This window comes from Agelaius phoeniceus, chromosome 38 (genome assembly GCF_051311805.1).
Source record: "Agelaius phoeniceus isolate bAgePho1 chromosome 38, bAgePho1.hap1, whole genome shotgun sequence".
Classification (NCBI taxonomy): Eukaryota; Metazoa; Chordata; class Aves; order Passeriformes; family Icteridae; genus Agelaius; species Agelaius phoeniceus.
Window position 1 is genome coordinate 122429 of NC_135304.1, and position 66695 is coordinate 189123.

At 60.3% G+C, this 66695-nt stretch overlaps 6 protein-coding genes across 12 annotated transcripts in view; 2 read left to right on the forward strand and 4 right to left on the reverse strand.

Moving 5' to 3' along the window:
* Positions 1-1630, forward strand: part of LOC129134221 (B-cell receptor-associated protein 31) — a 5672-nt gene extending 4042 nt beyond the window's left edge. Inside the window, 3 exon segments of the mRNA XM_077172490.1 lie at positions 1-11; positions 14-66; positions 1240-1630. The exon segment at positions 1-11 is cut by the window's left edge and continues 34 nt beyond it. Coding sequence (XP_077028605.1) covers positions 1-11; positions 14-66; positions 1240-1278 — 103 coding nt within the window. The 3' untranslated portion in view covers positions 1279-1630.
* A 195-nt stretch (positions 1631-1825) lies between these two features.
* Positions 1826-10933, reverse strand: LOC129134215 (tafazzin). 3 transcript variants are annotated; one of them, XM_077172493.1, is made up of 10 exons: positions 10695-10933; positions 9773-9901; positions 8934-8979; positions 8539-8658; positions 7314-7447; positions 6709-6750; positions 5904-5966; positions 4697-4749; positions 3443-3520; positions 1826-2180 (listed from the first exon to the last, which is right to left on the reverse strand). In XM_077172493.1, the coding sequence occupies exons 1-10, from the start codon at positions 10801-10803 to the stop codon at positions 2091-2093; spliced, it is 864 nt and encodes a 287-aa protein (XP_077028608.1). In that variant the 5' UTR covers positions 10804-10933; the 3' UTR covers positions 1826-2090. The 3 variants fall into 3 exon arrangements, with proteins under 3 accessions (XP_077028608.1, XP_077028606.1, XP_077028607.1); XM_077172491.1 differs by lacking the exon at positions 7314-7447 and having other exon boundaries at positions 8573-8658; XM_077172492.1 differs by lacking the exons at positions 4697-4749; positions 7314-7447 and having other exon boundaries at positions 8573-8658.
* Positions 10934-11333: 400 nt separating this feature from the next.
* Positions 11334-21842, forward strand: LOC129134216 (WD repeat-containing protein 13). 2 transcript variants are annotated; one of them, XM_077172487.1, is made up of 10 exons: positions 11334-11528; positions 11608-11675; positions 12897-13128; positions 14276-14370; positions 15062-15189; positions 16041-16348; positions 17797-17977; positions 18877-19018; positions 19641-19774; positions 21567-21842. In XM_077172487.1, the coding sequence occupies exons 2-10, from the start codon at positions 11635-11637 to the stop codon at positions 21749-21751; spliced, it is 1446 nt and encodes a 481-aa protein (XP_077028602.1). In that variant the 5' UTR covers positions 11334-11528; positions 11608-11634; the 3' UTR covers positions 21752-21842. The 2 variants fall into 2 exon arrangements, with proteins under 2 accessions (XP_077028602.1, XP_077028603.1); XM_077172488.1 differs by lacking the exons at positions 11334-11528; positions 11608-11675; positions 12897-13128 and adding an exon at positions 13174-13594.
* A 1759-nt stretch (positions 21843-23601) lies between these two features.
* LOC129134214 (histone-lysine N-methyltransferase SUV39H1) lies at positions 23602-30206 on the reverse strand. Its single transcript, XM_077172489.1, has 6 exons — positions 30033-30206; positions 29169-29314; positions 26993-27655; positions 25631-25777; positions 24751-24880; positions 23602-23809 (listed from the first exon to the last, which is right to left on the reverse strand). The coding sequence occupies exons 1-6, from the start codon at positions 30049-30051 to the stop codon at positions 23670-23672; spliced, it is 1245 nt and encodes a 414-aa protein (XP_077028604.1). The 5' UTR covers positions 30052-30206; the 3' UTR covers positions 23602-23669.
* Positions 30207-30760: 554 nt separating this feature from the next.
* On the reverse strand, positions 30761-42155 carry LOC143692302 (actin nucleation-promoting factor WAS-like). Its single transcript, XM_077172419.1, has 13 exons — positions 41932-42155; positions 40346-40525; positions 39547-39633; positions 38949-39045; positions 37925-37963; positions 37750-37788; positions 35480-35549; positions 35347-35424; positions 34118-34160; positions 32804-32957; positions 31390-31727; positions 30982-31084; positions 30761-30898 (listed from the first exon to the last, which is right to left on the reverse strand). The coding sequence occupies exons 1-13, from the start codon at positions 42031-42033 to the stop codon at positions 30846-30848; spliced, it is 1383 nt and encodes a 460-aa protein (XP_077028534.1). The 5' UTR covers positions 42034-42155; the 3' UTR covers positions 30761-30845.
* Positions 42156-44404: 2249 nt separating this feature from the next.
* On the reverse strand, positions 44405-53583 carry LOC129134222 (uncharacterized). 4 transcript variants are annotated; one of them, XR_013180209.1, is made up of 7 exons: positions 53269-53583; positions 52859-52968; positions 52622-52773; positions 52270-52391; positions 51920-52129; positions 47359-50375; positions 44405-47174 (listed from the first exon to the last, which is right to left on the reverse strand). XR_013180209.1 is itself a non-coding variant. In XM_054653926.2 (6 exons), the coding sequence occupies exons 1-6, from the start codon at positions 53359-53361 to the stop codon at positions 47631-47633; spliced, it is 3432 nt and encodes a 1143-aa protein (XP_054509901.2). In that variant the 5' UTR covers positions 53362-53583; the 3' UTR covers positions 44405-47630. The 4 variants fall into 4 exon arrangements, 1 of the variants encoding a protein (XP_054509901.2); XR_013180211.1 differs by having other exon boundaries at positions 44405-46543; positions 47138-50375; XR_013180210.1 differs by having other exon boundaries at positions 44405-46416; positions 47021-50375.
* Positions 53584-66695: the final 13112 nt, after the last annotated feature.

The following is a 66695-nucleotide window of genomic DNA, read 5'->3' on the forward strand; positions in this document are numbered from 1 at the left end:
GAGGCGCCAGGCCCAGGCCTGACCCGCGAGTACGATCGGCTGCTGGAGGAGCACGCCAGGCTGCAGGTACCCCAAAACACCCCAAAACACCCAAAAAAATACCTCAGACCCCACCCCAAAACACCCCCAAACCACCCCAAAAATACCCCAAAAACCGCCCCAAAAAACACCCCCAAAATACCCAAAAAATACCTCAGACCCCACCCCTAAATACCCCCAAACCACCCCAAAAAATACCTCAGACCCCACCCCAAAACACCCCAAAAAATACCTCAAACCCCACCCCAAACCACCCCCAAACCACCCAAAAAATACCTCAAACCCCACCCCAAACCACCCCCAAACCACCCCAAAAAATACCTCAAACCCACCCCAAAAGTACCCCCCAAACCACCCCAAAAATACCCCAAAAACCACCCCAAACCCCTCCCAAAATGCCCCAAAAACCACCCCTAACATACCCCAAAACACCCAAAAAATACCCAAAACACCCAAAAAAATACCCCCAAAACCCCCAAAATAAATACCCCCAAAAATACCATGACACCACCAAAAATACTCACAAAGCACCCAAAAAAATACCCCAAAATACCCCAAAAACCCCCAAAATGAATACTCCCAAAAATACCATAAAACACCCCAAAAAATACTCCCAAAACAACCCAAAAAATACCACAAAATGCACCCCAAAATACCACAACCCCCCCCAAAAATAGCCTCCAAAATGCCACAAAAATATCCCTCAAAATATCCAAAATACACCCCCAAAAATACCTCACAATAACCCAAAATACCTCAAAAAATATATCCCAAAAATACCCTCCAAAAACCCCAAAACCCCCCAAAAATACCATAAAAATACCGCCCAAAACACCCCAAAATACCCCCTCAAAATACCATAAAAACACCCCCAAAAATACCACAAAATTCACCCCAAAATACCCCTGGGGACCCCAGTAATGCCCCCCCAAAAAATATCCTGAGGGGACCCCCAAAATCCCCCCCAAATCCCTTTGGGGAGCCCCCAAAAATCCCCTCCAGGACCCCCCAAACCCCCTCTGTGGGTCCCCCTAAATTCCCTGAACCCCCCAGTGCACCCCAAAACCCCCTCGGGACCCCCAAAATCCCTTCCAGACCCCCCAAAATCCCTTCCCAACCCCCAAATCCCCCCCAGTGCACCCCAAAACCCCCTCGGGACCCCCAAAACCTCCCTCAATTCCCCCCTTTTGCCCCCCCCAGGCCGCCCACGACGGACCCCGGGACAAGAAGGAGGAGTGAGGGCGGGGCCACGCCGAGACACGCCCACAACCAGCTTCAAACCACGCCCACAACGGTTGTAAACCCCGCCCCCTGGGACCAGGCCACGCCCCCAACCGCCTCTTCCGGACCAAGCCCCGCCCTCATGACAAGGCCACGCCCTCAACGCCATATTTGGAGGGGGTTCTGGTGTCATTTTTGGGACCTTTCACCTTTTTTTGGGGTCCAAATCTCATTTTTCGGGGGGTCCAGGCCTCGTTTGGGGAGGCTGAACCCCCCTTTTGTCCCCCCCCTCTCCCAGGGGGTTTTTTTGGGGGGGCAATGGGGACCCCTCTCCTTTTTTCGGCTTCAATAAAATCACCTCGGGTTGGGACTCGGTTGGTTTGGGACCCCAAATTCTCCCTGGGACCCCAAATTTTCCCCCTAAGACCCCAAATTCCATCTTGGGACCTCCCAAATTCTCCCTGGGACCCCCAAATTTCCCCCCTAAGACCCCAAATTCCATCATGGGACATCCCAATTTCCCTCTGGGACCCCAAAATCCCCTGTGGGACCCCAAGAGACCCCCGAGGTTTCACCTTCTTTTATTGGCACCGTGCACAGTTTGGGGGGCTCAGTGGGGGCGGGACCCCTCTCTATGGGGCAGGACCCCTCTCTATGGGGCAGGGGCTCCACCAGGGATCCCCAATTTTGGGGCAAGACCCCCAATTTTGGGGTAAAATCCCCCTTTATGGGCAGGAGGGGCCTTGCTATGGGGCACAACCCCGAGTTGTGGGGAAGAACCCCCAAGTTATGGGGCAGAACCCCAAGTTATGGGGTGGGGGGACCCCCAGTTATGGGGTGGGGTGCAGGGTCCGGGCGTGGCCCCGCAGAGCCTCGAATTCCCGCTGGACAAAATCGGTCAGAGCCTTACGGAGCTCAACCTGTGGGGCACAGACACCGAGCTGTGGGGCTGGCAAGGGATTTATGGGATTTATGGGATCTATGGGGCACAGACACCGAGCTGTGGGGCTGGATCCAGGGATTTATGGGATTTATGGGATCTATGGGGCACAGACACCGAGCTGTGGGGCTGGGATCCAGGGATTTATGGGATCTATGGGGCACAGACACCGAGCTGTGGGGCTGGGATCCAGGGATTTATGGGATTGGGATCCAGGGATTTATGGGGCAGGGATTCATGGATTTATGGGGTTGGGATCCAGGGATTTATGAGATCTATGGGGCACAGACACTGAGCTGTGGGGCTGGGAAAGGGATTTATGGGCTGGGAAAAGAAGCCATGGATCTGTGGGGCAGGGATTCATGGATTTATGGATTGGGATCCAAGGATTTATGGGGCTGGGACCCAAGGATTTATGGGGCAGGGATTCATGGATTTATGGGGCTGGGATCCAGGGATTTGTGGGGCTGGGATCCAAGGATTTATGGGGCAGGGATTCATGGATTTATGGGGCTGGGATCCAGGGTTTTATGGGGCTGGGATCCAGGGATTTATGGGGTTGGGATCCAGGATTTGTGGGGCTGGGATCCAGGGTTTTATGGGGCTGGGATCCAGGGATTTATGGGGCTGGGATCCAGGGATTTATGGGATCTATGGGGCACAGACAGCGAGCTGTGGGGGCTGGAATCCAGGGTTTTATGGGGTTGGGATCCAAGGATTTATGGGGCTGGGATCCAAGGATCTATGGGGCTGGGACCCACAGATCTCTGGGGCAGAACCCCCAAATCCCGAGGTAAGAACTCCCCAGATCTTGGGGTCAGAACCCTCCAAATCTCAGGGTCCAAACCCCCCAGACCTCAGGGGTCAGAAACCCCCAAATCTTGGGGTCAGAACCCCCAAATCTTGGGGTCAGAACCCAAATCTATGGGGCAAACCCCAAATTTCTGGCATAAATCCCAATTCTGTGGGGTAAACCCTAAATCTTGGGGTCAGAACGCCCCAAATCCCAGGGTCAAACCCCCAGATCTCGGGTCAGAAACCCCCAAAATCTCTGGGTCAAACCCCAAATCTTGAGGTCAAAATCCCCAAATCCCGGGGTCAGAACTCCCTAAATCTCAGGGTCAGACCCCAAATTTCTGGGGCAAACCCCAATTCTATGGGGTAAACCCTAAATCTTGGGGTCAAACCCCAAATCTCGGGGTCAGGACCCCCCAAATGTGGGGGTCCCACCCCACACCCCACCGTGGGGGTCCCCTCGCTGCGCAGCCGCTCCAGGAGGGGTCGGGCACTGAACGGGCGCCCCACGACCACCGTGATGTGCTGGAGGGGGGAAAATGGGTCAGGGGGAGCAGGGACCCCAAAACCCACCCTGGGACACCAAAATGCACCCTGAGACCCCCAAATCCACCCTGGGACACCCAAAATGCACCTGAGACCCCCAAAATGCACCCTGGGACACCCAAAATGCACCCTGAGACCCCCAAAATGCACCCTGAAACTCCAAAATGCACCCTGAGACCCCCAAAATGCACCCTGAGACCCCCAGAATGCACCCTGGGACACCCAAAAATGCACCCTGAGACCCCCAAAACCCACCCTGAGACCCCAAATCCACCCTGGGACCACCCAAAACCCACCCTGGGACACCCAAAATCCACCCTGAGACCCCCGAAAATCCACCTGAGACCCCAAATCCACCCTGGGACACCCAGAATCCCACAGAGATCCCAAATCACCCTGAGACCCCAAATCCACCCAGAGACCCCCAAAATCCACCCTGAGACCCCCAAAATGCACCCTGAGACCCCAAATCCACCCTGAGACACCCAAAATGCACCCTGAAACTCCAAAATTCACCCTGAGACCCCCCAGAATCCACCCAGAGACCCCAAAACCCACCCTGAGACCCCCAAATCCACCCTGAGACCCCCAGAATCCCACAGAGATCCCAAAATCCACCGAGACCACCCAAAATCCACCCTGAGACCCCCAGAATCCACCCCGAGACCCCCAAATCCACCCTGAGACCCCCAAAATGCACCTTGAGACCCCCAAAATCCACCCTGAAACTCCAAAATCCACCCTGAAACTCCAAAATTCACCCTGAGACCCCCCAAAATCCACCCTGAGACCACCCAAAATCCCCCAGAGATCAAACCCCTCAGAGACCCCAAAATCTCCTCAAAGACCCCCAAAAAACCCCCAAAATGTCACTCAGAGACCCCAAAATCCCCTCAGAGATCCCAAAATCCCTCAGAGACCCCCAAACCCCCCTAAGGCCCCCCCAAAACCCTCCATAGATCCCAAAATATCCACAGAGCCCCCCAAAAAAAACCCCAGAGATGGCAAAAACATCCTAAAAAATCCACAGAGATCCAAAAAATCCCCCCCAGAGACCCCAAAATCCCCTCAGAGACCCCCCCAAATGTCCCCCAGACCCCCCAAAACTCCCCCAGAGACCCCAAAAGTGCCCCCAGCCCCCCCATTTCCCCTCACCTGCCCCACCCGGGGCACGTAGGGCCGATGGTTGGGGAGGACATCGCTCATCCCTGGGGGGGGGTGGGGAACACAAAATGAGGGGGGGGCACAACCGTGGGACCCCTCCCCAAAATCAGAACCGACCCCCCCCAACTTCCCTGAGCCCCCTATGGTCCACAAATCTCCCCTGGTCACCCCAAAATCTTCGAGGTCACAGCCCAAAATCACCTGGACAGAATAAAAACCCCTTGGGACCCCCCCCCAAAACATCCCCAAAAAAGCCCTTGGGACCCCCCCCCAAAACATCCCCAAAAACCCTTGGGACCCCCCCAAAACATCCCCAAAAACCCTTGGGACCCCCCCCCAAAACATCCCCAAAAACCCCTCGGGACCCCCCCCAAAAACCTCTCGGGGCCCCCCCAAAACATCCCCAAAAACCCCTTGGGACCCCCCCTAAAAAATCCCCAAAAACCCCTTGGGACCACCCCCCAAAACATCCCCAAAAACCCCTTGGGACCCCCCCAAAAACCTCTCGGGGCCCCCCCAAAACATCCCCCAAAAACCCCTTGGGACCCCCCCCCAAACATCCCCAAAAACCCCTCGGGACCCCCCCCAAAACATCCCCAAAAACCCCCTTGGGACCCCCCCAAAAACCCCTGGGACCCCCCCAAAATCTTCCTCTGTGCCCCACCCCCAGTCACCCCAAGACCCCAAAATCTCCCAGAGACCCCTCCCCAAAACCCCCCTGGTGTGCCCCCAAACCCCCAAGACCCCCAGGCCCCCCCCAAAACCCCTCAGTGCCCCCTGGGACCCCCCCAAAATCCTCCCCTGTGCCCCTTTCAGGATTCCCCAGACCCCTCCTGTGCCCCCAAAACCCCCCAGGACCCCCCAGACCCCTCCCCAAAAGCTCCCTCAGTGTCCCCCCAGGACCCCCTAAAGGCCCCCAGGACCCCCTAAATCCCCCCAGGACCCCCCAAACTCCCTGGGACCCCCAAAATCTTCTCCTGTATCCCCCCAGACCCCTCCCCAAAGGCTCTCTCAGTGTCCCCCAGCCCCTCAAGCCCCCCCCAAATCCTCCAAGACCCCCCCAAAGCCCCCCAGAACCCCCCCAAATCCCTCCAAGACCCCCCTAAAGGCCCCCAGAACCCCCCAAATCCCTCCAAGACCCCCCTAAAGGCCCTCGGGACCCCCCAAATCCCCCCAGGACCCCCCAAATCCCCCTCACCCCCGTGCCACAGCGGGAGGATCACGGGGTCCCTGCGACACTCGGCCAGGAGCCGCCCGATGCCTGGGGGGGGGGGGGGAATTTGGGGGCATTTTTGGGGGGCTTTGGAACCCCCAGAGGGGATTTTGGGGGGCCTCTGGATCCCTAGGGGGATTTGGGGGATTTGGGGAGGGGGTTTGAGGGGAGCCAGGGGGGGGTTTTGGGGTGATTGGAGGGGTTTTGGGGGGGGGCTTCAGAGCCCTAAAGGGGAATTTGGGGGAAGTTTTGGGGGTCTCAAAGGGGTCTGGGAGGGATTTTAGGGATTTTGGGGGACCCCAGGAAGGATTTGGGAGGGGCCCAGGGGGGTTTTGGGGTGATTGGAGGGGTCTGGGGGGGGAAATCTTAAAACCCTGAGGGGAAATTTGGGAGGAATTTGGGGGAAGTTTTGGGGGTCTCAAAGGGGTCTGGGAGGGATTTGGGGGCATTTTTGGGGGGCTTTGGGACCCCCAGAGGGAATTTGGGGGGGCTCTGGATGTCCAGGGGGGTTTGGGGGATTTGGGGAGGGTGTTTGAGGGGATTTTGGGGTGATTGGAGGGGTTTGGGGAGGTCTGGAGGGGTCTTCAGAACCCCACTGAGGGAATTTGGGGCAAGTTTGGGATTTTTGGGGCATTTTTTGGGGGGGATTTTTGGGGTCCCAGGGTGTTTGTGGTGGGGTCTACAGGGATTTTGAGGGTTTTAGGGGGGATTTTTGGGGTCCCAGAGGTTTTTGGGGGGGATCCAAGGGGGATTTTTGGGGTTTTTGGGGGTTTTTTTTGGGGGGTCTCACCCCACTTGAAGCGAGCGACCTCCTGGCCCAGGTTCACTTTACCTGAGGGGGGAAAAATGGGCTGGGGGGGTCAGGACCCCCAAAATCTCCCAAGGGGACCCCAAAATCCCCTCAAGAAACCCAAAAATCCTCAAGGATGCCCAAAATTCCACAGGAACCCAAAAATCCTCTCAAGAAACCCAAAATTCCCCCCAGTACCCCAAAATCCCTTCAAGAAACCCCAAAATCCCCAAGGACCCCCAAAATTCCACCCAGGGACCCCCAAAATTCCACCCAGTACCCCAAAATCACCTCAAGAAATCCAAAAATCCTCAAGGATGCCCAAAATTCCACCCAGGAACCCAAAATCCTCTCAAGAAACCCCAAAATTCCCCCCAGTACCCCAAAATCCCCTCAAGAAACCCAAAAATCCCCCCAAGGACCCCCAAAATTCCACCCAGGGACACCCAAAATTCCCCCCAGTACCCCAAAATCACCTCAAGAAATCCAAAATCCCCCCGAGACCCCAAAATTCCACTATGAGACCCCCAAAATCCCCCAGGGACCCCTCCCAGTCCATCCCAGTCCCTCCCAGTCCCTCCCAGTCCTCCCAGTGCTCCCAGTACCCTCGGGGAACACGTGCACCCAGTCTCCTGGTTGAGCTTTTCCAGTATAAAATCCATTGCCCCGCTGGTAGAACGCCATCCCCTGCGGGACCAGTTCAAACTGGGACCCTCCCAGTACGGACTGGGAACGACCTCAGAGCAACCACGGCCATCCAGTATGGATTGGAACCCTCCCAGTCCATACTGGGAACGACCCAGTGCCTCCCAGTACAAATCAGAAGCCTCCCAGTCCCTCCAGTGCTCCCCGTTCCCCTCAGTCCATTCCCAATCCCATCCCAGTCCCCTCCCAGTTCCCTACCCCCCCCCCAGTTTCCCCAGTTACTGTCGCACACTGGGACCCAGTGCCTCCAGTTCCCCTCAGTCCATTCCCAGTCTGTCCCAGTCCCTCCCAGTCTGTCCCAGTTCCCCCAGTTACCGTGGCACACCAGCACGCAGCGCCCCCAGTCCCTCCCAGTCCATTCCCAGTTTGTCCCAGTCCTCCCACTCCCCCCCAATCCCATCCCAGTCCCTCCCAGTTTGTCCCAGTGCTCCCAGTTACTGCAGCACACGGGCATGCAGTACCCTCAGTTCCCCCCCAGTCTGTCCCAGTGTGTCCCAATCCCATCCCAGTCCCTCCCAGTCTGTCCCAGTTACTGCAGCACACGGGCACGCAGTGCTCCCAGTTTGTCCCAGTCCCTCCCAGTCTGTCCCAGTTACCACAGCACACGGGCACGCAGTGCTCCCAGTTTGTACCAGTCCCTCCCAGTTTGTCCTAGTCCCTCCCAGTCTGTCCCAGTTTGTCCCAGTACCATGCCACACGGGCACACAGTACCCTCAGTCCCCTCCCAGTCCATTCCCAGTTTGTTCCAGTCCCTCCCAGTCTGTTCCAGTACCGCAGCACATGGGCACTCAGTGCTCCCAGTCCCTCCCAGTTTGTCCCAGCGTGTCCCAATCCCATCCCAGTCCCTCCCAGTCCCTCCCAGTCTGTCCCAGTCCCTCCCAGTTCCCCCAGTACTGCGACACATGGGCACTCAGTGCTCCCAGTCCCCCCCAGTCCCTCCCAGTCCCTCCCAGTTTGTCCCAGTTTGTCCCAGTACCGCGGCACACGGGCACTCAGTGCTCCCAGTCCCTCCCAGTCCCCCCCAATCCCATCCCAGTCCCTCCCAGTCTGTCCCAGTCTGTCCCAGTCCCTCCCAGTCCCCCCCAGTCCCCCCCAGTCCCTCCCAGTCCCCCCCAGTCCCCCCCAGTCCCCCCCAGTTTGTCCCAGTCTGTCCCAGTACCGCGGCACACGGGCACGCAGCGGCCCAGGCTGAAGAAGAGCGAGTGCAGCTCCCGGGTGAAGCAAATGTCAGCGGCCGTGGGGGTCCTGGGGGAGGGCAAACGTGGGGAGGGGGCGCTGGGACCCCCCCCAAACCACCCTGGGACGCCCCCAAACCACCCTGGGACGCCCCCAAACCACCCTGGGACCCCCCAAAACCACCCTGGGACCCCCTCAAACCGCCCTGGGACCCCCAAAACCGCCCTGGGACCCCCAAACCGCCCTGGGACCCCCAAACCGCCCTGGGACCCCCCCAAACCGCCCCGGGACCCCCCCAAACCGCCCTGGGACCCCCCCCAAACCCCCCCAGCCCCAGCCCCTACCAGCGCATCCTGGGCAGGTTCCAGACGTGGCGCAGCTTCAGGGACCCTGGGGAGGTCACGGGGGTCACGGGGACCCCCAAAAAAACCCCTGAGACCCCCCCCCAAATCCTTTAGATCCCCCCCAGACCCTTCAGACCCCCCCAGACCCCTCAGATCCCCCCTTCAACCCCTTTAGGACCCCCCCAGATCCCTCAGGACCCTCCACACCCCCCCAGGCCCCTCGAGGACCCCCAAAGACCACCCAGGACCCCCCCAAAACTCTTCAGACCCCCCCCCCCCCCCCAAATTGTTCCAACCTCCTCAAGACCTCCCCAGATTTCTCCTTCATCCCATTCAGGACCCCCCCCAAACACCTTCAGGACCCCCCAAATTCCTTCTCCAACCCCTTTAGGACCTCCTGGGACCCCCCAAACACCCCCAGGACCCCCCCAAACCCTTCAGACCCACCCAAGACCCCCCCAAATTCCTCCTCCAACCCCTTTAGAACCCCCCAGCCCCTCAAGGACCCATCAAGGACCCCCCCAAAACCCTTCAAAACCCCCAAAATCCTTCAGATCTCCCCCCCAAATTCCTCCTCCAACCCCTTTAGGACCTCCTGGGACCCCCCAGGACCCCCCCAGCCTCTCAAGGACCCCCTGGGACCCCCCAAAACCCTTCAGATCCCCCCCTCCAATGCCCCCCCAGCCCCTTTAGGACCCTCCAGGACCCTCCCAGCCCCTCCAGGACACCCCAAACCCCCCTGGGACCCCCCCAAACACCCACCAGACCCCCCTGGGACCCCCCAAACCCCCCCAAATTCCCCCCCCAGACCCCTCTAGGACCCCCCCCTCCCCAAATACCCCAGAGGTGGGGGTCGTCCATGCAGGAGGCGTGGTTGGACAGGGTCAGCAGGGGGGTCCCGGGCCCCCTCCTCTCCACCAGCTCGTGCAGAACCTCAGCGTTGTGAACCCGCAGCCGGTTCAGGTACCCTGGGAGGGGAGGGGGTCCGGGGGGGCTTTGGGGGGGTCCTCGAGGAGGTTTAAGGGGGTTTGGAGGGTCCTTGGGGGTCTTAGAGAGGCTGTGGGGGGGGTCTGAGGGAGTTTTAAGGGGGTTGGGGGGGATTAGGAGGGTCCTAGAGGGGTTGAAGAGGGGGACTCGAAGAGTTTTGGGGGGTCCCCAAGGGGTTCTAAAGTGGTTGGAGGAGGTTTTGGGTGGGTCTGAAGGATTTGGGGGGGTCCTCAAGGAGTTTTAAGGGGGTTGGGAGGGTCCTCAAGGGGTTCTGAAGGGGTTGGAGAGGGAATTTGAGGGGTCTTGGAGGGGTCTGGAGGGTTTTAGGGGCTCTCAAAGGAGCTGGGGGTCCCCAGGGGTGCTTGGGAACAGGTCCCAAATACATTTGGGGAGGGGTCCCGAGGATCTGACAAGATTTGGGGGGGTCCCAAACCTATTGGGAGGGATCCTGAAAAGATAATGGGATGGGACCCCCCCAAATGGGTTCGCGGTGGCCTGGGGATGACGTCCAGGAAGGATTTTGGGGGGGTCTCCCCTCAGAACCGGGATTTTGGGGGGGTCTCCCCTCAGAACCGGGATTTGGGAGGGTTTCCCCTCAGAACCGGGATTTTGGAGGGGTTTCCCCTCAGAACCGGGATTTGAGGAGGGGTCTCCCCTCAGAACTGGGATTTTGGGGTGGTTTCCCCTCAGAACGGGGATCTGGGGGAGGGTCTCTCGCTCTGAACCGGGATTTGAGGAGGGGTCTCCCCAGATTTAGGGGGGGGGGTCACTCACGGGTCCACACGCAGCTGTAGGTGCCCACCAGGCCCGTGACCACGCGGCTCGCCAGGGCCCAGCGCCGCGACGGCTCCGTGGGGAACGGCCACTGCACGGCCAGCGGCATCCTCGGGGGGGGCACCGGCCCCCGGCCCCCCCCCGGGACCCTCCGGGACCCCCCAAAGCCCCCCCGGGACCCCCCAAAATCCCCCCGGCCCCGCTGCCCCCGCCGCGCTGCCGTAAAGCGCGCCGCACGCCCCTGAAGCTGTCGTACGAGCCGCCGTCAAGCGAGGCGCGCTCAGAGCTGCGCCGTGGCGCGGCACAAAGGAGGGCGCGGGGGGGGAATTCGGTGCTCACGGAGCCGCCTCGGAGGCACCGGGATTTCCTCGGGGTCCCCCTAAAACTCGCTCGGGACCCTCCCGGTACCCCCGACCCGCTGCCGTAAAGTGTCCTGCTCGCCCCACTGTGTTGTCGCAATTTCGGCGGGCGGGAGGACCCGGGGCAGACGAGAGGTGCTGGACGGAGCGGCCAATCCTGGGGCGCTCTGGGACTACAATAACCATAAAGAAACACGTTTACCACGCCCCTTTTGCGTGCTCACCCAATCAGCGCGCGCTCCTGGAAGGCGGGAATTACAGACGAGCCAAACCCCACGCCCCATTTCCCAAAACCAACCAATCATTTCAGTGACCACGCCCCCTCCCACCGCCCCCCGCGTCTCCAGGACGACGCGCGCCGCCATTTGGGCGTGAGGCGGCGCCGCGGCAACTTCCGGTCCGGCCCATCCGCGCTCCCCCGGCCCAGCCCCGGCCCCGCGGAGCTCCTGAGGCGGAGGTGGAGCGGGACGCGCAGGTAGGGCCGCCCCGCTGCTCTTTTTTCCTCTTTTTTTCCCCATTTTCCCCCTCAGCTCACGCCGTTGTTCCCTCGGCAGGGTCCCCCCGCGGCGGCCGCGGCCGCCATGGCCGCCGTGTGGCAGCAGGTGCTCGCCGTGGATGCGCGGTGAGCTCGCGGGGATTTTTTGGGGAGGATTTTGGACACCTGGGTGGTTTTGTGAGGGGGGGGGATGCTCATACCTGGGTTCTTTTCGGTGGAATTCGGCACCTGCTGCTGTTAAAGGGGGGGATGCTCCTACCTGGATGCGGAAATTTGGAGATTTTGGGTACTCGGGACGTCTTTTTAGGGGATTGTGATACCTGGGCCAGTTTTGGGGTGGAATATTTCTGGTTTTGTGTAGAATTAACCCCATTTCTCACCTGTCTCTCACCTGTCCCACCTGTGTCTCACCTGTGCAGGTACGCGGGGTACCGCATGCCAGAGCTGCCGCAGTTCTGCACACCTGGGTCTATTTTTTGGGCAGAATTTTCTGGTTTTGTGTAGAATTAACCCCATTTCTCACTGGTATCTCCTCTGTCTCTCCTCTGTCTCACCTGTGTCTCATCTGTCTCTCACCTGTGTCTCACCTGTGCAGGTACTGCACACCGCAGCTGCCGCAGTCCCACACACCCGAATCTGGGTTTGGGTGAAATTTCTCTGGGTTTGGGTAGAATTTCTCTGGTTTTTGGTAGAATTAACCCCAAATTTCACCTGTCTCTCACCTGTCTCTTACCTGTGCAGGTACCACACACCGCAGCTGCCGCAGTTCCGCGTGCCTGGGTCTGGTTTTGGGTGGAATTTCTCTGGTTTTGGGTGGAATTCCTCTAGTTTTGGTTAGAATTAACCCCATTCCTCACCTGTCTCTCACCTGTGTCTCACCTGTGCAGGTACACGGGGTACCTCACCCCACATCTGCCGCAGTTCTGCACACCCGAGTCTGGGTTTGGGTGAAATTTCTCTGGTTTTTGGTAGAATTAACCCCATTTCTCACCTGTCTCTCACCTGTCTCTCACCTGTCTCTCACCTGTGTCTCACCTGTGCAGGTACTGCACGCCGCAGCTGCCGCAGTTCCGCACACCCGAATCTGGGTTTGGGTGAAATTTCTCTGGTTTTGGGTAGAATTTCTTTGGTTTTTGGTAGAATTAACCCCAAATCTCACCTGTCTCTCACCTGTCTCTCACCTGTCTCTCACCTGTGCAGGTACCGCACGCCGCAGCTGCCGCAGTTCCGCGTGCCTGGGTCTGGTTTTGGGTGGAATTTCTCTGGTTTTGGTTAGAGTTAACCCCATTTCTCACCTGTCTCTCACCTGTGTCTCACCTGTCCCTCACCTGTCTCTCACCTGTGCAGGTACGCGGCGTACCGCACGCCGCAGCTGCCGCAGTTCCGCACTCAGTACGTGCGGCGGCGCTCGCAGCTGCTGCGGGAGCGGGCGCAGGGCGGGCACCTGGCAGGTGAGGCCCGGCGCTGGTACCTGCGGCTGCGGGCGCGGCTCCTGGCCCAGCGCTACGGGGCCCTGTCCGAGGCGGGCAGCTGCCGCAGCGCCCTGAGAGCCAGCCGGACCACGCTGGACCGCATGGAGGTACCTGGGGGCACCTGGGGCACACCTGGGTACAGCTGGGGGCACCTAGAGGGGTTTGGGGCACACCTGGGCACACCTGAGATACACCTGGGCACACCTGGGGCAGCTGCCGCAGCGCCCTGAGAGCCAGCCGGACCACGCTGGACCGCATGGAGGTACCTGGGACACACCTGGGGGCACCTGGGTACAGCTGGGATACACCTGGGTACACCTAGAGGGGTTTGGGGCACACCTGGGTACACCTGGGGCAGGTACAGGGGATTAGGGCACACCTGGGGCAGCTGCCGCAGCGCCCTGAGAGCCAGCCGGACCACGCTGGACCGCATGGAGGTACCTGGGGACACACCTGGGGACACCTGGGGCACACCTGGGTACAGCTGGGGGCACCTAAAGGGGTTTGGGGCACACCTGGGGCAGCTGCCGCAGCGCCCTGAGAGCCAGCCGGACCACGCTGGACCGCATGGAGGTACCTGGGACACACCTGGGGGCACCTGGGCACAGCTGGGTACAGCTGGGATACACCTGGGTGCACTTAGAGGGGTTTGGGGCACACCTGGGGTACACCTAGAAGGGTTTGGGGTACACCTGAACACACCTGGAGGGGTTCAGGGTACACCCAGGTACACCTGGGATACACCTGGGGCAGCTGCCGCAGCGCCCTGAGAGCCAGCCAGAGCACGCTGGACCACATGGAGGTACCTGGGGCACAGCTGGGATACACCTGGGTACAGCTGGGATATACCTGGGATACACCTGGGATACACCTGAGCACACCTGGGCACATGTGGGATATACCTGGGTATACCTGGGGTACACCTGAAATACACTTGGACACTCCTGAACACCTGTGGGCACACCTGGGGTACACCTGGCCACACCTGGGGGGCTCTGGACCATCCCAAAACTCCTTTGAGGGGGGTCAGGGAGTCCCAGCACCAATTTTGGGGAGATTTTTGGGTTTCCGCACCCATTTTTGCATTTCCCACCCCCATTTTTGCATTTCCCACCCATTTTTGGGTCTCCCGCCCCCATTTTTGGGTTTCCCACCCCCATTTTTGCGTTTCCCACCCCCATTTTTTGATTTCCCACCCCCATTTTTGGGTTTCCCTCCCCATTTTTGGGGGTCCCAACCCTTTTCCCCCCCCAGGATTTCGAGGAGGACCCGCGGGGGTCCCGGGGCCACCGGCGCTCCCTGAGCCGCAGCTCCGGCCCGGGGGGGCTGCGGGGGGGCCCCGACGAGCGGTGAGAGCCCCGGGGGGGGGATTGGGGAGGGGTCCCGGGGGGATTTTGGGGAGATTTTGGGGGATTTTGGGTGGATTTTAGGTGGATTTTAGGGGTTTTTGGGGCATCTCAGGGTGCTGGGGGAGTCATTTTAGGGGCCGGTTTTGGGGGGGCTGGGGGAGGTCTCAGGCTCCTGGAGGGGTTGGGGAGGGGTCTCAGAGGGTGCTGGGGTCTTTTGGGGGGGGTCTCGATGTTTTGGGGGGGGTCTCGATGTTTGGGGGGGTCTCAAGGTGCTTCCCCCTCCCCTCATCCCTTTTGGGGGGGGGGGGGGCTGTGCAGCTGTGGGTGAAACCATTGTGGGGATGGGGGGGTTTGGAGGGTGCCAATCAATACCTGGGGGGGGTCAGGGGGGACCTGGGGGGGTCAGGGGGTACCTGGGGGGGTCAGGGGGTACCTGGGGGGGTCAGGGGGTATCTGGGGGGTCTCATGGTCCTGGGGGGGGTCAGGGGATACCTGGGGGGGGTCTCAGGGTGCTGGGGGGTGGGGAGGGGGTCTCACATTACCCCCCCCTCCCATGAGGGTCCCCATTCCCCTGGCCCGAACCATTGCAGGGAACCAGGCGGGGGTGCCAGGTTGTGCTCAAGGGGTCCCAGGGAGGTTCAGATCGATTTGGGGAGGGGGTCTCACGCTGCCCCCCCCCCCACTCTCGCAGCCCCCCCGGGGTTGTCCCCACCCCCCTGGCCGAGGCCAGCCGGGCCATGGCCGGGGACACCTCCCTGAGTGAGAACTACGCCTTCGCTGGGGTGTTCCACGTGTTCGACCAGCACCTGGACAGCGCAGGTAACCCGGGGGGGGCTCAGGTGTCACCTGGGAGGGGTCTGGGGGGTCTCAGGTGTCACCTGGGAGGGGTCTGAGGGGGCTCAGGTGTCATCTGAGGGGGTCTGCAGGGTCTCAGGTGTTGTTTGGGGGGTCTGAGGGGGCTCAGGTGTCATCTGAGGGGGGTCTGGGGGTTCTCAGGTGTCCTCTCAGGGGGTGGGAGTGGGGGGTTCCTATGGGAAAGGGGTGAGGAGGGGTCTGGGGGTCTCACCTGGAGGGGTGGGTGGGTTCCCCAAGGGGGTCTGGGGGATCCCCGGTGTCCCCAAGGAAGGTCCCAGGTGTCCCCCCCCAGGGCAGGAGCCTCAGTTCCCTGCAGGCTCTGGGGGCTCCCCCAGCTCTGGGGGTGATTCCTTTGTTTTGGGGGAGGGGTCTCCCCATGGTTCTGGGGGAGCTTCTGCCCCTATAGAATTTTGGGAATTTTGGGGAGGGGTCTCACCTGACCCCCCTGTCCTGTCCCAGTTTGCCCACGACAAGCGCCCCCTGCTGGATGGGTTGGGGGTCTCCCCATGGTTCTGGGGGAGCTCCTGCTCCTATGGAATTTTGGGGAGGGGTCTCCCCATGGCTCTGGGGGAGTTCCTGCCCCTATAGAATTTTGGGGAGGGGTCTCCCCATGGCTCTGGAGGAATTCCTGGCCCTATAGAATTTTGGGGATTTTGGGGAGGGGTCTCCCCATGGCTCTGGAGGAGCTCCTGCCCCTATAGAATTTTGGGAATTTTGGGGAGGGGTCTCCCCATGGCTCTGGGGAAGTTCCTGCCCCTATAGAATTTTGGGAATTTTGGGGAGGGGTCTCACCCACCCTCTCCCGTCCTCCCCAGTGCGGAAGGTGCAGTTTGCCCACGACGAGCGCCACCTGCTGGCGTGCTGCTCGCTGGACGGGACGCTCTCCGTTTGCCGCCTGGCCCCGGGGCCCCCGGCCGTGCTGCGGCGCCTCCGCGGCCACGGCGCCGGCGTCTCGGACTTCGCCTGGTCCCTGTCCAACGATGTCCTCGTGTCCACCTCGCTGGATGGGACCCTGCGCCTCTGGGACCCCGGGGACGGGCGCTGCATCCGCCGCGTGCCCGACCCCGACGGGGCCGCGCTGCTGTGCTGCGCGTTCCAGCCGCTGAATAACAACCTGACTGTGGTGAGAGGAACCCCGAAATGCCCTGAAACCACCCCAAAACTGCCCCAGAACTGACCTGAAATGCCAGAGAGCCCCTCAAACATCCCCCCAAACCCAACCCCAATGGTGCTGCACTGCTGTGCTGCGCGTTCCAGCCATTGAACAACAACCTGACTGTGGTGAGAGGAACCCTAAAACCGTCCTAAAATACCCCAAAATACCCCAGAACTACCCTGAAACCCCAGAGCCCTGAGAGCCCCTCCTGGGACCCGCAAACATCCCCCCAACCCCAGCCCTGTGCTGCTGTGCTGCGCGTTCCAGCCATTGAATAACAACCTGACTGTGGTGAGAGGAACCCCGAAATACCCCAAAACCATCCTAAAATACCCCTAAACTGCTCTGAAACCCCAGAGCCCTGAGAGCCCCTCCTGGGACCCCCAAACATCCCCCCAAACCCGACCCTTATGGGGCTGCGCGTTCCAGCCGCTGAACAACAACCTGACTGTGGTGAGAGGAACCCCGAAATGCCCTAAAACCACCCCAAAACTGCCCCAGAACTGACCTGAAATGCCAGAGCCATGAGAGCCCCTCAAACATTCCCCCAAACCCAACCCCAATGAGGCCACGCTGGTGTGTTGTGCGTTCCAGCCATTGAATAACAACCTGACTGTGGTGAGAGGAACCCTAAAACTGTCCTAAAATACCCCAAAACCACCCCAAAATACCCCAAAATATCACAGCCCTGAGAGACCCCCAAACATCTTCCCCAAACCCTGCCCTGCTGTGCTGTGCGTTCCAGCCCCTTACCAGCAACCTGACTGTGGTGAGAGAGCCAAAAACACCTCAAAACCATCCCAAAATATTCCAAAAAACTCAGAGTGCAGAGACCCCTGAGCATCCCCCCAAACCCAGCCCTGGTGCAGGTTGTGAGCGTCTCCACTGGGAAGAAGGCGGCTCAGGGGGGGAATTTTGGGGATCTTGGGGCAGATTTTGGGGAAGATTTTGGGGTCCCAGGGAGGGTTTTGGGGGTTCCAGGGTGCCCCCCAGCCCCTTTTTTGCCCCCCCAGGTGGGCAGTGCCCAGCACATGGTGCGGGTTGTGAGCATCTCCATGGGGAAGGCGGCACTGGGGTGGATTTTGGGGGGGAATCGGGGATTTTAGGGCAGGTTTTGGGGTCTCAGGATGGGTTTTGGGGTCTCAGGATGGGTTTTGGGGTCTCAGGGTGGGTTTGGGGGTCCCAGGGTGGGTTTTGGGGGTCCCAGGGTGCCCCCCCAGCCCATTTCTTGCCCCCCCAGGTGGGCAGTGCCCGGCACATGGTGCGGGTTGTGAACATCTCCACGGGGAAGGCGGCTTGGGGGGGATTTTGGGGATCTTGGGGCAGATTTTGGGGTCTCAGGATGAGTTTTGGGGTCTCAGGGAGGGTTTTGGGGGTCCCAGGGTGCCCCCCCAGCCCATTTCTTGCCCCCCCAGGTGGGCAGTGCCCGGCACATGGTCCGTGTTGTGAACATCTCCACAGGGAAGGCGGCTCGGGGCGGCACCGGGCGCCTCCCCGGGCGGGTCCTCGCCCTCTGCTTCGACGCCCCCGGGCGGGTCCTGTGGGCCGGGGACGATCGGGGCTCGGTGTCCTCGTTCCTGTGCGACCCCGGCACCGGTAACGGGACTGGGAGGGACTGGGAGGGGATGGGGAGGGACTGGGAGGGGATTGGGAGGGACTGGGAGGGGATTGTGGGTGGGTACAGAGGGACTGGGAGGGACTGGGACAGACTGGGAGGGGATTGGGGGGACTGGAGGTGGGTCCGGAGGGACTGGGGGGCACTGGGCAGTACTGGGTGGTACTGGGAAGCACTGGGAGGCACTGGGAGTGTTTTGGGGGGGGTCTCACACCCTGTACCCCCCAGGCCGGCTGACCAAGGCCTCGCGGGTGCTGGTCCAGGGGGCACTGGGGCTGTACTGGAGGGCACTGGGAAGCACTGGGAGGCACTGGGGCTGTACTGGGAAGCACTGGGGCTGTACTGGGAAGCACTGGGTGGTACTGGGCAGCACTGGGAGTGTTTTGGGGTGTCCCACATCCCTGTACCCCCCCAGGCCGGCTGACCAAGGCCTCGCAGGTGCTGGTTCAGAGGGCACTGGGCAGTACTGGGAGGCACTGGGGCAGTACTGGAGGGCACTGGGAGGCACTGGGAAGCACTGGGTGGTACTGGGAGGCACTGGGAGTGTTTTGGGGGGGTCTCACACCCTGCCCCCCCCCAGGCCGGCTGACCAAGGCCTCGCGGGTGCTGGTTCAGGGGGCACTGGGCAGTACTGGAGGGCACTGGGAGGCACTGGGTGGTACTGGGGCAGTACTGGGCAGCACTGGGGCTGTACTGGGCAGCACTGGGAGTGTTTTGGGGGTGTCTCACACCCTGCACCCCCCCAGGCCGGCTGACCAAGTGGTTCAGGGGGGCACTGGGAGGCACTGGGGCAGCACTGGGTGGTACTGGGGCAGTACTGGGCAGCACTGGGGCAGCACTGGGAGTGTTTTGGGGGTGTCTCACACCCTGCACCCCCCAGGCCGGCTGACCAAGGCCTCGCGGGTGCTGGTCCAGGCCGGTGGCTCCATCACGTCGCTCTCGGCCCGGGCCTGGGCCAGCCGGGAGGCACCGGACCCGTCCCTGCTGGTGAACGCCTGCCCCGACCGCCTGCTGCTCTTCAGGTACGGGACAGGGACACTGGGGACATTGGGGACATCGGGGGGGCTTTGGGGACATTGTGGGGGCATTGGGGATATCGGGGGGCTTTGGGGAATTGGGGGGATTTGGGGTGAACCAGACCCGTCCCTGCTGGTGAACGCCTGCCCCGACCGCCTGCTGCTCTTCAGGTACGGGACAGGGGCCTTGGGGACATTGGGGACATCGTGGGGACATCAGGGATCCTTTGGGGGGCTGGGGAATTGGGGGGAACTGGGGGGAATTGGGGTGAACCAGACCCGGCCTTGTTGGTCAATGCCTGCCCCAACCTTGTGCTGCTTTGCTGCTATGGGGGGACACTGGGGGTGTTTTTGGGGGGATTTTTGGGTATTTTTGACCCTTTTTTGGTCCCCCCAGGGTGGTGGAGGATGAGGGGGACTCATGAGGGTTTTTGGGGTGATTTTGGGGTGATTTTTGGGATGATTTTCAGGATGATTTTTGGGGTGATTTTTGGGGTGATTTTGGGATGATTTTTGGGGTGATTTTCGGGATGGTTTTTGGGGTGATTTTGGGATGATTTTTGGGGTGATTTTCGGGATGATTTTGGGGTGATTTTGGCTGTTTCTGACCCCGTTTTTGCTCCCCCAGGGTGGTGGAGGACGAGGGCGGCTCGGGGGCCCCGGGGCTGCGGCTCCGGCGCAGTTTCCCCACGCGGCACCGGGAGCAGCCCCTGAGGAGCTGCTTCTGCCCCCTGATGTCCTTCAGGCAGGGAGCCTGCGTGGGTGAGCACTGGGACGGACTGGGAGGGACTGGGATGGACTGGGAGGGACTGGGACGGACTGGGAATGGACTGGGAGGGACTGGGAAGGACTGGGAGGGACTGGGAATGGACAGGGAGGGACTGGGACAAACTGGGAATGGACTGGGACGAACTGGGAGGGACTGGGACAAACTGGGAATGGACTGGGACGAACTGGGAGGGACGGGGGTGGAGCAGGGACAGGCGCCACCCCCCAGGCGCGTCCCCAGGCAGTGACAGGTGGCACAGAGGGGGCCACTAAAATCACAGCCCTGAGCCTGTCCCCAGTGTCCCCAGTGTCCCCAACAATGATGCACAGTCAGGGGGTCAATGGGATCAGGTCCCTTATCCTTGTCCCAAGTGTCCCCAGTGTCCCCAGCAATGTCAGGCCAATGAGGGGGGCAATGGGATGGCACTGCCCAGCCCTGTCCCCAATACCCCTGATGTCCCTGATGTCCCCATATCCCTGATGTCCCCAATGTCCCCGATGTCCCCAATGTCCCCATATCCCTGATGTCCCCACAGTGACAGGCAGCGAGGGGGTCAGTGGGATCACAAACCTTACCCCTGTCCTCAATGCCCCTGATGTCCCCAATGTCCCAAATCACCCTGATGTCCCCAATGTCTCTGATGTCCCCAATGTCCCCAATGCCCCTGATGTCCCTGATGTCCCAAATCACCCCAATGCCCCCAATGTCCCCAGTGTCCCCAATGTCCCCATGTCCCCGCAGTGACGGGCAGCGAGGGGGTCAATGGGATCACATCCCTTACCCCAATGTCCCCAATACCCCTGATGTCCCCAATGCCCCCCATGTCCCCGATGCCCCCAATGGCTCAGATGTCCCCAATGCCCCCAATGTCCCCAATGCCCCCAATGTCCCCAATGCCCCCAATGTCCCCAACGTCCCCAATGTCCCCGCAGTGACGGGCAGCGAGGGGGTCAATGGGATCACATCCCTTACCCCAATGTCCCCAATGTCCCCAATACCCCTGATGTCCCCAATGTCCCCGATGTCCCCCAATGTCCCTGCAGTGACGGGCAGCGAGGGGGTCAATGGGATCACATCCCTTACCCCTGTCCCCAATGTCCCCAATACCCCTGATGTCCCCAATGCCCCCAATGTCCCCAATGCCCCCGATGTCCCAAATCACCCCCAATGCCCCCAATGTCCCCAGTGTCCCCGATGTCCCCGATGTCCCCATGTCCCCGCAGTGACGGGCAGCGAGGGGGTCAGTGGGATCACATCCCTTACCCCCTATCCCACATCACCCCAATGTCCCCGATGTCCCCAATGTCCCTGATGTCCCCCATGTCCCAAATCACCCCCATGTCCCCAATGCCCCCAATGCCCCCAATGTCCCAAATCACCCTGATGTCCCCAATGCCCCCCATGTCCCCGATGCCCCCAATGGCTCAGATGTCCCCAATGTCCCCAATGCCCCCAATGTCCCCAATGTCCCCGCAGTGACGGGCAGCGAGGGGGTCAATGGGATCACATCCCTTACCCCGATGTCCCCAATACCCCCAATACCCCTGATGTCCCCAATGTCCCCAGTGTCCCCAATGTCCCCATGTCCCCGCAGTGACGGGCAGCGAGGGGGTCAATGGGATCACATCCCTTACCCCTGTCCCCGATGTCCCCAATGTCCCCGATGTCCCCAATGTCCCCGCAGTGACGGGCAGCGAGGGGGTCAATGGGATCACATCCCTTACCCCAATGTCCCCAATACCCCTGATGTCCCCAATGTCCCCAACATCCCCAATGTCCCCGCAGTGACGGGCAGCGAGGACGCCTCCGTGCACTTTTTCGACGTGGGCCGCGCCGCGCGCGCCACGGTGAACACCCTGCAGGGCCACGGGGCGCCCGTGCTGGCCGTGGCCTTCAACTGCGACGAGTCCCTGCTGGCCTCGGGGGACGCCGCCGGCACCGTCATCGTCTGGCGCCGCCAGCACGCCTGAGCCGCCCCCAAAACCCCAGGGAAACGCCTGGAAATACCCCCGGAAACGCCCCCCCAAAAACCGCCCCGAAATGCAGCGGTGTGGTCTCGCAGCGCGGAGAGTTTTGAGAGTGGTGTGCGGCAACAAAACAGCCCCAGAATGCCCCAAAATGCTGCCCAAAACAGCTCAAGGTCCTGCCCAAAACCACCCCAAAACACCCCTAAAATCCTGCCCAAAACACCTCAAGGTCCTGCCCGAAACCACCCCAAAATCGAACCCAGACCACTTCTAAATCCTGCCCAAAACCACCCCTAAAATACTGCCAAAAACAGTCCAAAATCCTGCCCAAAACCAGCCCAAAAGCCTCCAATATCCTGCCCAAAACACTTCAAAATACTTGCCAAAATCCTGCCCAAAACACCCCCAAAATCCAGCCCAAACCACTTCTAAATCCTGCCCAAAACCACCCCAAAACACCCCTAAAATCCTGCCCAAAACACCCCCATAATCGTGCCCAAAATACCCCAAAATCCTGCCCAAAACACCCCAAAACACCCCTAAAATCCTACCTAAAACACCCCCAAATCCTGCTTAAAATAGCCCAAAATCCTACCCAAAACCACCTCAAAATCCTGCCCAAAATCAGCCCAAAATCCTATCTAAAACACCCCAAAATCCTGCCCAAAATACCCCAAAATCCTGCCCAAAACCCTCCAAAATTCTTCCTAAAATCCTGCCCAAAACACCCCAAAATCCTTCCCAAAATCGCTCCAGACCTTCTCCAAAATCTCCCAAACTCCCACCCTGGAATCTTCCCAAAAATCCCCCAAAACGCCCCTGCCTGGTGTTCGAGTGCGGCACCAAAATCTTCCCCAAAACCACCCCAAAATTTTTCCCCAAATAACCTAAAACTCCCCAAAATTCCCCTTGATCCTCCCGGTCTGGTTATTGAAGTGTGACACATTTGGTGGCGCCGTGTGACCCCCAAAACCTTTCCCAAAACCTCCCCAAAATCCACAAACCCCCATAAAAATCCCCAAATCCCCCCGGGACCACCCCAAAACTGCCCCAGTGGGACCTCATGGCATCCCCAGCACACCTGGAGCACCCCAAAACACACCTGGAGCCCCCCAAACTCCACCTGGATCCTCCAAACCCACCTGGATCCCCCCAAAATTCCCCCAGCACGGCCTTGGAAGAACTGCACAGGTGTTGTCATTGTGTGGCACTCACAGCACACCTGGACCCCCCAAAACCCCACCTGGATCCCCCCAAACCCCACCTGGATCCCCTAAACCCCACCTGGATCCCCCAAACTCCACCTGGACCCTCCAAACCCACCTGGACCACCCCAAAATTCCCCCAGCACGGCCTTCAACAACTGCACAGGTGTTGTCATCGTGTGGCACTCACAGCACACCTGGAGCCCCCAAAACCCCTAAGATTCCCCCAAAATCTCCCCTGAAACCACTCTGAGACCCCCCCCCAGAATTCCCCCAGCACGGCCTTGGAAGAACTGCACAGGTGTTGTCATTGTGTGGCACTCACAGCACACCTGGATCCCCAAAACACACCTGGATCCCCCAAAACACACCTGGAACCCCCAAACCCCACCTGGACCCCCCAAACTCCACCTGGACCCCCCAAACCCCACCTGGACCCTCCAAACCTCACCTGGACCCCCCAAACCTCACCTGGAGCCCCAAAACTCCACCTGGACCACCCCAAAATTCCCCCTTCAACAACTGCACAGGTGTTGTCGTCGTGTGGCACTCACAGCACACCTGGACCCCCCCAAACCCCCACCTGGACCCCCCAAACCCCACCTGGATCCCCCAAATCCCCTCAGCCCCCCCATTCCCCGCCCCAGGCGCTGCGGGCGGCAGTGGAGGCGTGGCCCAGGTGTGCGGTGGGTGTGGCCAGCGGTGGCCCAGGTGTTTCAGAACAGGTACTTGCGGCACGAGGCCGCCCCGCACTTGCACTCGATGCGGCCGCGGGCGCGGGGGGAGCCCCCCAGGGACCCCCCCACCAGCCCAAAGTTGGAGTCCATGCGGGTGCTCTCGGCGTCCACGGGGTCCACTGCGGGGAAAGGTGCGCTCAGGTACCGCCCAGGTGTGCTCAGGTACCCCCCAGGTGTGCCCAGGTACCACCCAGGTGCGCTCAGGTACCACCCAGGTGTGCTCAGGTACCGCCCAGGTGTGGCCAGGACCCACCCAGGTGTGACCAGGAACCTCACAGGTACAGCCAGGAACCCCCCAGGTGTGGCTCTGACTCCCCAGGTGTGGCCAGGAACCCCCCAGGTGTGACTAGGACCCACCCAGGTACAGCCTGGGACCCACCCAGGTGTGGCCAGGACCCGCCCAGGTGTGATCAGGAACCCCCCCCCGGTGTGATCAGGACCCACCCAGGTGTGACCAGGACCCACCCAGGTGTGATCAGGACCCACCCAGGTGTGGCTCTGACTCCCCCAGGTGTGATCAGGACCCACCCAGGTGTGGCTCTGACTCCCCCAGGTGTGATCAGGACCCACCCAGGTAAGGCCAGGACCCACCCAGGTACAGCCTGGAATCCCCCAGGTGTGACCAGGAACCCCCCCAGGTGTGCTCAGGTACCACCCAGGTGTGACCAGGATGCCCCAGATACAGCCTGGGACCCACCCAGGTGTGGCCCTGACCCCCCCCGGTTGTGGCCAGGGACAGGTGTGTGACAGGTGTGACAGGTGTATGACAGGTACAGGTGTGTGCCAGGTACAGGTGTGTAACAGGTGTATGACAGGTGTGTAACAGGTGTATGACAGGTGTGACAGGTGTGTGCCAGGTGTGTGCCAGGTGTGGCAGGTACAGGTGTGTGTCAGGTACCGTGCATGTTGTAGTCAAAGGTGAGCTCCTCCCCGGCCCGGATGGGTTTCAGGGCAGGTACAGGTGTGTGATACGGGCATGTACAGGTGTGTAACAGGTGTATGACAGTGACAGGTGTGTGCCAGGTGTGTGTCAGGTGTGTCACAGGTGTGTGTCAGGTACCGTGCATGTTGTAGTCGAAGGTGAGCTCCTCCCCGGCCCGGATGGGCCTGGTTGCGAACAGGGCAATGCGCGGCAGCCGCTGGTCCAGGTTCTCGATGAACACGTTGTACACCTGCAGGTTGGGGTCACACTGCCCCGCCCCCCCGGGTGAGCCACGCCCCCCCAGGTGAGCCCCGCCCACAGCACGTGACACACCCAACCAGGTGAGACACACCCGGCAGGTGAGCCCCACCCACAGCACCTGACCCACCCACACAGGTGAGCCCCACCCACAGCACCTGAGGCACCCAACCAGGTGAGACACACCCAACCAGGTGAGCCCCGCCCACAGCACCTGACCCACCCACACAGGTGAGACACACCCGGCAGGTGAGCCCCACCCACAGCACCTGACACACCCACACAGGTGAGCCCCACCCACAGCTGGGGGAAAAGGTGCTGGAAGCTCCACCCACAAGACAGGTAAGGCCCCATCTGTGGGCAGATAAACCACACCTGTGGGCACGTTAAACCCACACCTGTGCCCAGGTAAACCCAGGCAAACCTGTGGGCAGGTAAACCACACCTGTACCCAGGTAAACCCACACCTTTGGGCAGGTTAAACCCACACCTGTACCCAGGTAAACCCATACCTGTGGGCAGGTTAAACCCACACCTGTGCCCAGGTAAACCCACATCTTTGGGCAGGTTAAACCCATACCTGTGGGCAGGTAAAACCTACACCTGAGCCCAGGTAAACCCACACCTGTGGGCAGGTTAAATCCACACCTGAGCCCAGGTAAACCACACCTGTGGGCAGGTTAAACCCACACCTGAGCCCAGATAAGCCCACCCCAAGCCCAGGTAAGGCCACACCTGAGCCCAGGTAAGCCGCACTCACGCTGTGGTTGACGAAGTGCGAGATGTTGCCGTAGTGGGCGGCGTCCACGGTGTACACGTCCTCCACGTAGTCCAGGTCGAACAGGTACGTGGCGCCCTGGCGGTCGTACACCTGTCCCCGGCGCTCCGCCTCCTCCGAGGTGATGATCTGGGACAGGGACACACCTGTCACACACCTGGGCACACCTGTCACACACCTGTCACACACCTGGGCACACCTGGCACACACCTGGGGAACACCTGAACCACACCTGGCACACACCTGGGTACACCTGTACCTTCTCACACCTGCACTGTGTCACACCTGGCACACACCTGGGGACCCACATGGCGCACACCTGAACTGTGTCACACCTGTCCCACACCTGTCCTGTGTCACACACCCCTGTATCACACCTGTACTGTGTCACACCTGTCCCACACACCTGTACTGTCACACACCTGTCCCACACGTGTGGCGCTCACCTCTCCCACGTACTCCATGACGAAGGAGTTCTTGCGGATGCGCTGCAGCGTGCGCACGCCCCAGCCCTGTCCCACACACCTGTACTGTCACACACACCTGTATCACACTTGTACTGTGTCCCACACACCTGTACTGTGTCACACACACCTGTATCACACCTGTACTGTGTCCCACACACCTGTACAGTGTCACACACACACCTGTATCACACCTGTACTGTGTCACACACACCTGTCCTGTGTCACACACACCTGTCCTGTGTCACACACACCTGTATCACACCTGTACTGTGTCCCACACACCTGTACAGTGTCACACACACACCTGTATCACACCTGTACTGTGTCACACACACCTGTACAGTGTCACACACACCTGTCCTGTGTCACACACACCTGTATCACACCTGTACTGTGTCCCACACACCTGTACAGTGTCACACACACCTGTATCACACCTGTACTGTCACACCTGTCTCATACACCTGTACTGTGTCACACACACCTGTCCTGTGTCACACACCCTTGTATCACACCTGTATCACACCTGAGCTCACCTCTCCCACGTACTCCATGACGAAGGAGTTCTTGCGGATGCGCTGCAGCGTGCGCACGCCCCAGCCCTGTCACACACACCTGTCCTGTGTCACACACACCTGTCCTGTGTCACACACACCTGTCCCACACCTGTATCACACCTGAGGCACTCACCTCTCCCACGTACTCCATGACGAAGGAGTTCTTGCGGATGCGCTGCAGTGTGCGCACGCCCCAGCCCTGTCACACACACCTGTACAGTGTCACACACACCTGTACTGTGCCACACCTGTCACACACCCCTGTATCACACCTGTACTGTCACACCCCTGTATCACACCTGTCCCACACCTGAGCTCACCTCTCCCACGTACTCCATGACGAAGGAGTTCTTGCGGATGCGCTGCAGCGTGCGCACGCCCCAGCCGCGCCCGTCGCCGGTGCGGAAGATGCACAGGTCGTAGCGGATGCCGCGCTGCACCACGCGGTTGGGGCACTCGGCGCCGCAGCGGCAGCGCGAGTTGCACTCGTAGATGGGCAGCCCCGCCCGGATCCGCACCTGCCCGGCCTCGTTGTAGGCGAACCTGTTGCGCGAGGCGCCCGGGCAGCAGCCCCCGGCCAGCGTGGCCTCGGCCAGGCAGTCCCGGCACTCGCAGCCGGCCGCCACGGGGGTCAGCGCCACGCCCGCGCCCACCTTGTACTCGTTGACGTAGACGAAGTCGCGGGGCGGCCCGTGCAGGTCCACCTCGTTCTCCACGGCGATGCGGCCGCGGTGGCTGCGCGTGCGGTTCAGGTGGCGCTCCCAGCGCCGCAGCGCCCGCCGCTGCTCCGCCTTCTGCGCCAGGTAGGACACGGCGCGGGCGGGGAGCCCGCGGGGCCCCGGCCGCACCGGCCCGCCCGGCGCTCGGGCCAGGTCGGCGTGCAGCTGCTGCAGCAGCCCCCGGCAGCGCAGGTTGCGGCGCGGCTCCCAGGTGTTGGCAGTGGAGGGGTAACCGCGCCACTTCACCAGGTAGAACTCCTCGTCCTGGGTTGGGGGGGATAATGGGGGGTTAGGGGTACGGGGGTGGGCTGTGGGGATCCCCCCTGGGGGGACTCGGAAGGTTCTGGAGTGACCCCAATGTCTGGAGACTCCTGGGGTCTCACAGGGTCAGGAAGGACACGGGAACATGGGGGAGTCCAAGGGTCTCATGAGGTCTGGGGGTCCTGGAGTGACCCCAATGTCCAGAGACACTGTGGGGTCTCATAAGGTCTCAGGGGTCCTGGAGTGACCCCAGTGTGGGGGTCCTGTAGGGCCTAATAGGGTCAGGGGGGTTCTGGAGAGACCCCAATGTCTGGAGACACTGTGGGGTCTCACAGGGTCAGGAAGGACACAGGAACATTGGGGAGTCTGAGGGTCTCATGAGACCTTGGGGGTCCTGGAGTGACCCCAATGGCTGGAGACACTGTGGGGTCTCACAGGGTCAGGAAGGACACGGGAACATGGGGGAGTCCGAGGGTCTTATGAGACCTTGGGGGTCCTGGAGTGACCCCAATGGCTGGAGACACTGTGGGGTCTCACAGGGTCAGGAAGGACACGGGAACATGGGGGAGTCCAAGGGTCTCATGAGGTCTGGGGGTCCTGGAGTGACCCCAATGTCCAGAGACACTGTGGGGTCTCATAAGGTCTCAGGGGTCCTGGAGTGACCCCAGTGTGGGGGTCCTGTAGGGCCTAATAGGGTCAGGGGGGTTCTGGAGACACCCCAATGTCTGGAGACTCCTGGGGTCTTGCAGGGTCAGGAAGGACACAGGAATCTGGGGGAGTTCAGGGTTTGGGGGCACCCAGGGGTCTGGGGAATTCTGGAGTGACCCCAGTGTGGGGATTCTTTGGGGGTCTTACAAGGCCAGGAGGGAGCCAGGAACATGAGGGACTCTGAGGGTCTCCTGAGATCTCGGGGGTCCTGGAGTGACCCCAGAGTGGGGATTCTTTGGGGTCTCACAAGGTCAGGACAGTCCTGGAGTGACCCCAATGTCCAGGGACCCTTTGGGGCCTGACAGGGTCAGAGGTTCTTAGGGGGTCACTTCCCAGTTTGGGGTTCCCAGGTCAGTTCCTAATTCAGGGGTCGTGGTTTGGGGGTCCCTGACGGGTTCCTGGTGTCTGTGGGGGGGTCCCAGTTAGGGAGCCCTGGGTGAGTTCCTGGCGTCTGTGGGGGTCCCGGTTCGGGGGTCCTGCTCTCTGTGGGGTCTCAGTTCGGGGCTCCCAGTTTGGGGGTCCTGGTGTCTGTGGGGCCCCGGTTTGGGGGTCCCGGTTCAGGGGGTCCTGGTCTCTGTGGGGTCCCAGTTCAAGGGCCCTGGTGTCTGTGGGGTCCCAGTTCGGGGGTCCCGGTTCGGGGGTCCTGCTCTCTGTGGGGTCCCAGTTTGGGGGTCCCAGTTCAGGGGCCCTGCTGTCTGTGGGGTCCCAGTTTGGGGGTCCCAGTTCGGGGGCCCTGCTCTCTGTGGGGTCCCGGTTCGGGGGTCCTGCTCTCTGTGGGGTCCCGGTTCGGGGGTCCCGCGGCCCTCACCCGCACTCTCCGGTAGTCGCACAGCAGCTCCACCTCGAAGTCGGCGAGGTTGCGGCGGGTGACGCCGAGGGCGCGGCACCGCACGCGCTGCAGCCGGCACAGCTCCTGCAGCTGCGACCACGGCGACAGGCAGCACACGGAGCACTCTGCGGGTGTCACCGAGGGGTGGGGGACACACCGGGGGACAACGTGAGGGGACAGGTGACACCACAGACCCCCCCCGGGCCCGCCCAACCCTGCCCTGACCAGCCCGCACCGCTCGCTCTGTCGCGACAGGCAGCACACGGAGCACCCTGCGGGTGTCACCGAAGGGTGGGGACACACCGGGGGACAACGTGAGGGGACAGGTGACACCGCAGACCCCCCCCCAACCTCACACAGCTCCCCCAGACCCTCCTGCACCGCTCGCTCTGTCGCGACAGGCAGCACATGGAGCACCCTTGCAGGTGTCACCGAGGGGAGGGGACACACGGCGGCCGGGGGCCGTGAGGGGACAGGTGACACCACAGCCCCCCCCCTCACCTCACACAGCCTCCCCCACCCCGGGCCCGCCCACACCGCTCGCTCTGTCGCGACCACACGACAGCGACGACACGGGGCACTCCGGGGGGGTGGACACCGGGTGGGTGAGGGGACACTGGGGGGCGGAATTTGGGGACAGGACAGCGCCCCCCCCCCCCGTCCCCTCACACGCTCCCCTCCCCCCCCCCTCAGCGCGTTCCCGCCACTTTTCCCTCCCCCGTCCCCTCAGGCGCCAACGGCCGCGCGCGGGAAGCGGCGCCGTCCCCTCAGAGCCCCCCCCCGCCCCTGATTTCCCCCTCACGCTCCCTCGGAGACCCCTCGGGCCCGCCCCGCTCGCGCCACCTTTTAAATTTTCCGCCATTTTCAGCCGCCGCCGCTTTTTTTTTGTCTTTTTCCGCCTTTTCCCTTTTTTTTTCTGGCTACGCTTCCGCCCGGCGGGCAGCGCGAGGGGCGGGGCTTCCTCCGCCCGCGCCCAGCGTCTATTGGCTGAATCTAAAGCTGATTTGCATACTGACAGCTGGCTGCTCGCCTTCCATTGGCTGGCGACGTGATTTATTTGCATACTGACAGCTACCCGCCCGTCCTCTATTGGTCGCCGCGCCGCTTCATTTGCATAATATCTGATCCCGCCATTGGTCGCCCCGTGGGTAGATTTGCATATCACTCCCAGCAGCACCCGCGAGGCCTCATTTACATACTAGCCCGAATTGAGCGATTTCCATTGGCCGCTGCGCTGTCTCATTTGCATACCGCTCCCAGCATTCCCCGCGCCCGGCGCCGATCCCGAATTCCGCCGTTTTTCCCCATTTTCCCCGCGGTTTTCCTGGTTCGGAGCCGCGGGGAAGCGCCGGGATTCCCTGGGAGCCTCTCCCCGAGCCGCTCCATTCCCGCTTCCCCTCCTCGAGCCGGGCTCATTAAACGGTAATTAATTAATTAATTAACGAGGCGACTGGTCACGTGACTCCTGCGTTTATTTGGTACCTGCGGGGGTGTGGGTGGGGGAAATTGGGATGGGATGGAAAAGGGGGGGGGGGGAGGAAAAACCGGGGCCCCTCCCCCCCCGAGCTGGGGGAGGGGCACAGGAGGGGTGGGGGGGGCACATTTTGGGTCTGGGGGCGTCCTTAGAAGCGGGAGAGGGGGGGATGGGGAGGGGTCTCAATCGTCCCATTCATCATCATCTTCCTCCTCCTCGCTGGCCGTGCCTTCATCTGGGGGGGTGAAAAATGGGGGGTCAGGGGGGTTTTTAGGGGGTTTTGGGGTTTCGGGGGGGTTTTTTGGGGAGGGGTCTCACCCGAGGAATGGATGACGCGGCTTCGTTTCTGCATCACGTCCATCAGGGCCCCCACGAGCCCCCCAGCGCCGGGACCCGCGCCCACCTCGGGGGTCTCAGGGGTCTGGAAGGGGAGGGGGGCACGGGGAGAGGTCAGGCAGGACCCCCCCCCCCACAAGAAATGATAACGGGACCACCCACCCAAAAAAACGGGCATGGAACAGCCCCTCCCCCATCCCATGGGGTCCCCCATAGGTCACGGGAGCCCCCCTTGGAGCCCCCTCCCCCCTCACAGAGCATCCCACCCCCCCATTTTGGGGTCCCATCCCTTTTTTGGGGGTCCTACCCTCCTTTTTGGGGGTGCCCCCCCATTTTTGGCTCCCACCCCCCCATTTTTGGGCTCCCACCCCCCGTTTTTGGTGTCCCCACGCCCCCGTTTTTGGGGTCCCCACCTTGTTGAGCGTCACCCCCTGGCGGATCTGGTCCAGCAGCGCCCCCCGGCCCGGGGGGGTCGCGGGGGGGGCGCCCCCGGAGGGGGGAGGGGGCGGCGGAGGAGGGGGAGGGGGAGGAGCGGCCGCTCCGGAGGGGGCGGAGCCTCGCGGGGGAGGGGCGGGGCCTCGCGGAGGGGGCGGGGCCGGGGGAGGGGCGGGGCCGGCGCGGGGTGGGGGAGGGGCCGGGAGCCCCGAGCGGGAGCGGCCGGAGGAGGGGGGAGGGGCGGGGGGGAGGGGGGGCGGGGCTGCCGCGGCCCGGGGGGGGAGGGGGCGGCCCTGGGGGAGGGGAGAGAGAGAGAAGGGGGCGGGGTCAGAGGGGGCACGGGGGGGCACGGAGACCCTCGGAGGGTCCCCAGGTGCCCCCCAGGTGTGCCCAGCCCCACCCCCAGGTGTCCCCAGGTGTGCCCAGGTTCCCCCCAGGTGTGCCCAGGTTCCCCCCAGGTGTGCCCAGGTGTCCCCAAGTCCTGTCCAGGTGTCCCCAGGTGCCTCCCAGTTGTGCCTTGGTGCCCCCAGGTGTGCCCAGGTCCCGCTCAGGTGTGCCCAGGTCCTGTCCAGGTGTGCCCAGGTTCCCCCCAGGTGTCCTCAAGTGTCCCCAGGTGCCTCCCAGATGTGCCCAGGTGCCCCCAGGTGCCTCAGCCCCAGTCCCAGGTGTGCCCAGGTATCCCCAGGTGTCTCCGTGTCCCTCCCAGGTCCCTCCCAGCTGTCCCCAGGTGTGCCCAGGTCTCTCCATGTGTCCTCTGCCCTACTCCCAGGTGCCCTCAGCTGTCCCCAGGTGCCTCCCAGGTGTGCCCAGGTCCCTTCCAGGTGTCCCCAGGTTCCCCAGGTGTGCCCAGGTCCTTCCCAGCTGTCCCCAGGTGTCCCCAGTTGTGCCCAGGTCCTTCCCAGGTGTGCCCACCCTGCCTGCCCATCTCCTCGCGCACGGCCTGCAGCACCCTGTGGCTGTCCCCAGGTGTGTCCCCAGGTGTGTCCCCAGCTGTCCCCAGGTGTGTCCCCCGGTGTCCCCAGCTGTCCCCAGGTGTCCCCAGGTGTGTCCCCAGGTGTGTCCCCACCCTGCCTGCCCACCTCCTCGCGCACGGCCTGCAGCCCCCTGTGGCTGTGCCCAGCTGTCCCCAGGTGTCCCCAGGTGTGTCCCCAGGTGTGTGCCCACCCTGCCTGCCCATCTCCTCGCGCATGGCCTGCAGCCCCTTGTGGCTGTCCCCAGGTGTGTCCCCAGGTGTGCCAGGTGCCCCATGGCTGTGTCCAGGTCCCTCCCAGGTGTCCCCAGGTGTGTCCCCAGGTGTGTCCCCAGCTGTCCCCAGGTGTGTCCCCAGGTGTCCCCAGCTGTCCCCAGGTGTCCCCAGGTGTGTGCCCACCCTGCCTGCCCATCTCCTCGCGCACGGCCTGCAGCCCCCCCTGGCGCTCGATGAAGTCGTGGATCAGCCGCGAGGTCTCGGCGTCGGCCAAGTGGCGCTCGCTGACCCCGGCCTGGGCGAAGAGCGAGCGCAGGGCGGGGTCCAGGGCGGCCAGCTGGGGACAGGGACAGGGACAGGGACACACATTGAGGGGTCAGTGTCACGCTGAGGGGTCAGTGACACACATTGAGGGGTCAGTGTCACCCCATGGGGACCCCAGCTGCCAGCTGGGGACAGGGACAGGGACAGGGACAGGGACACACATTGAGGGGTCAGTGTCACGCTGAGGGGTCAGTGTCACACATTGAGGGGTCAGTGTCACCCCCCACAGGGTCACTGTCACCCCATGGGGACCCCAGCTGCCAGCTGGGACAGGGACAGGGACAGGGACAGGGACAGGGACAGGGACAGGGACAGGGACAGGGACGGGGACAGGGACAGGGATGGGGACAGGGACAGGGACACACATTGAGGGGTCAGTGACACCCCATGGGGACCCCAGCTGCCAGCTGGGACAGGGACAGGGACAGGGACACACATTGAGGGGTCAGTGTCACACATTGAGGGGTCAGTGTCACAACCCCCAGGTCACTGTCACCCTTTACAGCGTCACTGTCACCCCATGGGACAGGAGTGACCACAGGGCAGGTTCCAGGGTGGTCAGCTGGGGACAGGGACAGGGACAGGGACAAGGGACAGGGACAGGGGACAGGGATGGGGACAGGGACAGGGACAGGGACGGGGATGGGGACAAGGACGGGGACAGGGAGAGGGACAAGGACAGGGATGGGGACAGGGACAAGGACAAGGGACAGAGAGAGGGAGAGGGACAGGGACAAGGACGGGGACGGGGACAGGGACAGGGATGGGGACAGGGGACGGGCACAGGGGACAGGGACAAGGGACAGGGATGGGGACAGGGACAGGAAACGGGGACAGGGACAGGGATGGGGACAAGGACGGGGACAGGGACGGGGACGGGGATGGGGACAGGGACAGGGACACGCTGAGGGGTCAGTGTCACACACTGAGGGGTCAATGTCACCCCACGGGGACCCCAGCTGGGTCAGTGCCACACTGAGGGGTCACTGTCACCCCATGGGGACTCAGCTGGGACAGGGACACATTGTGGGGTCAGTGCCACACTGAGGGGTCAATGTCACACACTGAGGGGTCAGTGCCACACTGAGGGCTCAGTGTCACCCCCCAGGGTCAGCGTCACCAACCATGGGGGGGACACACGGGGGGGGGACACGGCCCGGGGGTGTCACCTACATCAAAGCCACCACTGGGGTCCCACCCGACGTGACTGACGTGCCTGGGGGGGAGGGGAGGGGTCAGAGGTGAGACCCCTCCCCCCTGAACCCCACAGACCCCAAAACCCCCTGGAGACCCCCCCCAAACCCCAAATCCCCCCAAACAAAACCCCCAAATCGCCCTGTGCCCCCCCCGACCCCAAACCCACCCAGACCCCAAACCCCCCCTGAGACCCCAAAACCCCCCAGGCCCTGAAACTCCCCCCAAATCCCTCCCACAGACCCCAAACCCCCCCAAAACCCCAACCCCACAGCCCCCAAATCCCCCCCAGAGACCCCAAATCCCCCAGCCCCAAAACCCCCCCAAAACCCCCCAAATTCCCCCCACAGCCCCCAAATCCCCCAGCCCCAAAATCCCTCTCAGAACCCAAAGCCCCCACCCTAAAATCCCCCCCAGAGACCCCAAAATCCCCCCCAGAAACCCCAAACCCCCCCAAAACCCCAACCCCACAGCCCCCAAATCCCCCAGCCCCAAAATCCCCCCCAGAGACCCCAAATTCCCCCCCAGAGACCCCAAAGCCCCCCAAACCCTCCCCAAACCCCCCCAAAACCCCAACCCCACCCAAAGCCCCCAAATCCCCCCAGCCCCAAAATCCCCCCCAGAGACCCCAAATCCCCCAGGCCCTGAAACTCCCCCCAAATCCCTCCCACAGACCCCAAACCCTCCCCAAACCCCCCCAAAACCCCCCCAAAACCCCAACCCCACAGCCCCCAAATCCCCCAGCCCCAAAATCCGCCCCAGAGACCCCAAATCCCTCCCACAGACCCCAAAGCCCCTCAAACCCTCCCCAAACCCCCCCAAAACCCCAACCCCACAGCCCCCAAGTCCCCCAGCCCCAAATCCCTCCCAAACCCCCCAAACCCCCCCAAAACCCCCCAAAACCCCCCCAAAACCCCAACCCCACAGCCCCCAAATCCCCCCCAGAAACCCCAAATCCCCCAGCCCCCAAATCTTCCCCAGAGACCCCAAAATCCCTCTCAGAACCCAAATGCCCGCAGCCCCAAAATCCCCCCCAGAGACCCCAAAATCCCTCCCAGAGACCCCAAATCCCCCCCACCTCAAATCCCAGAGACCCCAAACCCCCCCACCTCAAATCCCAGAGACCCCAAACCCCCCCAAACGCCCCCCACCCCAAACCCCCCAACGCCCCCAGCCCCAAAATCCCCCCCAAACCCCCCCAGACCCACTTGAAGCCGGAGGGGACCCCGATATCGGCCTTGGAGATTTTCTTGCGCCCCCTCCCCCCCTTTTTGTGCTCGCCGGGGGGGGGGTCCCGAGGTGGGGGAGGGGCCCGAGGTGGGGGAGGGGCCCGAGGGGGGGCTGGGCAGCCCCCGGTACCGGCTGGGGGTGATGTCGGGGTTGGGGATGGGCACGGCCGGGATGGGGGGGCCTGGGGGGGGGGAAAAAAATCGTTATGGGGACCCCCCCACCCCACCCCGTTATGGGGAGAACCCCAAAAGACCCCAAAAGATCCCAAAATCCCCACCCAGAGACCCCAAAATTGCCCCCAGAGACCCCAAAATCCCCCCCAGATACCCCAAACCTTCCCCAAAACCACCCCAGAAACCCAAAAATCCCCCCAGAGACCCCAAACCTGCCCAAAAGACCCCAAAATCCCCCCCAAACCCCCCAGAGACCCCAAAATCCCTCCCCAGAGACCCCAAAATTCCCCCCCAAACCACCCAGAGACCCCAAAATTCCCCCCAGAGACCCCAAAATCCCCCCCAAATCCCCCCCAGAGACCCCAAACCTGCCCCAGAGACCCCAAACCTGCCCCAAAGACCCCAAAATCCCTCCCCAAACCACCCAGAGACCCCAAAATTCCTCCCCAGAGACCCCAAAATCCCCACCCAAACCACCCAGAGCCCCCCTCAAAGATCCAAAACCACTCCAGAAACCCCAAAATTCCCCAGAGACCCCAAAATGCCTCCCCGGAGACCCCAAAATTTGCCCCCAGAGACCCCAAAATTCCCCCCCAAACCACCCAGAAACCCCCAAATTCCCCCCCAAATTCCTCCCCAGAGACCCCAAAATTCCTCCCCAGAGACCCCAAAATCCCCACCCAAACCACCCAGAGACCCCAAAATTGAGACCCCCAAAATCCCCACCCAAACCACCCAGAAACCCCAAAATTGCCCCCAGAGACCCCCCCCAAAGACCCAAAACCACCCCAGAAACTCAAAATTTTCCCCCAGAGACCCCAAACCTGCCCCAGAGACCCCAAAATCTCCCCCAAACCACCCAGAGACCCCAAAATCTGCCCCCCAAACCACCCAGAGCCCCCCTCAAAGATCCAAAACTACCCCAGAAACCCCAAAATTCCCCAGAGACCCCAAAATGCCTCCCCAGAGACCCCAAACCTGCCCCAAAGACCCCAAAATCCCCCCCAAACCACCCAGAAACCCCCAAATTCCCCCCCAAAACCACCCCAGAAACCCAAAATCCCCCCCAGATACCCCAAACCTGCCCAAAAGACCCCAAAATCCCCCCCAAACCACCCAGAAACCCCAAAATTCCCCCCAGAGACCCCAAAATGCCCACCCAAACCACCCAGAAACCCCAAAATTCCTCCCCAGAGACCCCAAAATCCCTCCCCAAACCACCAAGAAACCCCAAAATTCCCCCCCAAAACCACCCAGAGACCCCAAAATTCCCCCCAGAGACCCCCCCAAAGATCCAAACCCACCCCAGAAACCCCAAATTTTCCCCCAGAGACCCCAAACCTGCCCCAAAGATCGATCTCCAAATCCTCCCCAGAGACTCCAAAATTTCCCCCCAGAAACCCCAAAATCCCCCCCAGATACCCCAAACCTGCCCCAAAGACCCCAAAATCCCCACCCAAACCACCCAGAGACCCCCCCAAAGATCCAAACCCACCCCAGAGACCCCAAAATTCCCCTCCAGAAACCCCAAATATCCCCAAATCCCCCCCAGATACCCCAAACACCCCAAAACCACCCCAGAAACCCAAAAATCCCCCCCAGAGACCCCAAACCTGCCCCAAAGACCCCAAAATCCCCCCCAAAACCATCCCAGAGACCCCAAAATTCCCACCCAAACCACCCAGAGACCCCAATTCCCCCCCCAGATACCCCAAACACCCCAAAACCACCCCAGAAACCCCAAAATCCCTCCCAGAGACCCCAAACCTGACCCAAAGACCCCAAAATCACCCTGGAACCCCCCAAATTTCCCCCCAAATTCCCTTCTGGGCCCTCCCTAAGCCCCCTTAATAGGGCAGAACCCCCCAAAATGGGGCAGAACCCCCCCAAAATGGGGCAGGACCCCCCAAAATGGGACAGAACCCCCCAAAATGGGGCAGGACCACCCCAAAAATGGGGCAGGACCCCCCAAAATGGAGCAGGACCCCCCCAAAATGGGGCAGGACCCCCAAAAATGGGACAGAACCCCCCCAAAAATGGGGCAGGACCCCCCCAAAATGGGGCAGGACCCCCCAAAATGGGACAGAACCCCCCAAAATGGGACAGGACCCCCCCAAAATGGGACAGAACCCCCCAAAAATGGGGCAGGACCCCACAAAATGGGACAGAACCCCCCAAAAATGGGGCAGGACCCCCCTCCCCACTCACCCTCAGGGTTGGGGGTCCTGGGGAGGCTCCCCCGACGCTCTGGGGGGGCACAGGGAGGGTCAGTGGGGGTGAGGACCCCCCCAAATGACCCCAAAATGGCCCCAAAATGGCCCCAAAATGGCCCAAAATGGCCCCAAAATGGCCCAAAATGGCCCCCGGGGGGGTCAGGACTCACCATGGCCGGGGGGTGGGGGAGGGGGCAGCGGCTGCTTCTCTGTGGGGGGGGAGAAAAGGGGGGGTCAGAGGGGGGGGAGGGGCGGTTTGGGGGGGTCCCGGGAGGATTTTTGGGGGGGGGAAGGGGGGGGGTCCTCAGAGGATTTTTTGGGAGTTTCCCCAGAGGATTTTGGGGCATCCTGAGGGGATTTGGGGGGGTTCTGGTGCAGTTTTGGGGGTGCCCAGGTGGGATTTTGGGGATGCCAGGTGGATTTTGGGGGTCCCCAGGTGGATTTTAGGGGTTCCCAGTTGTATCTTGGGGGTCCCCAGGTGCATTTTACAAAGTCCCAGGTGCATTTTAGGGCTCCCCAGGTGCATTTTGGGGTCCCCAAAATGTGTTTTAAAGGTCCCCAGGGGCATTTTGGGGCTCTCCACGTGGATTTTTGGGGTTCCCAGATGTATTTTGGGGGTTCCCAGGAGCATTTTAGGAAGTCCCAGGTGCATTTTGGGGCTCCCCACGTGGATTCTGGGGGTCCCCAGGTGCATTTTGGATGTTCCCAGGTGCATTTTAGGGGTCCCCAGGTGTATTTGGGGCTCCCTACATGGATTTTGGATGTTCCCAGGTGCATTTTGGGGGTTCCCCAGGTGCATTTTGGGGTCCCCATGTCTGTTTTAAAGGTCCCCAGGTGCATTTTGGGGCTTCCCACATGGATTTTGAAGCGCCCCAGATGCATTTTGGGGGTTCCCAGGTGCATTTTAGGAAGTCCCAGGTGCATTTTGGGGGTCCCCACATGGATTTTGACGCTCCCGAGGTACATTTTGGGGATCCCCAGGTGCATTTTGAAGCTCCCCAGATGCATTTTGGATGTTCCCAGGTGCATTTTGGGGGTTCCCACATGGATTTTGAAGCTCCCCACGTGGATTTTGGGGCTCCCCACATGGATTTTGGATGTCCCCAGGTGCATTTTGGGGTCCCCAGGTGCAATTTTGGGGTCCCCAGGTGCATTTTGGGGTCCCCAGGTGCATTTTGGGGAGGGGTCTCTCACCCGCCCGCTGCTGCCGCCGCCGCAGCCTCTCCTGGACTCGGCCCTCGAACGTCGCAGCCTCGGCCTCAGAGGCGAAGTTCAGCCCCGCCCACCCCTCCTGAGCCAATCAGGAGCGGCCGTGGGCAGCCAGGCCACGCCCACTTACCCAGAGCCACACCCACCTTTGGCCAAACCACACCCACTTTCCCTTATATGGCGTTTATCAATTGGCCACACCCATCAAGCACCACAGCCACGCCCATTTCACTTATTTGGTCATGCTGCGGTCATACCTGCCTATAAAAGACCACGCCCACTGATAGCCACGCCCATTTCCCTTATATGGCCACGCCCCATTGCAAACAGGTCACACCTACCTCAAGATGACCACACCCATAATATCTGACCACACCCACTTTATCGAGACCACGCCCCTACACCAAATTCACCCCGCCCCAAAGCCCCGCCCGTTTAAGCCCCTCCCCCTTGACCACACCCATAATGGCTCCTCCCTCCCATCTGTGGCCACCTCCAGCCCCACCCACTGACCCCACCCAGATTTAGCCACGCCCACACCACACCCTCCCTTGGCCACGCCCCCAAAGCCCCGCCCACTCACGTGGCTGACAAAGGTGTGGAAAAAGGGGGTGGGGGTCTTGTAGCCCATCCCCCCCTGCAGCTCCTGCTCCCACCACAGCTCCCCGGCCTGGGGGGGCAAATTTGGGGTCAGGGACCCCCCAAAAACCCCCCAGGGACCCCAAAAACCCCTCAGGGACCCCCAAAACCCCTCAGGGACCCCCAAAAACCCCCAGGGACCCCCAAAAACCCCTCAGGGACCCCCAAAAACCCCCCAGGGACCCCCAAAACCCCTCAGGGACCCCCAAAAACCCCCAGGGATCCCCAAAACCCCTCCAGGACCCCACAAAAACCCCTCAGGGACCCCCACTCAATCCCAATCCTCTTGATCTCCCCCCATCCCAGGATTTTGGGGATTCCCAGGATTTTGGGGACCCCCCCCCAAGATTTTAGGACCCCTCTGTGATTTTGGGGTGCCCCCCAAAATTTGGGACCCCCCTCAAATAAACAGAGGATGATGAAGTGGAAGCACCAGCATTGTCCTGAACCCACCCACCCCTGGATTTTAGGGACCCTCCCCAGAATTTTGGGGTCCCCCTCATGGACTTTAGGACCCCTCTGTGATTTTGGGGCCCCCCCAAAATTTGGGACCCCCCTCAAATAAGAGGATGATGAAATGGAAGCACCAGCATTGTCCTGAACCCACCCCGCCCTTGGGTTTTAGCAATTCCCCAAGGACTTTAGGGACCCCCCCAGAATTTTGGGGTCCCCCTCATGGATTTTGGGGTCCTCCCCGAGATTTTGGGGTCCCCCCCGAGGGGTTTTGGGGTGCCCAGACTCACGGGCAGGCGGAAGATGCGGATGAAGTAGGAGCGCCGGGGGCTGTCCCGGACCAGGCAGGCGACGCCGCAGCCCCGGAGGCTCCAGGAGCCCCCCGGGACCCCCCCGGGACCCCCCGGGACCCCCCCAGGGACCCCCCCGGGCTCAGCCACCACCAGCTGGACCACGGCAGTCACCAGGGTCTGCGGGGGGACACGGGGGGGGACATGGGGCACCCCGAAATTCAACCTGGGAAGCTTGAAATGCCCCAAGGCTGCACTGAAACCCCAAAAGAGAACCCAAAATCCAACCTGGTACCCCCAAAATCCAGCCCAGAGAGCCCAAAATCCAGCCCAGGGACCCCAAAATCCCCCAAGACCACCCCAAAAATCTCCAAGAGACTCCAAAATCCATCCCAGGGACCCTAAAATCCATCCCAAGACCCCAAAATGGCCTCAGAGACCCCAAAATCCCCCAAGACCACCCCAAAATCCATCCCAGAGACCCCAAATTCCAGCCAAGAAATGCCCTCACCCCCCCCCCCCATTTCCCCCTTTCCAGTCCCTCCCAGTTCACCCAGTCCCCCCCAGCTCCCCCAATCCCCTCCCAGTCCCTCCCAATTCCCTCCCGGTTCCTCCCAGTTCCCCCCAGTCCCTCCCAGTCCTTTCCCAGTTCCCTCCCAGTCCTTTCCCAGTTCCCTCCCACTCCCTCCCAGTTCCCTCCCAATTCCCTCCCAGTCCCTCCCAGTCACTCCCAATTCCTTCCCAGTGCCCCCCAGTCCCACCAATTCCCTCCCAGTCCCTCCCAATCCCCTCCCAGTCCCCCCAAATTCCCTCCCAGCGTCTCCCATTCTCTCCCAATCCCCTCCCAGTCCCCCCTAGTTCACCCCAGTCCCACCCAGTCCCCCCCAACTCCCCCAATCCCCTCCCAGTGCCTCCCAATCCTCCCCCAGTCCCTCCCAGTTCCCCCCAGTCCCTCCCAGTCCTTTCCCAATTCCCCCCCAATTCCCTCCCACTCTCTCCCAGTGCCCCCCAATCCCCTCCCAGTCCCTCCCAGTTCCCCCCAGTCCCTCCCAGTTCCCTCCCAGTTCCCTCCCAGTCTCTCCCAGTTCCCTTCCAGTTCCTCCCAGTTCCCTCCCAGTGCCTCCCAATTCTCACCCAGTCCCCCCCAGTCCCCCCAATTCCCTCCCAATCCCCTCCCAGTTCCCCCCAATCCCCCCCAAGTCCTTCCCAGTTCCCTCCCAGTCCCTCCCAGTCCCTCCCAGTTCCCCCCAGTGCCTCCCAGTCCTTTCCCAGTTCCCTCCCAGTCCCCCCCAATCCCCTCCCAGTCCCTCCCAGTCTCTCCCAGTGCCCCCCAATCCCCTCCCAGTCCCACCCAGTCCCCCCCAACTCCCCCAATCCCCTCCCAGTGCCCCCCAGTCTCTCCCAGTTCCCTCCCAGTCCCTCCCAGTCCCCCCCAATTCCCTCCCAGTCCCTCCCAGTCCCTCCCAATCCCCTCCCAGTTCCCCCCAGTCCCTCCCAGTTCCCCCCAGTCCCTCCCAGTCTCTCCCAGTCCCTCCCAGTTCCCCCCAGTCCCTCCCAGTTCCCCCCAGTTCCCCCCAGTTCCTCACCACGCATTTCCTGCCCAGCACCTCGAAGATCCTCAGGTTCTCCTGCTCCCCCAGCAGCTCCGAGGGGACGTTGTCCCCCCCCTGTCGCCCCCCCCGGCTCATCCCCAGATTTTTGGGACCCCCCAAAAAATTCCTAAAACCCCAAAAATCCCTGGGAACCCCCAAAAATCCCTGGGAGTCCCAAAAAATCCCTGGGAGCCCCAAAAATCCCCCCTGGGAGACCCAAAAATCCCCCCTGGGAGCCCCAAAAATCCCCCCTGGGAGACCCAAAAAAATCCCTGGGAGCCCCAAAATTCCCCCTGGGAACCCAAAAAACCCCACAGGACCCCCCCCCCAAAATCTGCCTGGGAACCCCCAAAACCGCCTTGGGAGACCCCAAAAATCCCCCCTGGGAGACCCAAAAATTCCTGAGAACCCCAAAAAATCCCTGGGAAACCCAAAAATCCCCCCTGGGAACCCCAAAACCGCCTTGGGAGCCCCAAAAATCCCCCTGAGAACCCCAAAAAATCTCTGGGAACCCCAAAAAATCCCTGGGAAACCCCAAAAAACCCCCAGGACCCCCCCAAAATCTGCCTGGGAACCCCCAAAATCCTCCGGGGATCCCAAAAAACCCCTGGGACCCCCCAAAATCCCCTCTGGGACCCCCCAAAACCCCCCCGGAGCCGCCCCCCAAAAATCTCTGGGTGCCCCCGAGGCCTCTTCCGGCCGGAAGCACCCAAAGGTGGCGGGGACGTCACCTCCGGACTGGGGGAACTGGGAGGGACTGGGAGGGACTGGGGGGGACTGGGAGGGACTGGGAGGGACTGGGGGGGACTGGGGGGGACTGGGGGGGAATTGGGGCAACTGGGAGGGAACTGGGAGGGACTGGGGGCAACTGGGAGGGACTGGGAGGAAACTGGGAGGGAACTGGGGGGGACTGGGAGGGACTGGGAGGAATTGGGGGGAAATGGGAGGAACTGGGAGGGACTGGGTGAGACTGGGGGGGAACTGGGAGGGACTGGGAAGAACTGGGAGGGATTGAGAAAGGGAAATGGGGGCAACTGGGAGGGAACTGGGAGGGACTGGGAGCGACTGGGGGGGGAACTGGGAGGGAACTGGGAGGGACTGGGGGCAATTGGGAGGGACTGGGAGGAAACTGGGGGGGATTTGGGGCAACTGGGAGGGACTGGGAAGGGGAACTGGGAGGAACTGGGAGGGACTGGGAGGGACTGAGAAAGGGAACTGGGAGGGACTGGGGGCAATTGGGAGGGACTGGGAGGGAACTGGGGGGGACTGGGAGGAACTGGGAGGGATTGGGGGCAACTGGGAGGGACTGGGAGGAAACTGGGAGGGACTGGGGGGGACTGGGAAGGGGAACTGGGAGGGTCTGGCGGAACTGGGAGCAACTGGGAGGGACTGGGAGCAACTGGGGGGGCACTGAGAAGGAAACTGGGAGTACTGGGAGGCAGCACTGCAGAGACTGGGAAAGGGAACTGGGGGAACTGGGAGCAAACTGGGAACACTGGGAAAATCCCAGTCCTGGCCCCGCCCGTGCCCGCACCCTCCCAGTTCATACTGGGAACTGCCCAGTTCATACTGGGAACTGCCCAGTTCATACTGGGAATGGGAAATCCCTTCCCAGTCCATACTGGGAACCTCCAACTCCCTCCCAGTTCATACTGGGAACTGCCCAGTTCATACTGGGAATGGGAAATCCCTTCCCAGTCCATACTGGGAACCTCCAACTCCCTCCCAGGTCATACTGGGAGCTCCCAGTTCATACTGGGAATGGGAAATCCCTTCCCAGTCTATACTGGGAGCCTCCAACCCCTTCCCAGTCCATACTGGGAGCTCCCAGTCCCTCCCAGTCTATACTGGGAGGCCCAAACTCCCTCCCAGTCCATACTGGGATTCCCCAGTCCTTCCCAGTCCATACTGGGAGCCCCAAACTCACTTCCAGTCCCTCCCAGTCCATACTGGGAACTTCTCAGTCCCTCCCAGTTCATACTGGGAACTTCTCAGTCCCTCCCAGTTCATACTGGGAAGCCCAAATTCTCTCCCAGTCCATACTGGGAGCCCCCAGTCCCTCCCAGTGCCTCCCAGTCCATACTGGGAGTCCCAAATTCTCTCCCAAGTCCATACTGGGAACCCCAAACTCACTTCCAGTCCCTTCCAGTCCATACTGGGAGCCCAAACCCCTTCCCAGTCCATACTGGGAGCCCCAAACTCACTTCCAGTCCCTCCCAGTCCATACTGGGAACTTCCCAGTCCCTCCCAGTCCATACTGGGAGCCCCAAACTCCCTCCCAGTCCATACTGGGACAACACAACCACCTCCCAGTCCCTCCCAGTCTATACTGGGAGGCCCAAACTCCCTCCCAGTTCATACTGGGAACCCCAAATTCCCTCCCAGTCCCTCCCAGTCCCTCCTGGGAGCCCCCAGTCCCTCCCAGTCCCTCCCAGTCCCTCCCAGTCCATACTGGGAGCCGCACCAGTATCGGGCATCGTTTATTGGCGATTCCGGCACCCCTGGGACCCCCCCGGGGGAGGGGCAATAAATAAAGGGGGGGGGAGGGGAGAAGGCACCCAGGGTGGGGGGGGGAGGGGCAGGAACTGGTTTGTACTGGTCCATACTGGGAGAAGGCCTGTGGGCATCAACACAGCACTGGGGGCACCCTACCGGTCCATACTGGTCTGTACTGGTCCGTACTGGGAGCACGCAAGGCCACGCGGGTGAGGAGAGCTCTGGACTGGGTTGGACTGGTCCATACTGGTCCATACTGGTCCATACTGGTCCGTGCTGGGAGGACCCAAGGCCACGCCGGTGAAGAACTCCCAGTTTGGCTGCCGGACTGGTCCATACTGGTCCATACTGGGATGGCTGAAGGCCATGGCAAGGCACTGGTCCTTACTGGTCTGTACTGGTCCGTACTGGTCCGTACTGGTCTGTACTGGTCCGTACTGGTCCGTACTGGTCTGTACTGGTCTGTACTGGTCCGTACTGGTCCGGCACAAGGCGATGCATGTGGGGGTCTCCCAGTTGGGCTCCCAGCTCCTTCCTGCTCCAAACTGGTCCATACTGGTCCGTACTGGTCTGGCCCAAGGCATTGTAGATCCAAGAGTTCCCAGGCGAGTGGTTGGTACTGGTTTATACTGGTTTGTACTGGTTTGTACTGGGATGTCCCACGGTGGTGCAGAACCCAGCAGGGAGGCCAACTGGGCTGTACTGGTTCATACTGGTTTATACTGGGATGTCCCACGGTGGTAGGCGAGTGGTTGGTACTGGTTTGTACTGGTTTGTACTGGTTTATACTGGGATGTCCCACAGTGGTGCAGAACCCAGCAGAGAGGCACTGGGCTCTACTGGTTCATACTGGTTTATACTGGGATGTCCCACGGTGGTAGGCAACTGGTTTATACTGGTTTGCACTGGTTTGTACTGGGATGTCCCACGGTGGTGCAGATCCCAGCAGGGAGGCCAACTGGGCTGTACTGGTTTATACTGGTTTATACTGGGATGTCCCATGGTGGTGCAGAACCCAGCAGGGAGGCCAACTGGGCTGTACTGGTTTATACTGGTTTATACTGGGATGTCCCATGGTGGTGCAGAACCCAGCAGGGAGGCCAACTGGGCTGTACTGGTTTATACTGGGAGGGGTCTCTGGGGAGGCCTGGGGGTCCCTGCTGACCCCACGGTGGCCTTGGGGACCCCAAAGGGACCCCCCTGTCCCCAGTGGTGTCCCCAGGTTGTCCTGCAGACCCCGGCAGGGACCAAAGGGTCCCCAGGGTGACCCCAGGACCTCCTGGAGATGCTTTGTGGGGTCACCACGGGGTCCCACAGCTTCTCACACTCAGTCTAGGGGTCCCCATGAGGGTTTGGGGGGTCCCTGGAGATGTTCTGTGGGGTCACCACGGTGTCCTACAAACCCACAGCGGCTTTGGAGCCCCTCGTGATGACCTCAGACCCACTCTGAGATGTTCTATGGGGTCACCACCTTGCCCTTAAAACTTCAAGTGACCTTGGAGCCCCTCACGATGACCTCACACCAACTTTGAGATGTTCTACGGGGTCACCGTGTTCTCCTACAGACTTTAGAGCCCCACACGATGACCTCAGCACCTTTGGGAGATGTTCTGAGACGTTTTATGGGGTCACCACTTTGTCCTACAGATCTCCAGTGACTTTGGAACCCCTCACAATGACCTCAGACCCACCCTGAGATGTTCTAAGATGTTTTATGGGGTCACCACCTTGTCCTTAAGACTTCAAGTGACTTCAGAGCCCCTCACGATGACCTCACACCAACTTTGAGATGTTTTATGGGGTCACCACCTTGTCCTGTAGACCTCCAGTGACTTTGGAGCCCCTCACGATGACCTCAGACCCACTCTGAGATGTTCTATGGGGTCACCACCTTGTCCTACAAACTCACACTGACTTTGGAGCCCCTCATGATGACCTCAGCACCTTTGGGAGATGTTCTGAGATGTTCTATGGGGTCACCACCTTGTCCTGCAGACCTCCAGTGACTTCGGAGCCCCTCGTGATGACCTCAGCCCAACTCTGAGATGTTCTATGGGGTCACCACCTTGTCCTACAAACTCACACTGACTTTGGAGCCCCTCACGATGACCTCAGACCCACCCTGAGATGTTCTAAGATGTTCTATGAGGTCACCCCCTTGCCCTTAAGACTTCAAGTGACTTCAGAGCCCCTCACGATGACCTCAGACCAACTTTGAGATGTTTTATGGGGTCACCACCTTGCCCTTAAGACCTCCAGTGACTTTGGAGCCCCTCATGATGAAGTCAGGCCAACCTTGAGATGTTCTGAGATGTTCTCCAGCGTCACCACCTTGCCCTTAAGACTTCAAGTGAATTTGGAGCCCCTCATGATGACCTCAGACCAACTCTGAGATGTTCTATGGGGTCACCACCTTGTCCTACAAACTCACACTGACTTTGCAGTCACTCATGATGACCTCAGCACCTTCGGGAGATGTTCTGAGATGTTTTATGGGGTCACCACTTTGTCCTGCAGACCTCCAGTGACTTTGGAGCCCCTCGTGATGACCTCAGACCAATTTTGAGATGTTTCATGGGGTCACCACCTTGTCCTACAGACCTCCAGTGACTTTGGAGCCTCTCATGATGACCTCAGAACAACTTTGAAATGTTTCATGGGGTCACCATGTTCTCCTACGGACTTTAGAGCCCCACACGATAACCTCAGACCAACTTTGAGATGTTTCATGGGGTCACCACCTTGTCCTACAAACTCACACTGACTTTGGAGCCCCTCACGATGACCTCAGCGCCTTTGGGAGATGTTCTGAGATGTTCTATGGGGTCACCACCTTGTCCTACAAACTCACACTGACTTTGGAGCCCCTCACGATGACCTTAGACCCACTCTGAGATGTTCTGAGATGTTTCATGGGATCACCACCTTGTCCTACAAACTCACACTGACTTTGCAGTCGCTCATGATGACCTCAGCACCTTCTGAAGATGATGTAAGATGTTCTATGGGGTCACCACCTTGTCCTACAGACCTCCAGTGACTTTGGAACCCCTCACGATGACCTCAGTCCAACTCTGAGATGTTCTAAGACATCCTCCAGCATCCCCCCCTTCCCCGTCCTTACCTCTCCCACCCTCTCTCTCCCCCCCCCACCCCCTCTGGTGTCTCCTGAACCTTTCCCCCACCCTCTCCCCTTTTTACCCCGAGGGAGGCCCCGTTTGGGGTCCCCCCGGGGCGGCGGCGCCCCACCCCTCCAGGTACCTGGCGAAGAGCGCCTTGGCGCGGCGCAGGACGCGCGGCAGGTGGTGCCGGCGCACCAGGCGGTCGAAGTGCATGGCCACCTCGTTGTAGTCGCCGGCGCGCGCCATCACGGCCTCGCGCTGCTCCAGCAGCATGGCCAGGCACACGAACAGCAGGAACGGGTTCCCCTGGCCCAGCTCCTCCGGAGGCGGCAGCGGCGCGCCGTCGTCCTCCACCGTCACCTCCTCGTCCGAGGAGGAGGAGGAGGAACATGAGGAGCAGGAGGAAGAGGAGGAGGAGGAAGGGTCTTCCCAAGCCCAGCGGCCGCCCCAAGGGTCGTCGGGGGTGGTTGGGTTGCGGCGGGTGGTTTTGGGGGGGTGGTGGTTGTCGTGGAGGTCGTGGTGGACGTGGTCATCGTGGATGTCCTTGGGGTCATCGCGGCCATGTCTGAGGTCATCATGGCCATCCTTGGGATCACCACGGCCATCCTTGAAGCCATGGTGGCCATCCCTGGGGTCATCATGGCCATCCCTGGGGTCATCATGTCCTTCCCTGGGGTCATCACGGCCATCCCTGAAGCCATGGTGGCCATCCCTGGGGTCATGGTGGCCATCCTTGGGGTCATCACGGCCATCCTTGAAGCCATGGTGGCCATCCCTGGGGTCATGGTGGCCATCCCTGGGGTCATGGTGGCCATCCCTGTGGTCATCACGGCCATCCCTGGGGTCATCACGTCCTTCCCTGGGGTCATGGTGGCCATCCTTGAAGCCATGGTGGCCATCCCTGGGGTCATGGTGGCCATCCTTGGGATCACCACGGCCATCCCTGGGGTCATGGTGACCATCCCTGGGGTCATGGTGGCCATCTTTGAAGTCATGGTGGCCATCCTTGAAGCCATGGTGGCCATGCCTGGGGTCATGGTGGCCATCCTTGAGGTTGTTGTGGCCTTCTCCAAAGCCGTGCCCTTCTCTGAGATCACCGCGAACCTTCCCGAGGTCATCGCGATTCATCCCACGGTCACCTCCTCCTTCTCCTGGGTCACCCAGTCCCTCTTTGGGGTCACCCAATCCCTCTCTGAGGTCACCTCCTCCTCTTCTGAGGTCACTTCGTCCTTCTCTTGGCTCGTGTCCCTCTCTGGGGCCACCCTGTCCTTTTCTGGGCTCTTCTGCAGCCCCCCAGCAGAGGCTGTGGGGTCTCTGCTCCATCTCCAGGGCGTCGGTGCCTTCCTCCACCTTCCTGGGGCCACCTGGCTCCGAGTCCTTGGAGCCCTCGGGGGCTCCTCCAGCACCCCTGGGGGGTCTCCCCTGGACCTTCCTGAAGCTCTTGTGACCTTTGGGGACATCTCTGGAGCTTCTGTGGCCTTTGGAGTCATCTCTGGAGATCTTGTGACCTTTAGGGACATCACTGGAGCTCTCAAGACCTTCCTGAATGTTCTTAAAGCTCTTGGGATCCTCCTGGCTGTCCCTGGGACCATCAGGGACATTGCTGGAGCTCTTAGGACTCTCCTGGACACCCTTGGAACCTTCTAGAACATCACCGAAGCTCTTGGGACTCTCGAAGACCTCGCTGGAAGTCTTGGGGCTGTTGGGGACATCTCCAGAGCTCTTGGAACCCTCTGGGCTATCACTGGAAGTCTTGAGACCCCCAGGGCTACCACTGGAGCTTGTGGGACCCTCTGGGCCATCGCTGGAGCTCGTGGGACCACCTGGATCATCACTGGAGCTCTTGGGACCACCTGGGATGTCACTGGAGCTCTTGGGACCACCTGGGATGTCACTGGAGCTTGTAGGACCACCGGGGACATCACTGGAGCTTGTGGGACCACAGGTGACATCACTGGAGTTCTTGGCACCCTCAGGGCCATCACAGGAGCCCTTGAGACCCCCAAAGCCACCACCAGAGCCCTGAATGACTCCTCCAGCACCTTCTCCTCCACCTTCCTCCTCCTCCTCCTCCTCCACCTTCCTCCTCCTCCTCCTCCTCCTCCTGGGCGGCCTCGGCCGCAGCCCCCGGCGCTCCCTCAAGGCCCGGCCGGCCCTGCGAGCGCCCAGGGGGGCTCCGAGCAGCGGGACCCCCTCGGGGGGCGGCGGCGGCGCCGGGGGCAAGGAGCTCCAGGTGATCTCCAGCACCTTGAGCGCGTCCTCGAAGGCGAACTCGCGCTTGAGCTCCAGCAGCAGCCAGCGGTAGCAGAAGAGGAGGTCGTGGGCGCCGCGCGCCGCCAGGAAGGCCCAGAACTGGGGGTCGGCGCGGCGCAGCAGCCGGCGCAGGTGGCCGAAGGCCCGCGCCAGCCCGCGGCCGCCGGGGCGGAAGCGCGGCGCCAGGCGGCGCATCAGCGAGCAGAAGCACAGGAAGGCCTGGGCCTCGTCGTCCAGCACGGCCAGCAGCGGCGCCGCCACGTCCGACATGCCCTGGCAGTAGGAGAGGCGCGGGTGGCCCAGGGCGAAGGTGGTGAGCAGCGCCTGCAGGGCGGCCAGGTGAGGGTGGCCCTCCTCGGGGCCGCCGAAGTAGGGGTGGGCGCGGTCGGTGCGCACCACGTCCTTGCGCACGGCGGCGGCCACCTGGGCCAGCTCGGCCGGCGCGGCGCGGGCGGCCAGCGCCACCTTCAGCGAGGAGTACTCGGCCGCCTTGAGGCGCAGGTGGGACAGGCGCTCCTGGCCCGTGAGGCCGGCGGGGAACACGTTCAGCAGGTAACGCCACACCACCTGTGTGGGGGGGAATGGGGACAGGTGAGGGGTCAGGGACATGTTCAGCAGGTAACGCCAGACCACCTGTACAGGGGAAATGGGGACAGGTGAGGGATCAGGGATAGGTTCAGCAGGTAACGCCAGACCACCTGTACAGGGGAAATGGGGTCAGGGACACGTTCAGCAGGTGACACCAACAGGTGCGATCAGGGACAGGTTCAGCAGGTAATGCCACACCACCTGTGTGGGGGGATATGGAGACAGGTGAGGGATCAGGGACAGGCTCAGCAAGTGACACCAACAGGTGAGATCAGGGACAGGTTCAGCAGGTAACGCCACACCACCTGTGTGGGGGGATATGGACAGGTGAGGGGACAGGGACAGGTTCAGCAGGTAACGCCACATCTCCTGTACAGGGGAAATGGGGACAGGTGAGGGATGAGGGACACGTTCAGCAGGTGACAGCACACCACCTGTACAGGGGAAATGGGGACAGGTGAGGGATCAGGGACAGGTTCAGCAGGTAACGCCACACCACCTGTACAGGGGAAATGGGGACAGGGACAGGTTCAGCAGGTGACACCAACAGGTGAGATCAGGGACACGTTCAGCAGGTGACACCACAACACCTGCACAGGGGGGAATGGGGATAGGTGAGGGATCAGGGACAGGTTCAGCAGGTAACGCCACACCACCTGTGTGAGGGGGAATGGGGACAGGTGAGGGGTCAGGGACATGTTCAGCAGGTGACACAAATAGGTGAGATCAGGGACAAGTTCAGCAGGTAACGCCACAACACCTGTGTGAGGGGATATGGACAGGTGAGGGAGCAGGGACAGGTTCAGCAGGTGACACCACACCACCTGTACAGGGGAAATGGGGACAGGTGAGGGATCAGGGACAGGTTCAACAGGTGACACCAACAGGTGAGATCAGGGACACGCTCAGCAACACCTGTATGGGAGGAATGGACAGGTGAGGGATCAGGGACAGGTTCAGCAGGTAACACCACACCACCTGTACAGGGAAAATGAGGACAGGTAAGGGATCAGGGACAGGTTCAGCAGGTGACACCACTCCACCTATACAGGGGAAATGAGGACAGGTGAGGGATCAGGGAAATGCTTAGCAGGTAACGCCAGATCTCCTGTACAGGGGAATGAGACAGGTGAGAAATTAGGGACAAGTTCAGCAGGTAACGCCACACCACGTGCACCCAGAGACAATGAGGGTCAGAGAAGGCCAAGGGTGACCCCAGGTGGAAATCAGAAAACTCTCAGGTGTTGTTCAGGATGGATCTGAGGATCCTCAGGTGTGGCTGAGGTGACATCAGAAGACCACAGCTGCAATTCAGGCAACACCAGAACACCTTAGGTGTGACTGAGATGCAATCACAACCCCCAGGTGAACCTCAGGGAGATCAGAGAACCCCCTAAGGTGCATCTCAGAGAACCCCAGGTGTGATCAGAACCTCCCTCAGGTGTACCCCAGGTGTGACCACAACCCCCCAGATGTGCCCCAGGTGTGATCACACCCCCCCAGGTGCGTCTCTGGGCTCTCACCTTGCGCAGGCCGGGCTCGACGCCGCCGTGGAAGACGTGCAGCCGCAGGTCCTGGGGCCGCAGCAGGCGCCCACCTGGGCCCAGGTACGACCTCAGGTCGGCGTCGCTCAGGGGGGCGCAGGGCGGGGGCGGGGGAGGGGGCGGGGACACGGCCGGGGTCCCTTCGGGCCACGCCAGGGCCGCCTGTGCCCGCGCCAGCGTCCGGCCCACCTGTGGGAACAGCACAGGTGCCACTGGGAGGGCGCTGGGATGCCCAAGCAGGAGCTCTCTGTGAGCTTCCAGCAGGGTGGGGCAGCCCAGGTGTGCCTCACCTGCACCAGGTGTGCCTCACCTGCACCAGGTGTGCTCACCTGTGCCAGCAGAGCCTGGGTGAAGGGCAGGGCCGCCGCCAGCAGCGAGCGGCGCTCGGGGACCGGCTCAGCCGCCGCCACCTCCCGCGGGCTGATGATGTCCCAGTCCTCCAGCAGCGGGCCTGGGGACAGCACACCTGAGCCACAGGTACCTGAGAGCCCTGGGAGCCCCATCTCGCACACCTGAGCATGCCCAGAGCCGCCTGACACCCAGCCCAGGCCACCAAGTGTCCCCAGATGTGTCCTGTCCCACCCAGGTGTGTCTCACTCTGCCCAGGTGTGCCCAGGTAAGTCCGTGACTATCCCAGGTGTGTTTCAGGTATTTCTCCACCCCCCCAGCTGTGTCACTCACTGTCAGGGGGGTTCCTGACGTCCAGGCGCAGCCTCAGGGTGGGCCTGGCGCAGTTGAAGGCATTGGCCAGGTCACCATCGCTCAGCAGAGGCACAAAGGTGTCCTGGCCCTGCCCATCCCGTGCCGCGAAGCTCAGAACGAAGCTTTTTTTCCTGAGGGGACACAGGTGAGCTCACCTGGGTGCTCTGGGGGGTCCCAGGTGTGCCCAGAGGAAGGATCCGGGGGGGTCCCACTCACCCCTGCAGATCGAAGGCCCGGGCCAGGATGTGCTGCAGCACGTCCAGCGAGGTGATCTGCGGGTCCACGGCGAACGAGCGGAACTCGGGCGGCTGCTGCCCCTCGTTCTTCTGTGGGAGGAGCGTCAGGAGATCCTGGGAAGGTCCCGGGGGATCCCGGAGCCCCCCGGCCCCTCACAGCGATCCAAGATGGCGGCGCAGCACCGTCCCCACAGCAGCGCCACACACCTCCCGCAACGCTGATTGGCCGCCGCCCCCCACGTGACTCAAAAGGCGGGAAATTTTCCCGCCGGCGCCACACCCGCAGGCGGTAACGCCCCCCCGAGCTGATTGGCTGCCGGAGAGGGCATGACCCCACCCCTTAGCCGCGCCCACGCGAGGCCCCGCCCATATTTTCACCCCGCCCTTTACCTTGACGCGCACGCGCACAACCTCGCACTCCTCCTCCAGCGCGGCCCCGCCCCCGCCGCCCGGCGAGGCCCCGCCCCCCGTCGTCGCCGCCATGTTAGGGCGGGGTCTCGGGGGGGGTTGGGGGTTCCGGGGGGGTTTCGCCGCCGCCGCCGCCCCCCCGAGCCGGGGAAGCGGGGGGCTGCTGTTACGTCACCGTGCTGACGCCACGCCGCGCCCCCCGTTCGGAAGGTGCGCGGTTCTCGTGGGGGGGGATCCGGAGCCGCGCCGCGCCCGTGCCCGTCCTGCGGCCGCGGCCGCGGCAACAACATCCGGGGCAGCGCGCGGAATCGACGTCACGGGGCGGGCTCCGCCGCCGAGTTTGTTCCTTTAATGACGTCACGACTCCTCCCACCCTTTCCCAACGCAGCGAAATGACGTCACAGGCAGCGATTCACATCGGGTTTATTGGGGGGAGACGGGGGCGCATGCGGGACCGCCTTAAACGGGCAACGCCAGAGTGGGGACCACGTCCTCCTTAAAGGGGCAACGCCGCAGCAGAACTGCCCTCGCTCTTAAAGGGGCAACGCCCTCCAGGGAGCCCCGCCCACCCTTAAAGGGGCAAGGCCATGTAAAGAACCGTCCGGCCTTAAAGGGGCAATGCCGGTAGGGCCCACCGCGTCCTTAAAGGGGCAACGCCTCGCCCGCAGCAGCGCCCCAGCCGGGGGGCGGAGCCTGCGGGGGGGGGTAGGGGGCGAGGTCCCGCCCACCAAAAGAGGCCCCGCCCCTCAGGGGGGTCCCTGGGGGGTCGCCTGTTCCTTCCTGAGCTGCGCCAGCTCCTGGGACAGCGACTCCAGGTCCTGGAAAGGGGGGAATGAAGAGGGGTAGAGACCACGCCCACTGCGTGAGGCCACGCCCTCAGAGCGACCACACTCTTGTCCTGGCCACGCCCACAGCTGAAAGCCCCGCCTCCACTTTAAACCCCTCTCTGATGTCCATAAACTCAGTGATGTCCTAGATTATGCCACACCCCCAAATTTAAACCACGCCCCTTTTTGAGCCCCGCCCCTTTCCTACAAACCACACCCCTATAAGCCACACCCTCGCCATTTAGCCACACCCCACTCCCAGGGACCACACCCATTTCAGTAAACCACACACCTTTAAGAGGCTCCACCCCTTCCCACAAACCACACCCCTTCCGGCCACACCCCTCCATGGCCCCGCCCCCTCACCTGTGCCAGGTGCAGGTTCTTGGTCAGCTGCTCCTCCAGGAGGTTCTGCAGCTTCTTGTTCATCTCCCGCAGCCCCTCCTCACCTGGGCCCGGCCCCGCCCCGCGCCGCGCCGGCCCCGCGGGACCCGCGGCCTCTGCGGACACGGGAGAGAGGGACAGGTGAGAGGGGGACAGGTGAGAGAGGGACAGGGGAGAGAGGGGAGAGAGACAGGTGAGGGACAGGTGAGAGAGGGACAGGTGAGAGAGAGGGGAGAGGGACGGGAGAGAGAGACAGGAGAGGGACAGGTGAGAGAGAAACAGGTGAGGGGGGGACAGGGGAAGGACAGGGGAGGGACCGGTGAGGAACAGCTGAGAGGAGGGACAGGTGAGGTTCAGGTGTAACAGGTGAGGCTCAGGGGAGGTTCAGGTGAGGCTCAGGTGTAACAGGGGAGGCTCAGGTGAGGCTCAGGTGAAGATCAGGTGTAACAGGTGAGGCTCAGGTGTAACAGGGGAGGCTCAGGTGTAACAGGTGAAGTTCAGGTGTAACAGGTGAGGTTCAGGTGAGGTTCAGGTGTAACAGGTGAGGCTCAGGTGAGGTTCAGGTGTAACAGGTGAGGCTCAGGTGAAGTTCAGGTGTAACAGGTGAGGTTCAGGTGAGGTTCAGGTGTAACAGGTGAGGTTCAGGTGAGGTTCAGGTGTAACAGGTGAGGTTCAGGTGAGGCTCAGGTGAGGTTCAGGTGTAACAGGTGAGGCTCAGGTGAGGCTCAGGTGTAACAGGGGAGGCTCAGGTGAGGTTCAGGTGAGGTTCAGGTGAGGCTCAGGTGTAACAGGTGAGTCTCAGGTGAGGTTCAGGTGTAACAGGGGAGGCTCAGGTGTAACAGGTGAGGCTCAGGTGAGGTTCAGGTGTAACAGGTGAGGTTCAGGTGAAGTTCAGGTGAGGTTCAGGTGTAACAGGGGAGGCTCAGGTGTAACAGGTGAGGTTCAGGTGAGGTTCAGGCGAAGTTCAGGTGAGGTTCAGGTGAGGTTCAGGTGTAACAGGGGAGGTTCAGGTGAGGCTCAGGTGAGGTTCAGGTGTAACAGGTGAAGTTCAGGTGTAACAGGTGAGTCTCAGGTGAGGTTCAGGTGTAACAGGTGAGGTTCAGGTGAGGTTCAGGTGAGGCTCAGGTGTAACAGGTGAGGCTCAGGTGAAGTTCAGGTGTAACAGGGGAGGCTCAGGTGTAACAGGTGAGGCTCAGGTGTAACAGGTGAAGTTCAGGTGTAACAGGTGAGGCTCAGGTGAGGTTCAGGTGTAACAGGTGAGGCTCAGGTGAGGCTCAGGTGTAACAGGGGAGGCTCAGGTAAGGCTCAGGTGTAACAGGGGAGGCTCAGGTGTAACAGGTGAAGTTCAGGTGTAACAGGTGAGGCTCAGGTGTAACAGGTGAAGTTCAGGTGTAACAGGTGAGGCTCAGGTGTAACAGGTGAGGCTCAGGTGAGGCTCAGGTGAGGCTCAGGTGTAACAGGAGAGGTTCAGGTGTAACAGGGGAGGCTCAGGTGAGGTTCAGGTGTAACAGGTGAGGCTCAGGTGAGGTTCAGGTGTAACAGGGAGGCTCAGGTGTAACAGGGAGGCTCAGGTGTAACAGGTGAGTCTCAGGTGAGGCCCAGGTGACCCCCAGGTGCCCTCACCGGTGCGGCTGTCCCTGACGAAGCTCTGGATGATGGCGCTCTTCCTGCACAGATCCTCGGCCATGGACGCGCTCGACACCTCCAGGTGCCTCACCTCAAAGGGGAGCTGCAGGTGAGCTCCAGGTGCCACCCCCTGACCCTCCCAGTGCTCCCAGTTTATCCCAGTCCCTCCCAATCCCCCCCCAGTGCTCCCAGTTTATCCCAATCCCCTCCCAATCCCCTCCCAGTCTGTCCCACTTCCCTCCCAGTTTATCCCAGTCCCTCCCAATCCCCTCCCAGTCTGTCCCAGTTCCCTCCCAGTTTATCCCAGTTCCTCCCACACCCTCCCAATCCCATCCCAGTTCCCCCCATTCACTCCCAGTCCCCTCCCAGTCTCTCCCAATCCCTCCCAGTTTATCCCAGTCCCTCCCAGTCCCCCCAATCCCCTCCCAACCCCTCCCAGTAACCCCCAGTCCCTCCCAGTTCTTTCCCAGTCCCTCCCAATCCCCCCAATCCCCTCCCAATCCCTCCCAGTTCTTTCCCAGTCTTCCCAATCCACCCCCAGTCCCCCCCAGTCCCTCCCAATCCTCTCCCAGTTTATCCCAGTCCCTCCCAGTCCCCCCCAGTTCTATCCCAGTTTATCCCAATCCCTCCCAGTCCCCCCCAGTCCCTCCCAGTCCCCCCCAGTCCCTCCCAGTCCCTCCCAGTTTATCCCAATCCCCCCCCAGTCCCCCCCAGTCCCTCCCAATCCTCTCCCAGTTTATCCCAGTCCCTCCCAGTCCCCCCCAGTTTATCCCAGTCCCCCCCAGTCCCTCCCAGTCCCTCCCAGTTCTATCCCAGTTTATCCCAATCCCTCCCAGTCCCCCCCAGTCCCTCCCAGTCCCCCCCAGTCCCTCCCAGTCCCTCCCAGTTTATCCCAATTCCCCCCCAGTTTATCCCAGTCCCTCCCAGTTCTTTCCCAGTCCCTCCCAGTGCTCCCAGTCCCCCTCCCAATCCCGCCCCAGTCCCTCCCAGTTTATCCCAGTTCTATCCCAGTCCCTCCCAATCCCCTCCCAGTCCCCCCCAGTCCCCCCAGTACCCCCCAGTTTATCCCAGTTCTATCCCAGTCCCTCCCAGCCCCTCCCAATCCCTCCCAGTTTATCCCAGTCCCTCCCAATCCCCCTCCCAATCCCGCCCCAGTCCCTCCCAGTTTATCCCAGTTCTATCCCAGTCCCTCCCAATCCCTCCCAGTCCCTCACAGTTTATCCCAGTTCTATCCCAGTCTCTCCCAGTCCCTCCCAGTCCCCCCCAGTTCTATCCCAGTCTCTCCCAGTTCTATCCCAGTCCCCCCCAGTTTATCCCAGTTTATCCCAGTCCCCCCGCACCTTCTCCTCCAGCAGCCACCGCTCCTGCTGGCTCTGGGCCAGCCTCTGGAACAGCTCCGCCACCTCTGCGGGGGAGAGGCCGCCCCCGGCCGGGACCCCCCCGGCGCTGCCGCCCCCGGGGCTGCCCGAGCCCGACTGCGCCGGGGGCGGGGCCGGGGGCGGGGCCCAACCCCGTCAGGCCACGCCCAACAAAGCCCCGCCCCCGCCGTGAGGCCCCGCCCCAGCCGGGAGGTTCGTTCGTCAAGGGAAAGGGGGAAACGGCCACGCCCACATTGGGTTCACAGCAAAGCCACGCCCCCAATAAGCCACACCCACGTTGGGTTCACAGTCAAGCCACGCCCTCAATAAGCCACGCCCACACCGGGTGTATCTGAATTAAGCCACACCCCCAGTGGTTACCCACATTTAAACCACACCCCCATCAAGCCACACCCCAATCAGCTGTGACCACGTTAAACCACGCCCACACAGACACACCCTCTTAAGCCACACCCACGTTGGGTTACACCCATCTAGGCCATGCCCTCAATAAACCACGCCCAAATTGGGTGTGTCCTACTTAAGCCACACCCTTTTAAGCCACACAGAGGGGTCACACCCATCTAGGCCACACCCCCTTCAAGCCACACCCCAAATTAGCTGTGCCCTCATTAAACCACGCCCACACAGACACACCCTCTTAAGCCACACCCACCGTGGGTCACAACCATTTAAACCACACCCCCAAATTAGCTGTGTCATTAAACCACGCCCACAAAGCCACACCCTCTTAGGCCACACCCCATGATACCATTTAAAGCCATGACCACACCCCCAATTATAAATCAAGCCACACCCACCAATTAATAATCCAATTAAGCCACGCCCAAAAAGCCACACCCACACAACCCCACACACAAACCACGCCCATTCCCAGCCTGAGACCACACCCCTTTTAATAAGCCACGCCCCACCCTGATGCCCCGCCCACTTCCCTGAGGCCCCACCCACCTTGGTGCTTCCGGGGGCGGAGCCATCGCGGCCCAATGAGGACACGGAGCTGCTGTCCCCGCCCGGGCCCCGCCCTGGGGAGGAGCCTCCGTCCAAGCCCAGCTCCTCCAGTCCTGGGGGACCCCAAAATCCATCAGGGACCCCCCAAAATCCTTCAGGAACCCCAAAATCCATCAGGAACCCCCAAAATCCTTCAGGAACCCCCAAAATCCCATCAGGGACCCCAAAATCCATCAGGGACCCCCCAAAATCCATCAGGGACCCCCCAAAACTCCATCACGGATCCCAAAATCCATTGGGGACCCCCCAAAATCCATTGGGGACCCCAAAATCTATCAGGGACCCCCCAAAATCCCATCAGGAACCCCAAAATCCATCAGGGACCCCCCAAAATCCATCAGGGATGCCCCTACCCAAATTTTGGGGTCCCTCCAACCCAAAATTTGGGGTTCTGCCCCCACCCAAATTTTGGGGATCCCCCCTCCCCAAATTTTAAGGTAACGCTCGCCCAGATTTTGGGATTCTCCCCCCAATTTTTGGGATTCTCCCCCCAAAATTTCAGGGTTACCCTCTCCCAAATTTTGGAATTCTCTCCCCAATTTTTGGTGTTTCTTCCCCGAATTTTTGGGGTTTGCTTCCTCCAATTTTGGGCTTCTCCACCACTCAAATTTTGGGGTTCCCCCCTCCCCAATTTTTTGGGTTCCACTCCCCAAATTGTGGGGTTCCCTCCCTCGACCCAAATTTTAAGGAACCCTCCAAATTTCGGGATTCTCCCCCCAAATTTTGGGGATTCTCCTCCCAATTTTTGGGGTTTCTTCACCAAATTTAGGAATTCTCTCTCCAATTTTTGGGGTTCCCCCCCCACCCCATATTTTGGGATTCCCCCCCCAATTTTTGGTCTTTCTTCACCAAATTTAGGGGTTTTCTCCCCTGAAATTTTGGGATTCTCCCCCCAATTTTTGGGACTCTCTCCTCAATTTTTGATGTTTCTTCACCCAAATTTAGGAATTCTCTCCCCAATTTGTGGGGTTCCCCCCTCACCCCAAATTTTGGGATTCTCCCCCCAATTTTTGGTATTTCTTCACCAAATTTAGGGGTTTTCTCCCCTGAAATTTTGGGATTCTCCCCCCAATTCTTGGGGTTCCCTCCCCCAAACTTTGTCGTTCCCCCCCACTCAAATTCTGCGATTCTCCCCCCAATTTTTGGGTTTCTCCTCCCAATTTTTGGGGTTCCCTCCCCCAAATTTTGTCATTCCCCCAACTCAAATTCTGCGATTCTCCCCCCAATTTTTGCTCTTTCTTCACCAAATTTTGCCCTCCTCCCCCCGCCAAATTCTCCTGATTTTCCCCTCCATTTTTCTGCTCACCCTCCCTTAAATTTTGACATTTTTCCCCCCCATTTTTTGGGGTCCCCCCCTCCCCAAATTTTGGGATTCCCCCCCCCCAGTTTTTGGTGTTTCTTCACCCAATTTAGGGGTTTTCTCCCCTGAAATTTTGGGGCTACCCTCACCGAAATTTCGGGATTCTCCTCCCAATTTTTGGGGTTACCTTCACCCAAATTTAGGGGATCTCTCCCCAATTTGTGGGGTTCCCCCCACCCCATATTTTTGAGATTCCCCCCCATTTTTGGGGTCCCCCCTCCCCAAATTTTGGGATTGCCCCCCAATTTTTGGTCTTTCTTCACCAAATTTTGCCCTCCTCCCCCCGCCAAATTCTCCTGATTTTCCCCTCCATTTTTCTACTCGCCCTCCCCTCAATTTTGACATTTTTTGGGGTCCCCCCCTCCCCATCCCTCCCCGAATTTTGGGGTCCCCCCTGACCCGAGCGGGCCCTGCTGGGCACCAGCAGCTCCTGCAGCCGCTCCTGCAGCCGCTCCCCCCGGCGCCGCTCCAGCTGCAGCTGCCTCCTCAAATCCTTCAGCTGAGACAGGGGGGAAATTTCGGGGTTTTTGGGGGTCTTTAGGAACCCCCCAAATCCCTGCGGGGGTCCCCAAAAGGTTTGGGGGGGGTCCCCAAAGCCGCCCCGGGGTCGCTCACGGCGGCGCTGCCTTTCTTCTCCAGGATGCGCTGCCCGTCCCGCACGTCCTTCAGCTCCTGGGGGGAATTTGGGGGATTTTGGGGGTTTTTGGGGGGTCCTGAGGGATTTTGGGGGTCGTGAGAGGTCGTGAGAGGGATTTTGGGGGGTTACAATGGGATTTGGGGTGATTTTGGGGGGATTACAATAGGATTTTGGGTGATTTTTGGGGGTCGTGAGAGGGATTTTGGGTGATTTTTGGGGGTTACAAGGGGATTTGGGGCAGTTTTGGAGGGGTTTAGGGGGATTTTTGGGGGGGGTTTTGGGGGGATTTTTGGGGGTTGTGAGAGGGATTTGGAGGGGTTTTAAAGGGATTTTGGGTGATTTTGGGAGGTTACAAGGGGATTTTTTGAGAGTTTTAGGGGGAGTTCTGCAGCTCCTGGGCGGATTTTTTGGGGGATTTTGGGGGGACATGAGAGGGATTTGGAGGGGTTTTAAAGGGATTTTGGGTGATTTTTGGGGGGATTACAATGGGATTTTGGGTGATTTTTGGGGGTTACAAGGGGATTTGGGGCAGTTTTGGAGGAGTTTAGGGGGATTTTTGGGGGGTTTTTGGGGGATCCTGAGGGATTTTGGGGGTCGTGAGAGGTCGTGAGAGGGATTTTGGGGGATTAAAATGGGATTTTGGGTGATTTTTGGGGGTTACAAGAAGATTTGGGGCAGTTTTTGGCGGGGGATTTTTCAGCTCCTGGGGGGATTTTGGGGAGTTTTGGGGGTTTTTGGGGGTTACAACGGGATTTGGAGGGGTTTTAAAGGGATTTTGGGGGGTTTTGGGGGGTCATGAGAGGGATTTGGGGGTGTTACAATGGGATTTTGGGTCATTTTTAGGGACTACAAGGGGATTTTTTGAGAGTTTTAGGGGGAGTTCTGCAGCTCCTGGGCGGATTTTTTGGGGGATTTTGGGGGGATTTTGGGGGTCGTGAGAGGGATTTGGAGGGGTTTTAAAGGGATTTTGGGTGATTTTGGGGGTTACAAGAGGATTTGGGGCAGTTTTGGAGGGGTTTAGGAGGATTTTGGGGTGGTTTTAGGGGATTTTGGGGCTGGTTTTGGGGCCGTTTTAGGGCTGTTTTAGGGCATTTTGTGGCCGTTTTGGGGGATTTTGGGGCCGTTTTTGCAGGTTTTGGGGCCATTTTGGGGCCGTTTTTGCAGGTTTTGGGGGATTTTGGGGCCGTTTTAGGGGATTTTGGGGCGGTTTTGGGGGATTTTGGGGCCGTTTTTGCAGGTTTTAGGGGATTTTGGGGCCGTTTTGGGGGATTTTGGGTCCCACCTGTCTCAGGGCGCGTCCCTCGGCCTCGTGCAGCTCCCGCAGCCGCTGCTCCTCCCCCAGCGCCGCCCGCAGCTGCCCCAGCTCCTCCTGGGGGACATTGGGGACATTTGGGGACATTGGGGACAATTTGGGACAATTTAACACAAAATCTCCCCACAATTTACCCCAAAATTTACCCCAAAGTTCGCCAAATTTTCCAAAAATTTACCCCAAATTCCCCCCAAAATTTACCCCAAAATTTACCCCAAAGTTCCCCAAATTCCCCCAAAATTTACCCCAAATCTCCCCAAAATTTACCCCAAAGTTCCCCAAATTTCCCAAAAATTTACCCCAAATTCCCCCCAAAACCTCCCCATATTCCCCAAAATTTACCCCAAGCTTCCCCCAGAATTTACCCCAAATTCCCCCAAGTCTCCCCAAAATTTACCCCAAATCCCCAAAATTTACCCCAGATTCTGCCCGAAACCTCCCCAAATCTTACCCCAAATCTCCCCCCAAAAATATCCAAAATCCCCCAGATTTCCCGCAAAATTTCCCCCAAAATCTCTCTAAAATTTACCCAAATTTCATCCCAAATACCCCCCAAACCTCCCCAAAATTCACCCCAAATCCCCTCAAAATTCCCTAAAATTTACCCAAATTTCATCCCAAATGCCCCAAAACCTTCCCATATCTCCCCATATCTCCCCAAATTTCCCCCAAATCTCCCCCCAAAAATTTACCCCAAAATTTACCCCAAAATTTACCCCAAAATTTACCCCAAATCTCCCCAACATTTCCCCCAAATCTCCCCAAGATGCTCCCAAAATTTTCCCCCAAATCTCCCCCCAAAAATATCCAAAATCCCCCAAATTTCCCGCAAAATTTCCCCCAAAATCTCCCCAAAAATTACCCCAAAATCCCCTAAAATTTACCGAAATTTCATCCCAAATTCCCCAAAACCTCCCCAAATCCCAACTTTACCCCCAAATCTCCTCAAGATGCCCCCAAATCTTACCCCAAATCTCCCCCCAAAAATATCCAAAATCCCCCAAATTTCCCGCAAAATTTCCCCCCAAAATCTCCCCAAAATTTACCCAAAATTCCCCCAAAATCCCCCCAAAATTTAACCCAAATCCCCCCAAATTTCCCCCAAATTCCCCCAAATTTCCCCAAATTTCCCCAAATTCTCCCCAATCCCAGCTGACCTCGAGCTGCCCCCGCTGCTGCTCCTGCTCCTCCCGCAGCCGCTCCTGGGGGGGGGGGGGGGGCACAGGGCGAGGATTTTGGGGGGTCCCCAACGTTTGGGGGGGGGGGGGGGGGGGACCCCAAAAGTGGGGAGGGGTCTCGGGGAGGGGGAGGGGAGGGTTTGGGGTCACCTGGGCGGCCTCGGCCTCGAGCAGGCGCTGACGGAGCTGATCCCGCTCACCTGAGCACACCTGGAACCCCAAAAGGAGCATGGGCACCCCAAAAGGAGCATGGGGACCCCAAAATGAGCATGGGCACCCCAAAATGAGCATGAGCACCCCAAAATGAGCATGGGCACCCCAAAATGAGCATGGGGACCCCAAAATGAGCATGAGCACCCCAAAACGGCCATGGGGACCCCAAAATGAGCATGGGGACCCCGAAATGAGCATGGGGACCCCAAAATGAGCATGGGGACCCCAAAATGGTCACGGGGAACCCAAAACCCCCCCAGGAACCCCAAAATATCCATGGGCACCCCAAAATGGCCATGGGGACTCCAAAGTATCCATGGGGACCCCAAAATGGCCACGGGGACCCCGAAATGAGCATGGGGGACCCCGAAATATCCATGGGGACCCCAAAGTATCCATGGGGACCCCGAAATGGCCATGGGGACCCAAAAACCCCCCCAGCACCCCTAAAATATCCATGGGGACCCCAAAATGGCCATGGGCACCCCAAAATGAGCATGGGGAACCCAAAACGGCCACGGGGACCCAAAAACCCCCCCAGCACCCCTAAAATATCCATGGGGACCCCAAAATGTGCATGGGCACCCCAAAATGAGCATGGGCACCCCAAAATATCCATGGGGAGCCCAAAATGAGCATGGGGAACCCAAAATGGCCATGGGGACCCCGAAATGAGCATGAGCACCCCTAAAATATCCATGGGGACCCCAAAATGGCCACGGGGAACCCAAAATGGCCATGGGCACCCCAAAATGAGCATGGGGAACCCAAAATGAGCATGGGGACCCCAAAATGTGCATGAGCACCCCAAAATGGTCAAGGGGAACCCAAAATGAGCATGGGGACCCCAAAATGAGCATGGGCACCCCAAAATGAGCATGGGGAGCCCGAAATGGCCATGGGGACCCCAAAATGGCCACGGGGACCCCAAATCCCTTGAAATCCCCCCCAAACCTCCCCCAAGACCCCCAAAATTCCCCCCAAACCCCCCCAGGACCCCCAAAATCCCCTTAAATCCCTCCAAAGAGCCCCAAAATCCCCCCCAGACCCCCAAAATCCCCCAGGACCCCCAAAATCCCCCCAGGACCCCCCAAATTCCCCCGTACCTGCAGTTCCCTCTCCAGGTTCTCTCTCTGGTTCTGCTTCTCCTGCAGCTCCCGGGCCTGGGCCTCGCTCAGCTCCCGCAGCCCCCGCTGGGCCTGCCCCAAAAACAGCCCAAAAACACCTCAAAAACAGCCCAAAAAACAGCCCAAAAACACCTCAAAAACAGCCCCAAAACAGCCCAAAAACAGCCCAAAACCACCTCAAAAACAGCCCCAAAACAGCCCAAAAATGTCACAGGAACAGCCCAAAAATCAGCTCAAAAACACCTCAAAAACAGCCCCAAAACAGCCCAAAAATGTCACAGGAACAGCCCAAAAACAGCCCAAAAACACCTCAAAACCAGCCCCAAAAACAGCCCAAAAACACCTCAAAAACAGCCCCAAAACCACCTCAAAAACAGCCCCAAAACAGCCCAAAAACACCTCAAAAACAGCCCCAAAACAGCCCCAAAACAGCCCAAAAACACCTCAAAAACAGCCCCAAAACAGCCCAAAAACACCTCAAAACCAGCCCCAAAACAGCCCAAAACCAGCCCCAAAACAGCCCAAAAACACCTCAAAAACAGCCCCAAAACAGCCCAAAAACGCCCAAAAATGTCACAGGAACAGCCCAAAAATCAGCCCAAAACCACCTCAAAAACAGCCCCAAAACAGCCCAAAACCAGCCCAAAAACACCTCAAAACCAGCCCCAAAAACAGCCCAAAAACACCTCAAAAACAGCCCCAAAACAGCCCAAAAACAGCCCAAAAACAGCACATGAACAGCCCCAAAACAGCCCAAAAATGTCACAGGAACAGCCCAAAAACATCACATGAATACCCCAAAAAACAGCACATGAACAGCCCCAAAACCACCCCAAAAATGTCACTGGAACAGCCCAAAAACACCCCAAAACCAGCACATGAACACCCCAAAAACACTCAAAAACAGCCCAAAAATATCCCATGAACAGCCCCAAAAACATCACATGAACAGCCCCAAAACCACCCCAAAAACAGCCCAAAACCATCCCATGAAGACCCCAAAAACAGCCCATAAACCACCCCATGAACACCCCAAAAACCACCCCAAAAACAGCCCAAAAACCACCCCATAAACAGCCCAAAACCACCCCATAAATACCCCAAAACCACCCCATAAATACCCCAAAACCACCCCAAAAACCACCCCATAAACAGCCCATAAACACCTCAGAAACAGCCCAAAAACCACCCCATCAATACCCCAAAACCATCCCAAAACCAACCCATAAACACCTCAAAAACCACCCCATAAATACCCCAAAACCACCTCAAAAACCACCCCATAAACACCTCAAAAATACACCAAAACCATCCCATAAACACCCCAAAAACCACCCCAAAAACCACCCCAAAACCACTCCAATAACACCCCAAAAACCACCCCAAAACCAGCCCATAAACACCCCAAAAACCACCCCAAAAACCACCCCAAAACCACCCTAATAACACCCCAAAAACCACCCCAAAAACCATCCCAAAACCAGCCCAAAACCACCCGATAAACACCCCAAAACCACCCCATAAAACATCCCATAAACACCTCAAAAACCACCCCAAAACTACTCCAGTAACACCCCAAAACCAGCCCATAAACACCCCAAAAACCACCCCATAAACACCCCATAAACATCCCATAAACATCTCAAAAACCACCCCAAAAACCATCCCATAAAACATCCCAAACCCAGCCCATAAACACCCCAAAAACCACCCCAAAAACACTCCATAAACACCCATAAACAGCTCAAAACCACCCCAAAACCACCCCAAAACACTCCATGAACACCCCAAAACCACCCCATAAACATTCAGGGGTCACTGGGGGGTTCTGTAGGGTCTCTATGGGGTCTGTAGGCTCCCTTTGGGGTTTTATGGGGACTATAGGGTCTGTAGGGTCTCTATGGGGTCTCTATGGGGCCTCTATAGTGTCCATAGGGTTTCTATGGGGACTATAGGGTCTATAGGGTCTCTATGGGGTCTCTAGGGTTTCCATAGGGTCTATGGGGTCTCTATGGGGTCTCTATGGTCTCTATGGGGTCTATAGGGTCTGTAGGGTCTCTATGGGGTCTGTAGTGTCTATAGGATCTCTATAGGGTCTCTATATGGTCTCTATAGTGTCTCTATGAGGTCTATAGGGCCTATAGGGTTTCTATAGGGTTTCTATAGGATCTGTAGTGTCTATAGGGTCTCTATAGGGTCTCTATGGGGTCTATAGGGTCTATAGGGTCTCTATGGGGTCTCCATGGGGTCTGTAGGGTCTATAGGGTCTCTAGGGTCTCTATGGGGTCTCCATGGGGTCTCCATGGGATCTCTATAGGGTCTCTACAGGGTCTCCATAGGGTCTCTATGGGGTCT

Excerpts from the sequence above, each read along its gene's own strand:
- LOC129134214 (XM_077172489.1), bottom strand. Across the intron at positions 27,656-29,168 it reads GCGACTACCGGAGAGTGCGG|GACGAGGAGTTCTACCTGGT; the intron begins GTGAGGGCCGCG and ends CCCCCAACCCAG. Across the intron at positions 25,778-26,992 it reads TCATGGAGTACGTGGGAGAG|ATCATCACCTCGGAGGAGGC; the intron begins GTGAGCTCAGGT and ends TCCCTGTCCCAG.
- LOC143692302 (XM_077172419.1), bottom strand. The coding sequence starts at position 42,033 with ATGAGCCGGGGGGGGCGACAGGGGGGGGACAACGTCCCCTCGGAGCTG. Across the intron at positions 39,046-39,546 it reads TCCACACCTTTGTCAGCCAC|GAGGGGTGGGCGGGGCTGAA; the intron begins GTGAGTGGGCGG and ends TGATTGGCTCAG. Across the intron at positions 34,161-35,346 it reads GGGGTCCCCTCCGGCTTCAA|GCACGTCAGTCACGTCGGGT; the intron begins GTGGGTCTGGGG and ends CCTCCCCCCCAG.
- LOC129134215 (XM_077172493.1), bottom strand. The coding sequence starts at position 10,803 with ATGCCGCTGGCCGTGCAGTGGCCGTTCCCCACGGAGCCGTCGCGGCGC. Across the intron at positions 8,659-8,933 it reads AACCTGCCCAGGATGCGCTG|GACCCCCACGGCCGCTGACA; the intron begins GTAGGGGCTGGG and ends GCCCTCCCCCAG. Across the intron at positions 2,181-3,442 it reads GCAGCGAGGGGACCCCCACG|GTTGAGCTCCGTAAGGCTCT; the intron begins GTGGGGTGTGGG and ends TGTGCCCCACAG.
- LOC129134216 (XM_077172487.1), top strand. The coding sequence starts at position 11,635 with ATGGCCGCCGTGTGGCAGCAGGTGCTCGCCGTGGATGCGCG. Across the intron at positions 16,349-17,796 it reads TGAATAACAACCTGACTGTG|GTGGGCAGTGCCCGGCACAT; the intron begins GTGAGAGGAACC and ends TTGCCCCCCCAG. Across the intron at positions 17,978-18,876 it reads CCTGTGCGACCCCGGCACCG|GCCGGCTGACCAAGGCCTCG; the intron begins GTAACGGGACTG and ends TGCACCCCCCAG.
- LOC129134222 (XM_054653926.2), bottom strand. The coding sequence starts at position 53,361 with ATGGCGGCGACGACGGGGGGCGGGGCCTCGCCGGGCGGCGGGGGCGGG. Across the intron at positions 52,969-53,268 it reads TTGTGCGCGTGCGCGTCAAG|AAGAACGAGGGGCAGCAGCC; the intron begins GTAAAGGGCGGG and ends CTCCTCCCACAG. Across the intron at positions 52,774-52,858 it reads CGGGCCTTCGATCTGCAGGG|GAAAAAAAGCTTCGTTCTGA; the intron begins GTGAGTGGGACC and ends GTGTCCCCTCAG.